Source organism: Helianthus annuus, chromosome 11 (assembly GCF_002127325.2).
Source record: "Helianthus annuus cultivar XRQ/B chromosome 11, HanXRQr2.0-SUNRISE, whole genome shotgun sequence".
NCBI classification, from domain to species: Eukaryota; Viridiplantae; Streptophyta; class Magnoliopsida; order Asterales; family Asteraceae; genus Helianthus; species Helianthus annuus.
The window spans coordinates 184595358-184667446 of NC_035443.2; the positions used below are offsets into that span (position 1 = coordinate 184595358).

Consider the following 72089-nt stretch of genomic DNA (forward strand, 5'->3'; position numbering starts at 1 on the left):
GGCGTTGTACGGATTAAGACAAGCACCTCGGGCTTGGAATATTAAGCTAGATTCAATGTTGAAGGCATTAAAATTCCATCGGTGTACTAAAGAACAAGCCGTGTATCGAAAGATTGTGGGTAATTCTTTAATAATCTTAGCCGTGTATGTTGATGACTTATTCGTTACAGGTTCAAGTTTGTCAATTATTAATGAGTTCAAGAAAGAAATGGCGAAACGGTTTGATATGTCTAATCTTGGAAAATTAACTTATTATTTGGGTATCGAAGTTTCACAAGGCTCAAATGGAATTAAAATCAAACAGGAAGCATATGCCTGGAAGATTTTAAAGGAAGCGAGGATGCATGAGTGTAATTCGTCTCTTGTTCCAATGGACCCGAATTTAAAGTTATCAAAAGCCGTAGACGAAGCTGAAGTTGAGGCAACCAATTATCGAAAAATAGTTGGGTGTTTGCGTTATTTACTCCAGACACGTCCGGATCTCGCTTATTCAGTTGGCATGGTTAGTCGGTACATGCAAACTCCAAGACAGAGTCATGCGATAGCTATTAAACAAATACTCCGATATTTGAAGGGAACCGCGAGCTACGGGATTACTTATCCGAGAAAAGCTGAAGGTGTGTTATGCGGCTATAGTGATTGCAGTCACAACATTGATGATGATGGTCGGAGTACAACGGGACACGTGTTTTATTATGGTTCTGCACCAATTACTTGGTGTTCGCAGAAACAGAGTACAGTGGCATTATCATCATGTGAAGCTGAATACATGGCAGCTAGTTCAGCAGCTTGTCAGGCTATTTGGTTACGAGAATTGATAAGTGAAGTTACTGGAAGACAACCGCAAAAAGTGATGTTAAAAGTGGATAATACTTCAGCGATTGCCTTAGTTAAAAAATCCGGTGTTCCATAATCGAAGCAAGCATATAAAATCCCGATTTCACTTTATTTGGGAGTGTGTTGAAAACAACGAAGTGGTCGTTGAGCATGTATCTGACAGCGAGCAACGAGCGGATATACTGACGAAGGCATTGACAAAAATCAAGTTCAAGGAGATGCGGGATCTACTTGGCGTTGAAGACCTCCCGTATACGACTCAGAAATTCAGGGGGTGACACCTAGACTTAGAACAACACAAAGTTGGAAAACAATTGTTGATGCAACAAAACCAAATCAGTTTTGGAAATCAAAAGTTGTTGTTCATAATCAAAATGTTTAAAAAGATTCACATTTTTACAAAAGAGGTATTCCAAAAGGTCAAACATGGACAGTTAAGAAACAAATGACTTCGGTAAATGTTGAAAAAGTTGAAGTCAAATGAGGTAGTCTGGGTCAACTCGGTCTGGTTCAGTCAGTGCATCCCTAGGCATTCCTTTCATCTCGAAATATTGCTAGAGCTGGTTTCTCGCTTAGCACAACGGTGGCTGACGTTGTTTCTGAAGATTGCCAATGGCGATGGCCCCAGGCTTGGTATGATACTTTTCCGGTTCTCATTAATATTGCCACTATACAGATTACCCCTGATACGGAGGACCGATTTCGTTGGAAAGATTGGGAAGGCAAGTTACAGTGTTTTTCTTCTTGGGAAGCATGGAATAACTTGCGGTATAGAGAAAATGAGGTAGTCTGGGTCAACTCGGTCTGGTTTAGTCAGTGCGTCCCTAGGCATTCCTTTCATCTGTGGTTGGTTATTAAGAATAAGTTGCGGACGCAGGACAGAATGGCTGAATGGGAAGCGGGAAGTGCAACTAATCTTCGGCTGATGTGTTGTCCCTTGTGCAGATATGACCGTGACTCTCGGGATCACTTATTTTTTGAATGTTCCTATGCTTCCGAAGTTTGGAGTCTAGTTAGGAATATGGTTGATATGGGGAGTGTTACTGACACATGGGCTTCGGTTACGCAGTGGATGGAGCTCAATGCTAATTATAGTTCTCTGGAATACATTGTTTGTAACCTTCTGTTGGCGGCTTCCACGTATTTTATATGGCAGGAAAGAAACAATCGTCTTTTCACTCAGGTGCAGAGGAATGCTAGTGTTCTCTCCAAGGTTATTATAGATACAGTTCGGCTCAGGATTATGGGATTCAGAACCGGTAGAGACCCGAAGCAAAGGAAACTTTTGGATAGGTGGCTGATCGCGAAGACGAACATGGATATAGACCCGGGCTAGGGTGATGTAGTCTCCTAGTTTTTCTGTTTCGGGTTCTGGGTTGTGTTGGTTTGGTTCTTTGGTTTGTTTGGTTGTGTCTGTTAGTTGGACTTTGTTTGTTTTTTCCTAGGCTTGGTATGCCAAGTCTAGTAGTGTGTATCGGTGTCTCGATACACCCTGTTTATTCTTGTTTGGTTGATATATAAAATTCACCGGGGTATCCCATTTACCCAAAAAAAAAAAAGTTGAAAAAGTCTTTGTTCAAAATGAAAAAGATTTTCCAAAATTGAATGAAGCATATTGTGTTGAAATGCCTAAGGTCAAACTGACCTGGGCTAAATTGTTCAAATAATTCAATTATTGAATGTGCAGGTGCTTTCGAAGAAATCTGAATGTCAACAAGAAGAGTCTCAGAGCAGCCTGGCACAACAAGAAGAGGAGGCTGCTGAACCCTGCTGAACCCTGTGTTGGTTGAAACAGGGAGTTTGCTTGTTTTCTGTACATAAATAAACAGTATTTCAAAAAACCCTAAAAATTGAAAATTTTAAAAACCCAAAAATATGTTTTTATTTTATCAAAAATTTTGAAAAATAAAAAATATGTTTGTTTTTAAATATGTCAATTATTCAAAAATTCAAAAAATATATTGATTGAATATGCCGAAACCCTCACGGCGGAACAAACATGATTAATTTCATAAGATTAAAAAACGGTTTTCAAATTGTAAAATATCAATGTGTTGTAAATCATGGGGGTACATTATATTTTCTGCAAAACAGTGCATGAGAAGCAGAAAATGGATAGCGAGACAAAGCTATCAGTGTCGGTTTGTCAAATTTTCTTTTAATGGTTTTGAATTTTAGGGGGAGTAAGAAATTTTCAGAAAATCCAAAAACATTAGAAAATTTAAAAAAGCCAAAAACATGATAAAATTCAAAAATTGAGTTTATGTGTAAAAAGAGGAAATCAGTAGACAATCACAGTACGCTAAAGAATTGGAAAGTTAAAATGTGATAAACGGTCTCACTGATGATATGCCAGTCGGTTTTTACACGCTTAGTAGATTGTTTTCGAGATATAAATCTAAATATCAAATACTTTACTTATCTTGTGGGGAACATCTCTCGGATATATGGGTAACCCCCGAAATCTTGTTTGAGAGATTGCCTGATTCTGAGATACTAGGTCTTTATACTGTTTGATATCTGGGGTATTATACCTGGTCTTCTAATTTTGCGGAAGCAATGGCCTAGACCTCGTATAATACTTTATGCGCTTTCAAAGCTTACCCTCTGCATAAAAATTGAAAAATATCGACAGATATGAATCAATTGCAGTTGAATAAAAGATTCGCTAAAGGGAACACACATAAAGTCGAGCCTTCGTCTCTTTGACTGAATGGAAGTTCATACCTGAGCTCTCAAGGTCTCACACTACCCCAGAGAACAGATATCAAATTGGTATATTCACCTGTAAGACTGAATCTAGGGAATTTTGATACAGGAGTATATTCTGAGGTGGGACACATGAATAAGTTTAATGTTCTTAAAACACTAATCTGGTATCTCGAATCAATTGAAGTTTGTGTGAAAATTTAAGTGGATCAATATACTGACAATCTAAGTGAATCGTTTAAAACTTAAAGTGTTTAAAAGCTCAACGGTGCTAGTGATTTGTCATAAACTGATATGATTCTCTGACGCAAACTCAAACAAAAATATTGTCTGTAAATATGTTTGTAAATATTTCTTTACTACTTTATGTTTCAGAAAAATACAAAAAGAGTTTGATTTATGGTTTATTTTTGACAACCGATGTCTGGGATGCTGAGTTTCAAAATCTAAGTATGCTGATTGTGTTTCTGAAAATAAACAAGTTCATTAATTTGAAACTTGTAGTTTTAAAATAAAAAATCAAAAACAGTTTGTGAAATCTCCAAGGTCAGTTGGACTTGGATGATTAACTGTGAGGGATTTGGATGCTCAAATTGTTAAAATCTGATTGTAAAGAGCCAGTTTCCGATCATGTTCGCTAAAACTGCCAAATCAATGAAGTTTATTGATAGGGGGGGAGTATCAAGTGAATCCTGGATATATTCATATTATTATATCTTAAAGCCAGGATCTTGATTTAGAATGTTTAAAAGAGCCAGGTTACAATTTCTGGACAATTGGATGTTCAAAATGTTTTACTTATAAATGTTTGAGAAATTGCAGATGTTGTACCAGACTACGATCCTGACAGTCGAGTCTAAGGGGGAGTCTGAAGACGAGCTCAATGCAAAAGGAAGAGTGGATTCAAGGAGCCATGTAACTATCCCAGAAGAGCTTGTATACGAAAAGCAAGGTGTCGATCCCAAAAGCACGGAAGCTTGATGAAAAGGGGGAGCCTCAAGAAAAGAGTCTACAGAAAGGGGGAGCTGAAGCAGAAGACAGATCCATGGGGATTCTATTCAAGCAAGAGAGAGTCTACGTCGATGAAAAGGTGTTAAAGCTTCATTAAGACTCAAAGAGAAAGAGAAAGACAAGACGCTACGAGATTGACTGCGGCAATATCCAAGGGGGAGTCTGTTAGTGTCACACCCCCAAATCCACCTGCGGAATATCACCGCTTGGGAGCGTGACTGACCAGGATCAAGCCACCAATCATATTGAACATCTAATTAATATCCAGTAAAATAAATGTTGTCACACCCCGACCACGTAAAACATCAAATCGTGGCGGAAACGTCGGGGAGTGTTGTAACAGAATTATTGTTTCACAACCATGGCATTTAAAGTTATATTTTATTTATCAACAAAAGAGATACATTGTCTTAAAACAACTGAAACATAGAGTACATAACATGTTTTAACTACTCTAGCTTCATTTTATAGTCACTAAGGCCCAAGTCCACCCTAGCGTATCACGATCAAGCTATGCATTAGCTTCTGAAACACATGTGAAAAATAGGTACGTCAACATAAAAATGCCTGTGAGTAACATAGGTTTTGTGAAAATAGGATTCATGACTTATAAGTTTTAAGAAAATGGTTTAATAAAAGTTAGTCATGAATCTTGCAAAATGTATTGTTTGTAAATCATCTTGAAAAAAAAACGATGGTAGATATGTATTTTTGAAAGAATAATGTATGGTTAAATGATTAACCATTAAAATGAGTTTGTACAAGATAGATTATTTGTAAAACAAGGTATTGTGAAAAGTATGTTATATAGCTAAACTGAAATGATTTAAACAACGCTGCGATGTGTAATATCATACAAACACTTATATATAGGAAGTACCAGCGACGTATCCACCATGCTTATATCATATTACACACACCTCGTTACTTGAATCATTTACCCAAACAAACCACCGATGTAAATTGCCCACGTCTAAACCATTTGTCAAATGCCTTTGTGAAAGCTATGTCAAAATGTTTATGTCAAAATGTTTATGAAATTGTATATGTCAATATCAAAATGTTTATGTCAAATGTCAATCATGTAATGTGTAAACAAAATGTCATGCATGGCAAGTGATATATGTATCAACTACACCATAGGTAAAAATGCACAAAACAATGCATTGAAGTAAAACGTGGTTTAAATCAACGTTATGTTTTGTGGAAAATGCATGCTATAATGAATACAGACATTTATGCGGTATTGTGAAAATGCATACATCCAAGCCTTGTGACTGTGGTGATAAACCTTTAAACAAATTAAAGGTCTATCTGTCTAAATGTTTTTAATCGAATTCGGTCATTCCTTCCATCCAAACATACCCAGGATGTCAGGAATGGGAGTTGTCAATTCCTATGGTACCATTACCTACTAAAGAGCGGCGTAGCTAATGTTAATGAATGTATATGGTCCCACTTAAACAAACCAAATGTCATACCCAAGATGTAAGCATGTAAAACAATGCACTAAGTATGATGAACATACATAGCGTGAAATGTCATGTAAAATAAATGCACTAAGTATGATGAACATACATAGCGTGAAAATGTCATGTAAAAATAAATGCACTAAGTATGATGAACATACATAGCGTGAAATGTCATGTAAAACCAGTGTACTAAGTATGATGAACATACATAGCATGAAATATGTCATGTAAAACAATGTATTAATGAACATAGCAAGTATATGATATGAAAGCATGAAATCATGAAAGTAACAAGTAGGCACATGTGTTTCACCCCAAAATGTTTGAAAAACAGTAAAAGAGGGGTCTATGTACTCACTTGAGATTGCTTAGAAGTCGTAGGATAACCACCAAGCAATGCTAGAACATCACGGAATCAAACGGCACCTATAAAGGTATCTACATTAATAAACGGACCTATCGGAGGATCGGGTAGTACGAGGATTCGTAAACCAAATAAGTGTGGCAACTTATGTAATATGGTTTAACAAGGCCTACATACTAAAACGAAACCTATCCTAAGTGCTTTTGACCCACTACGACCCGCTTAGGTAGCTTATGCTACTTTAACGCGTCGTTTGCGTAAAACGCGTTTGAAACGCCTAACTAGCCCTATGACAAGCAAGATATGCCTTAACATACTTAATATTGTTGCTAAATCAGTTTAGGTGTCAAAAATTATGTTTTTTTTTTTTTTTTTTTTTTTTTTTTTGGGGTAAAGGGTTACCCCGGTGAATTCTATTATAGACAACCGCCAAATAAGTACAAGTAGTGAGGATGAATTCCCCACTAGTTCATATACAGGACATGCCCCATATATGTAAACAAAAATCAAACAAACCAAGTTACCACCTCAATCTAGCCTACTACAATCATGATAATGACCAACTAGTAGACAAACGAAAAAACAAACAAAAGACGTCAACCGCCATCATCAAAAATGAAATTGCTACCAACTGGCAGCCCTGTAGCATGAAAAGGAAGCCCCCTATCCATTAGACAACTTTATGTGAGAGGTGCTTGCCCCTGTACTGGAAGTCGTAGGGTATGTACCAGATGTCATAAACTCATTCGTTTCATCATATACGACATCTACCTCGTCATCATTAGACTCCTCATTTGGCTCACGTCCCCCTTTATCCCCGTTTCCTCCAACAAACCCAAGGGCACTAAACGAATTATGAGTTTGAATCTTGGACGAACTAGTGCTCCGCGCACTCATGTAGGCATGACTCACTGTCTTTTTCTTTTTATCCACAGGCCTATATTCAAACTTGGGCTTTTGATTGTTAACTTGAAAACCGGTCTTCTTTACATTCTTCTTTGTCTTTACTTCCGTATAACCATCCTCATCTACTTTCGGACTATTTGTAGGAGGTTTCACTGTCGGTCGAATGCGTTTTGGACACTCCTCAGAGTCATGCCCAAATACACAGCAGTGAGTACATCTCGGAGGCTCCCATTCATACTCCACCCGAATAGTCTCATTAACATATTTGTTCCCATCCAATTCAGGAATAGCCATGGTTAGAGCCTCTTTCAACTCATGATCAGCTGATATTTCAATGAGAGCCCTTGTCACACCCCCAAAATACCACCTAGGGAGTGTCCCTGTCAGGCGTGTGACAAACCAATGACGAGCCACTAATCATATTGAACCAATCATAATGTTGAATAAAATCATCAATTATTCTGAAAAGTACTGTCAATAAGTTTAAAAGAAAACCAACATGTTCAGCGGAAGCAAATAAAAGAAAACATAATAAACTGTTTCAGTTTAAATGTGTGAAATCAATAAACCCATCACTCGTATCCAATCAGCACGACCCATGACCACTCCAGCTACTTCAGACAGCAAGTTCAAAATCCATATAACCTAACAACCTGCGAGCATGCAACAAGTGTATCAGACAACGCTGGTGAGTTCATAGTTTTACGAAAACGTTGTTTACCAAGTATGTAGTTAATCCATTGAAGTTAATTCCCGAAGTAAAGTTGAAAACAATGCTGATAATACCCCAATACAAGACGGCTTCTGATTATTTTGCCCTTTCTCCAATGCTCCTATCAAAGCATTGGTCATGACTAGGTCATTAGTTCAACACCCGTCCTCCCAGGTACGGGGTGAGGTTGCCAAACCTAAGTAGCGCTACTAACTAATACCATGTTACCTACCCGGTAACCAAACAACACGGAGGGACTTTAATGGTGATAGGAAGAGTATATTATCCAACATTCCGTTTTTACCCAAAAGACTTATCCCTCCCTTGGATACCCACTGACTGTCCCAACCACCGGGACGCATGCTCAAGAGAGATGAACTCACCTTGGTTTGCTCGGTAGACTAGTACTTGTTCACACGTAGTCAATCAAGTCCTAACATGGTTATCGTCCATAATCAGTTTCACATTCAATTACAACACATAATTCTACCCACACATTTAGGGTTAAAACACAATAAGGCATGTATTGGCATTCATCACTCTATGCATGGAACTTAGCAGTTTACACATTGTGTGGCAAACAATAGCATGCATGACTCACTAAACAAGAGACCCTAACGAGTGTGCAACTTTCTATGGGCTCCGGCCCAAACCAGTAGCGTGCAACCCATTTACCGCTGACCCACAATTGAGAATGTGCGACTATTTCTCACATGTAACCGAGGGTGGTGCGGCCTCTTTTATGGGCTCGTAATCCGGTTCCCGTATGCGGCCCAAACCTTTAATAAGTGTGACATGACTAACAGCCCAAAACACATAATAGTCCACTAAACCAAACTTCAATTTACATATCATTCTGATTCAGATCATTTGTGTAGTTATTTCTAAAATTCCTAATCATCATGCAACCTCAATCATTAAGCAAAATAATACTAATACATACCTCATGTATAACAGAATCGAGCAACACATCATGGAATCATCACAATTATAGTAAACACATATCATAACTCCACTCATTCTTTACTAATTATCTATGGCAGTTATTGTAACCATGTATTACAAAACAACTATCATTCAATACCGAACAAGTATTATTCCATACAAAACAATTATTAAGATCATCCCACATGTACATCGAACTACTCACAGAACATTTGAGTTGACTTTAATTCATAATCACACACAATCTTTGATTAGCATGATTCTTGAAACCATAATCTGATGAATAACATAAATCATCATCGCATTTAATCCCCTAATCATGTGCACTCATAACACTCTTCATATTCGATCCTTTAACAATTTCATGTTATCAATTTGTCATGCCACATATTCAAACAATTAAAACATGCTAAATTACTCTACAAACATAATACCAACATAACTGAGTCCTATAACTAATATTATTGAACTAGCATATCAACCAATGACACGGCCCAAAGATCCTTGGCCCAACCGATTTCACTTGCTACCTAATCCATTCCCATTCTTTAATTTTTTTTTTTGTTTAACCATTTGACAGTATACTCTTAATTCATAACCATTACCAATATATCTATTATAACATTCGCAACTGGTATTATCGATCCTAATCGATTTATCACCACTCATGTTACCATACATCATATTAGACAAACAGCCCTATATTCAAGATTACCCAATACAATTTCATCTAATATTTCTAGCAGCCCATTAAATCTAAGCCCAACTCGATTACCCAGTTTGTAGTCTACTCCTCTAATGTTCGGCCCAACTAACTTCATCAAATATACGACCCATTTGTCCACCTGTTTCAGCAACAATTACTACCCAATCCATCGATCATTTATGAATATTAACCCATGCATTTATCACTAAACTACTATATTAAACTATGTCCCCTATTGCATGCAAGTCGACATGTAATGACCAGATGTATTATAGTTTATGAAAGGATCCCTACCTACTGTTTAACAATATCAACAACAAAAACATCAACCAACAGATTATTATAGATTAATATCCTTTCATCAAGTAAACATTTAAACAACAAGAACATCGAATATGATTTTGATTAACAACAACTACTAACCGGCTTCACATATCATCACCAAATAACAATCATCAATCACATTTAATCACACATATAAACAATATCGTGTAAACATACTAACCAAGGTTCGCCCGAAAGAGGTGATGTCTCGCTGATGAGGGGGGTGGAGGTCTACTGTCGTCGTGATTCAAGGGAGGAGAAGATTACGAGAGGGGGGGGTGTTTCCTGCTGAACTCGTGCGATCAGGGAATCAGAGGTGAGGGATAGGGTTGTTTGTTATGATAGGGTTATGAAGGATATCATATATTACGCATACATACTAGATAAGGGTTTTGGGGCTGCCAAGTCTTATCTTGGTCGAATTGGACTTAGGCCCATGTAATTGTGCTGGCATAAGGTGGGCCGAAGTATCAATACTCAAAAGGTGGGCCGGGTTTAATAGATTCGGGTAGCGTAATGTTTAACGAGGTTTATAATGCGCGCTTAGGTTTAACAAGATTGTAATAACACAAGAACATAAAACAATGAATAATAATCAGTTAGGATTACTCGATTAAGTGACACAAACCTTGAAAGTTCGGGTTGTCACAGCCCTAGCATAGCTGCTCCTTCCCCAAGCCTCATTACACATATCACTAGTATACGAATCCAGACGCACTGGGGACCCAATTTTTGAAGCCAACATGCTTAAACCATCATCAGAATATGCCACTAGCGGAACATCATGCAATTTCACCCAAACTGCAACCTTTTTAAACTCTTCTTTTTTAAGGGTGTTTGTAGGAGACCAAATGTTGAGAAACATAGGTTTGTTACGGATCATCCAAGGTCCCCCTTCAAGAACAGTATCCATACCCTTTCTGTCTTCAAACTTGAAGAAAAAGAAACCATTTGAATTCATCATAGTTTTCTGAAGACCATGTTTCTTCCAATTTGTTCTGACAAAATATTCAACTACTGGATATGCAACCCTATCCCCCAGGAAATAACCATATAGAGTGTTTGCTAACCTGTTATTAACCTGGAAAACTGAATCAATCGGAAGCACTACATCCACTCCATCCAATGATACATCTGAGTTTAGATGTCAAAAATTGACTTTTGGAACTTGATCAGCCGCATCATTGACCTTCCTAGTGTTTTCATCTCCATTCTGATTCTGAATTGAATCACCACCCCGCTTAATATCTCCCTGCTCGATTCGTTCATTTAGGACCACATCCGTATAAGAGTGGACATGAGCATTAACATCCTGATTCAGATTTTGAACTCGAGTAGGACTAATATCATTCACCGGCAACACAAATGCTACCTTTCTCTTGTCAAAGACTTTCGCATAATTCTGATTGGGAGAATCAGAACAGCCAATAACATGTTCAGTATCATTAAGCGGCAGCATAAAACATACCTTCTTACTCGGCATTTCAGAAACCCTAGCCGCCAAAAATGATGTTTGTCTTGGCTCAAATGTTTTGCCGTCAATGTTCTTAATTTTCTTGGCAAACACATTTGAGTTTTCTGCATTTTGGCCCTCCATACGGACAGATTCTGATCAACAAAGAATAGCGATGATAAAGAAATCCGCTGAAACCCTAAAACAATAAGGAACCAGCCGCACCCCTTCGCTAATTAGAAAAAAACGAATTCAAAACCCTAATCTCGAAATCTGGAAATCAGAACAACGAAATCAGAGCCGTAACTTCAAAACCCTAATCTCGAAACCTGATTTTGAACCCTAATTCGTGAAAACAGGTTAACCAGCATTCAAACCTTAAGATTGAAACCCTAATCAGCCGTCAAGCACCTTACTTGAACCTAGGTTATTCAGCCGTCAATCTTGAAACCCTAATGCTACCAAGAAGCCTTAATTCAATCAGAAAACAATGAATGGATTCACTCTCTCTAGGAAACCCAAACCAAGAACGAACAAAAATCCAACTTAAAGAAGGCAGCCAAAGAAAAACGCAAAAAGGATGAAGAAAACCGTAGCCCTAATGTGTAAAACGGATCAATTGATGAGATTACTGATTTGCGAGCATGAATAGAGAATCAAGATACCCTAATCACACAAACAATCACCACAACCACCAAGAAATCACGAAATTTAGGTCAAGAAAGGAAGGGGGCGCCGTTTTTTCTCCATTCCTAGAGAGAGCTCCCAATCAATGAGGATCAAATAAAAAAAATTATGTTACATAGGTTTAAAATGAATTTTAGTGTAAAAAGGGAATTTTGGTAATTTACCTAAGGCATAAGACTACTTATCATATAACTACTTAAACGTCGTGACCATAAGGTATAACCTTGGAAGGTTATTCCCTATACAACTATGGTCACCAAAGTGTTTGGTCGGATCCTAATGATCGACCAAATGGGTCGGGTTCGTAAGCATAAGCGATTGATTAGATCGCTTACCTTTACGACCCTAAACAAGCACAAATCTAAAAGTGACGAGCTAAACACGCTAGAACATGTTTAGTAAAGTTAGAAAACAGGTTTGGTATTAAAACAAACGGTTTTAATACCCTAGAGTAGTTTGGTTACAAAATACGCGAGAAAACGCATTTTGGTCGAAACTACGACTCGTCACTGAGCCTAGATAACGTGGTAATCAGTAAGTATAGTTACTAGGAACTATAACCATCGTGATTACGCTCACGTTATGAAGTTCAAACAAACTTCGCATTGACCATAAACTAGTCAATGCTGAAAGTCAAACAAAGTTTGACTTTCGAACTCGAAAAGCAATAAAAGAACGAAGGAATACTTACAAAGGGTCCCCGCAAGATTGAACTTCCGAGTATTCTCAGGTATGAAGTGTCAAAGCACCCCCAACTTAGAGAACAACCTCAGAATTCAAGTGGGTTTTGCAAATGGGGATGAGGGGTATTTATAGGAAAACCAAGACCGTTAGGATCGTTCCTCGACAAACGTGCTTCGATCTTGGCCGTACAACACATACCCACTGAAATATAAACCCATGGGAGCCCCTAGGATTGATAAAAACCATTTGCAAGTGGTTTGGAGGTGCTAAACAGTTGCAAACAGCTGGTTGCAACATTTTGGCGTATCTGGGGAGGCCATGCGGCCCGCATCAGGATCTACAAAAACTCAGGTGGGCCGCCTGAGGTTGTCTGATCAGCCAAACTTTTCAGAAATGACAGTTTCAGCCCCTGCATGCTTTTAAGCCCATTTTTGACACGTTTAAGGCCCGTTAACCTCAATTCAAGCCTCTAAAATGAATTTAAAGTATAGAAAACTCAAAACATGCTCAAAAATATCCCGGATGTCGGTTCGTTTGGTCGTACGATCGCGATGTTCGCTTAATTACGACGGAATGCGCATAAGCGCGAAAAACGATCCAAATTGCGCGACGAATGGATTTTTCTCATGCCAAACATTAAAACATAATGTTTTAATGCTTACATAAACTTTTGGATGTCCGGAAGTATACAGAACATAAGATATGCGCGAAAGTGCAAACTTATGCACTTTTTGACGTTTTTAGTCCCTGAATGAGCATAAAGTTTATTTTAGCACACCGAACCCCTCAAAGCCTATTTCTAAGCTATGTAAAGGATATTTAGGGTGTGTTTAACTTATGATCATGTTTCGGAATGTTCGTCACAGTTCAAATTGGCATACTTTCGTAGTTTGTCAATTTTAGTCCCTGTAAGCGAATTAACTAGATTTTGCCATACCAAAGCCTTCAAAACTTATTGTAAAGGTTATTTAAGGTATGTTAAGCATAAATTGATGTTCCGGAGTATTTGTTGCATATAACTGATTACGCTTTCATACCAGTTGCGTATAATTCTCAAGAAAGCGATATAGAGTATGAAATCGAATAAAAGTCAAAACATGAAAAACATCAAACATGAATAGACAAACATTGGGATCAAATAACTTTATTTCGTTGATAACTGAACTGTTTACAATGATTACAAGTACAGATGTCACAGTCTCCCCTACTTGTGGAAATTTCGTCCCGAAATTTGTTTAGAGGAAACTCGTGGGAAAAGATGTGGATACTTCGCCTTCATTTGATCTTCACGTTCCCAAGTAAACTCAGGTCCACGTTTAGATTCCCAGCGAACTTTAACCAACGGAATGCGCTTGCGTTTAAGCCATTTGACTTCACGATCCATGATTTCCACAGGTTTCTCAACAAAATGGAGTGTTTTATCAACACGAATCTCGTCGAGAGGTATGTGGAGGTTCTCATCAGCTAAGCACTTCTTGAGATTGGATACGTGGAAAGTTGGATGAACATTTCCAAGTTCAGGAGGCAATTGAAGTCTGTAGGCTACCTTACCGATTCTTTCGACGATCTGGAATGGTCCAACATATCTAGGTGCAAGTTTTCCTCTCTTTCCAAATCTGATCACACCTTTCCAAGGTGAGACCTTAAGTAATACACGATCACCGACTTGAAAATCCAAGGGCTTGCGTTTTAGGTCCGCATAACTCTTTTGACGGCTTCGAGCTGTTTGTAAGTTATCACGAACTTTCTTAACCTTGTCTGTTGTCTCCAGAATGAGGTCAGGTCCAGTAAGCTGAGCCTCACCTATCTCATTCCAGCAGACTGGTGAATGACATTTTCGACCATAGAGAGCCTCGAAAGGAGCCATGTTGATGCTGGAGTGATAACTGTTGTTGTAGGAGAATTCAATCAATGGAAGATGTGAATCCCAACTACCACCAAAGTCGATCACACAAGCTCTAAGCATATCCTCCAAAGTCTGGATTGTTTTTTCAGTTTGGCAATCAGTTTGTGGATGATAAGCTGTGCTCAGATTGAGTTGGGTCCCCATAGCAGATTGCATGGTTCTCCAAAAGCGAGAAGAGAAGCGAGCATCTCTATCCGAAATAATGTTCAAAGGAACACCATGTCGAGATACAATTTCATCCACATAGACTTTAGCCAACTTTTCAGCAGAAAAATCCTCACGGATTGGCAAGAAATGCGCTGATTTAGTAAGACGATCCACAATTACCCAGATGGCATCATGACCTTTCTTAGTGCGCAGAAGTTTAGTAATGAGGGATAGTGGATTTTGGGGTTAAAAGTGAAAAATGTAATTTTTTTTGAAAAACTCTCATTGCATATGTTACAACAACATAAAGCATGAAAGTGTTGCTTATTTATAGTTTGGAAATTAACTTGTGACTCGGTGGCTTGCCTCATTTTTTGTTTAGTTTTAAACTTTTTATGGTTTGGTTTGTTTTTTCAGTGTTCACACAAGTCTCAAAATTGGTATATTAATTTATTCAACGAGTCAACAAACGAACTACCTTTATTTTGAAATTGAACACGTTGTTAATTATCATTATTTAAATTATGGACATGAATAAATTGTTGTACTTTCGTCATTTGTTATGACTGGGTTATGTTTCAATACCCATTATAGTTTGAAACTATCCATGGCATTATAGCCTAGTGGTATCTTGGTGGTGGGATAAGTCTTATGACTGTTAGGTCATGGTTTGATTCCCACTAAGGGGGTTTTTCCCAAATTTATTGGGTTTTCTCCTGAATTGGTGTATAGGCATTATTGCCTAGTGGAGATGGATATGATCGGGTGGTTCTGCTGGTGGCACGATGATACTCCAATGGTCCGTCAGTGATCCAAATTTACCGTTCAAAAAAAATGATAGTTTGAAACTTTTGAGTCCCCATCATGTGTAGCGGGGAAATGAAGTGGTGTGAAGCCCAACCTCCGCCTCCCGCAGCATGATCTTCGAATTTTGGCTCCCGACGTTACCATTAAAACGCTGCTTTTGTTGTTGGTTTCAAAAAAAAAAATTTGTATGATCATAGGGTAAGGGTTGCTTTTGTTTTATTTTTCTAAAAAAGATAATTGGGTAGGGGTGAGAAAAAAACCGAATTAACCGACAAAACCGAAGCGAAAAAACTGAACAAAATAAAAAAGCGGTGGATCAGTTAATTATTTTTTGAAAACCGAAAGTAACGGGTCGCTTATGGTTATCAATGTTTCCATGCCCAACATAATGAACCGAATCAAGATGTAGTAAACTCTTTGTTGGATTTTAGACTTTTCACCATTTTTCAATAGTTGATGTTTTTGATTAAATGTGTGTTAGAATTTATGGATTATATTATATCGTTTTGGTTGAAAGTCTGTTTGAATTTATTGTTTATATCATATCGTTTTATTTGAATATTCATAAATAATTGGTATTAATATTATAGATTATATATGTTTTTTAATATGTAATATATTAATATATACAAAGGTATAATGACAATTTACTCCGTTGTTAAAAAAATGAGTTATTTTTTAACAAGACGTAAATTCATGGTTAACCGCCCATTAAGAGCCGTAATAACATTCAAAACCGATTAACCAAAACCGTCATAACCAATCAGTTATGGTTATGATTATCCATTAACTGACATCGTGGATATGGTTATGGTTTTTGGCCATAACCGACCCACACACACACCTGTAATTGGGTAATCATTACAAGGGCATTTTGGGGCATTATACCACTACATCAATTTTAAACTTCAAGTTCCATAATACTCTTTGCTGACTAGAACGTCATGTGTCGTATAATACCCAAAGGAGAGGCTTGAACTTCAAACCCTACTAAACATGTTCTAAACCTCTCATTCTTATCATCTCATATCACTGGTAACACTTGGATTCTTGGCAAAATCATGCATTCATGATTCTTAAGTTTATTGTAAATAATAATCATACATAATTTATGATTTTTTATCAAACAAGTACTATAACTTATTATTATAGCAATTAATTACAGTGTTATCACTATATAAAAATTCTAAAGTATATCCACTTATGTCAAATAAAGAGTTTAGTACGTACCCTCCTCAAAACCCATCAACAAACGTGTGTAAACTAAGTCCACATACATTTATTGTGTAATATAAATGACCCCTAGCAACTCGTGGACAAGTAATTTTTATTGTTATATTTATATTTTCAGGTTTAAAAAGTATAATCCATCAAAGGTGGATATACCTGAGTCTATATTTAGAAAGTGTAGTCATATTTATCCAACATGCTTCATGTTTGAGATTTGACTTTAATAAATGAATGTTGCAGCTCTATCATAATAACAATGTTACCTTCTAGTTATCATATCCTTGCAATACTAATTTCACGCTCAGTCTCAATACTTTTCATTGAAATTAATTAAATTATATTCAAGTGTATATTAGAGTGTTGAGTATTCTGTGAAGTTGTTTTTTAGCAAATCTTTAAAAAAACATGATTTTGGTTTCTCACAATATCAATAGGCTGCAGGCTTATAAAAGATGATTTTCAATTGTAATAAAATTACTAACAAACAGAATATATGAATCTTGGCTGCTCATTCTTTCCGTGGTCTTCGCAAACAAACCCCTTGGAAACACCCTTTTGCAGGTACAGTTCTTTGGTGCATAAAACACCCTAATTGTTTCTATTCATTTATTTAGACCATTAGAGTAATAATATTGTTTTGTAGTCTTAACCAATATAGATTTTGAAAATGGTCAAGTGTCAACCCACCGGCTTTGTTTTGACTCATTTTAACTAACATTTGTTTTGGCCCATTATCCAACATTCCAGCCAGCCCATCTTTTAACCTCTATAGCCGGAATAGATACTTGAAAATGCATATACATGTGTGTGTGTGTAATACCTGCACAGAGGCCCTTAAGATGTCACTTAAATAAGCTTTTTAGCTCTTCAGTCAATTGGCAGTAAAGGAAGTAACCTGTGAGATACCATCAATGTCAAAGGGAGTAAGGTTTAAATTCATAGGGTTTTAGAATGAGACTATCAAAAGCGAATAAATTTGATATCTTAAAATGTGTTAACACATACAAAACAACACTTCATTTCAATATGGGCTTAATAAAATTCGGAGTAAACTTCCGTTTTGCTCCCTGTGGTTTGGTCACTTTAACGGTTTTGCCCCAAACTTTTCAAAAATAGCCATTTTACTCCCTGATCTATGAAGGCCTTCATGATTTTGCTCCCTGCCCCTAAACGTCATCCACTTTACCAGTTAAAGTCTGTCACGTGCAAAACACCTGAGGGGCAATTATGTCTTTTCCCAACCCTCCCTTTACAATTCCAGCTTAAAACCCTAACTGTTAAAATGGATGACGTTTAGGGGCAGGGAGCAAAATCATGAAGGCCTTTATAGATCAGGGGGTAAAATGGCTATTTTGAAAGGTTTGGGCCAAAACCGTTAAAGTGACCAAACCACAGGGAGAAAAACGGAAGTTTACGACTTCAAATGGGAACATAAGATTGCATCTAAGAACTAACACATGTTTATACAAATATTCCATTATGCTTTGAAAGCTTCCTTTCTGTTCATGGAATTTGAATCTAACCGGTTTGACTTTCTAGAGTAAACTAAGTATTATTAAATGAAGCTTTATTTGAAATGTTTTCATTAATCTAATAATATGCTTATTCTCAACTCTAGCAATTCATATAAACTTCAATGTAATTATCAAAATTTGATTAAAGACAGGAGATTTCATGTCAATTTTTATGCAAAAGCATTTGTTTGACTTTGCCCCTGAGACCCATTTTGCCAACCTGAACATTATTTAAATTGATTAATGTTATTTAACGAGAAGTTAAAAAAACAACTTGGTGCTACAATGCCTAGGTTGTATTATAGTTTACGAGAAATGTGTTAGCATCTTTTTTTTTTTTTTTTTCGAAATAGGATGTGTCAGCTAAAACTACTAAAAAGTTAAAACAACCTTAAAAAAATAACCTCTATTTGTCCCTCCTTAGTATTCAAACGCATCCAAAGTTGTTTATTAAACTTTTGATACCTTAAAGTTTTTGTACCTTGAAGCGATGTTATGCATCAACGCCCGGGCCAGGATACGCAGGGAGGCTCATTACACGCATGTCGATAACGTGCCCACCAACTATAAAATGAAAAAGGCTCTGGAAGTTTGATACAGTCAGCTCATAAACCTCATGCACTGCATGTTACGGGTCAAAATAAGTAAAGGGGCCTATATGTAATTGTTGTATAGTCTAGGGGGTTATTGGTAGTTAGTGGCTATATAGTGTGTGCGTTGTAACAGACTTAACCATCGAATGAATTGAGTTTTTCCTCTTCTCTTGTGTTCTTCTTCTCTATCTTTCGATCATCTACTGTTATTACGAAACTGTTCGTAACAATGGTATCAGAGCAATCTTTCCTCACGACCGTGGGTTAAGATTCGGGTAACAACGGTGTTCTACTGCAGCAATCGAATTAGGGTTCAACAATCAGATTTGGGTGACTTCGAATTAGGGCAAGAAACGGTTCAACCATCGGTTCTGGTGATTCACAACAGTGTCCAGCAATCAAGAAATTATTGAAACAACATGGAATTGGCTTTGGACAAGATTATGTCAATACGGCAAGAAGGTACTGTCAGAGATTATTGCGATTCATTCCTCTTATTGTTCGATCAGGTTAGAAACTCTGAAGAAATGTCTGATTTCTATGCTATCTACCTGTTCATATGTGGTTTAGAACCAAGAATTAGGAATATCTTTGTCGAATGGCATCAATATAGTTGCACTAAGGTGAAAGATGTGATTTCATTGGCTTTAAAAATTGATTCTAATGGCTTGCAAGATTCTTTCTCTCCATTTGATCCAAATTCTTCTTTTTATAACAAAGATTTAGAGTTTGATATTAATATCACTCTTGAAGAATTGATGAAAGACAATGAGTTTTTCAAGAATGGAAAAATTCAAGAAGCCGACATTGTTCAAGAAATGATTGACGATGAAGTAATTGATGAGTCTACTGTTTTTGTTCATAAAAGCACTAAAGATAAGGAGATTTGTGATGAGTCTATTGTTTTTGTTCAAGAACTCGGTGATAATGAGTTTTTAGGAACTGATTTTTCTAAGAATTTACATGGTAGTGAGTCTTTCAAGCAAGATGTGGGTGTTGAATTTGAAAGGGTTAATGTTGACAACAGCACAACAGTCCCTGTGATACTTTATGATCAAGAAAACATAGGACTTAAGGCTCGATTTGATATGGTGCAGAAAAGTCTTGAAAATATTCTAGTTGACCCATTAGTTGTGTTAAATCGGGAAGGTGTGGTTGTGGAAAAAATTCAGGTAAGGAAAAAATGGTATGTGAAGTTACATTCTGGTGATATCCTTAGATACGGGTTTTCATCTCGCTTGTATAGATTTCAAGAAGAAACAGAAAATGCCCTTAAGGTGCTGGCTAAAATGTGGAAAAAACTTAGAAGTGAAAAGCATAAGTTTGAGTTGGCGAGGGTAAAAACGTTTGAATGGAAACCGGGTTGGCAATATGTATTAAAAATGAGTTTTTTGTTCCAAGAAAGTTGGTTCCTATCATTCAATTGGGTTTTCCACACATATACTGCATATCTAAGTCCTAATGGTAACTGTTTTATAACATTTGAGGGCTGCAGAACATGCATTTTCATAGTTCAGGTTCGTAGTCATGGTGCTCAGTTTGTTTGTGTTTCTAGTGGTGCTGATAGTTTGTTAAAACTCTGGAGTATTAAGACAGCAGAGGGTAGTTTGGTAAAACTATGGAGTATTAAGGCATATTGGAACTGGTCAAGTGGTAAAAAAAAATGGTTGGTGTCTAAATTGGGAAGTCAACAGAGTGATCAGTTTGTTGTTGCAACTTTTGAGTGTGCTTGTGCTCCAACTGTGGATTAGGGAAGCTATTAAAATGATATTCTTTATGCAACAATGTCAAATGCTATTGAAGTTGGAGCAAAATATAGGTGAAGACATGACGGATTATTTGGACAACTCATACTGCATTACCTTCGGCGGATACTGTTGTGGTCTTCATTGTTGGAATAAAGCACATGCATTTGTTTTTGATACTTGTGATTAGTGGGTATCTTATTATTATTTTGACTTTTGAGGTCAAAAGTCTTATAAGGGGAGAGTATTGTTACGGGTCAAAATAAGTAAAGGGGCCTATATGTAATTGTTGTATAGTCTAGGGGGTTATTGGTAGTTAGTGGCTATATAGTGTGTGCGTTGTAACAGACTTAACCATCGAATGAATTGAGTTTTTCCTCTTCTCTTGTGTTCTTCTTCTCTATCTTTCGATCATCTACTGTTATTACGAAACTGTTCGTAACACTGCAATACAGCAAAAGGGAAATCAATGATTGTTAAGGGTTAAATATAAAAAATAGGTAAAGGTAAAAACATGTCAAATTGTTTTATTTAAGAGACATTATGATTTTTAATATATGTAATTTATAATTATGTTAATACATTAAATTTATATTCAAAAGAGGACGTCACAACTCAACCTGTTTCAACCAGCACAAAAAGGTCACACATTTTGGCTTGTTTCGACCATAGTTATCGATACCGAATAGCGACAAATAGCGACAACATACCTATATGCTACGTAGCAATAGCGATGAAATCGCGCCCGCTATTTCGTGTTTAGCGATAAGGTAGTTAAAAATTTAAGAAATAAAAAAAAGTTATCTACATAACTTTGTTTTTATACATAACGTTAGTTTTATACCTTTTATGTATAAATTTATAAGTTTAAGGACCAAATGTAAGCTAGTGAAAATAGGGGGGTTAAATGTTAAAATACACAAACTAACTTTACACTTTTTATGTAGATTTACAAGTTTTAATGACTAAATGTAACCTAATGAAAGATAGAGGGTTTAAATGTTAAAATCCATAAACTTATTTAACCCTAGAAAGGCTCAAACGCAACAAAAATGCAGCCGCTCTTCTTCTTCATAGTTTCCAGCAAGTTTCCAGCCAGTTTCCGGCAAGTTTCCGGCCGGAAGTCATCGTCGGAATCCGCTATTTTCACGCTATTCAGCGCTATACACCATATAGCGACCATGTCTCGCCTCGCCACGCTATTCGCGATAGCGGTCGCTATCGATAACTGAAGAACCAAAGAATCGAATTAAGGCCGGAGCCTGTTATCGAGGTTTGGATCTTGTAGAAAGCTAGGGAAGGTTCCTGCAAAACAGAAAACCGTTAGGCTCGCCGCAGAGATGGGAGGGCCACTCTGCGACCACCCTCCGGCGTGAGGATAAGTATTTGTTTAGAGAGAGAAAATAGAGAGAGAAAGTAGGGACGGAGGTTCAGAAAATCGTACTTGGCTTTGTACTTGACGGGGTATTTATAATAGTCAACTGAGATGACGTCATTCGTCCAGACGCACTTGAATGGAGGTTCGTCTTCGGAGGTGCTTGATGTGGAACGGACATGTTTTACATGTCCGTCCGAATGGAGTCTGGTTCGTCCCAAGGATCATGTCCGGTCTCGGTCATGTATCTTCAAGTCCCCCAGTTTGTTAAGTCTTGGTAGAGACTTTGCAAACTGTTGTTTCAAGCTTTTTGTCTTATACAGATGACGTGTCGCTACTGGGGTGGTCCAAGTAAATGACGGTATGTTTTGAGTGGTGGTGACGTGGTGTGGGTGACTTATGTGATTTGTCCGTCAGTCACCCATCCGTAATTATTACGAAACCTTGTGTTGGAATTCGTGGGAGCATGCTTGAAATGATGGTTCGATTTGACATCCCTTAACCGACTCAAGAACTTCTATAAATTCACTTTTTCGGTTTTCACTTTTTTCTTACCTTTCTCACCTTCTCTACTGTGATCCTCTTTTACCTCTTCTTCTTCTTCTTCAGAGAAAGGTGCGTCCCTTTCTTTTTATCTTTTAAACATGGCCCCTGGTAAGGATAATCTTGCGGATAGTGTGAGTGTACTTACCCAACGTCAGTTGGACAAGTTCATTAGAGAATATAGGATTCCTTTAGATCTTTACCCGGTCCTTCCCTCCGAAAGGGAAGCCATATATCCCTTCCGTCAAGGGAAGTTTCCCTTTTACACTCGCGTCTGTAATTTCGCGAATTGTAGGGTTCCTTTTTCTCGCTTCTTGATTAAGGTTCTACAATTTTTTAGGGTTCATATTTCTCAGGTGAACCCATTTGGTCTTAGCCGTATCAATCATTTTGAAATTTCGTGCCGAGCCCTAGATCAGAAACCGGACCTAAACGTTTTTCGATATTTTTACGAGTTTATCACGGCCGGAGACTGGTATACATTCGCGCACCGGAAGAATGTGCCTTCCCCGTCCTCCAATGAGCGATCTAGCTTGAAAAATTGGAAGGACAATTTTTTCTGGCTAGATGACCGCTGTCTGCCGGAGGACATGAGGTGGCGTTTTAAAGACCAGACGATGTCCTTTTATCTTGGGGAAGATTTTGTTTTTAACGAGAGTCTTGTCCGTGCCTTAGTTGAGCACCAATCCCCCATTCGTCCCCTTTCCGAGCATTTCCTTTGGTTAGGTCGAGTTAGTTTTTCCTGGGCCCAAGGGGATAGAGATTGGCCGATTATTCGCCGAAAGCGTGATCGTAAGTTTCGGCTCTTTACATCCCCTTCGGCACCGTTACTTATTTGGTTTGCTAACTCTTCTGTTTTGGTAATGTAGGTGTCGCGATGTCTCTCCTCAATGCTCTGAAGGTTCCCAGCATGGATGTTTTTTATTTTGATTTTGAGGAACAAGGTGAAGGGGATGTTCCATTGATGAAGCAGGTGGAGTCTTCTGCTCATCCGATCCGCCCCCTGGCGGATCCGAATGTGACAGTGTCATTTGCTGTTGGGGCAACTTCTGTCCCTAGAAGCGCATCCGAACAAGCTGTTCCCGAAGCTGCTTCCTTGATATCTTTAAAAAATGTTGGTGGTTCGTCCGAATCTCAAGTTGGTGAAAAGTCTGTCCTTGATGACGTGGATGTTGATCCGGAGATTCGTAGTTTGGATGAGGCCCTTCAATATCGGCCTTCTTCTTTGAAAAGCAAAGGTGCTGAGTCGAGTGTGGACCTGATGGTTCGATCTCGTAAGAGGAAGAATGAGCCGATACATATACGTTCCACCGATCCTCTTCCATTGCCAAAGTTGAAGAAAACAAAAAAGGATTCCTATTCCGAAGGTAATGTAATGGAAGAGCTTGATGAACATCTTACCGGAGGTAGGTTTTCTAAGGAGGAGGCCGCATTGGCTCGTAATAAACCGACTCCTGTCTATTCAGGTGGCTTTGTTCCTGATAGTGAAGTGGAGAGCATGGAAGTGGAGAATCCGGTGGATACGGATAAGGGAAAAGCCCATAGTGAACCGAAGGTGGTGACTTTTTCAGGTACGCGTTTGGGCTCATCCTTGGGTCCGGACTGTTTTATAGATGATGAGGAAGATCAAGTGTCTTTGCTTCCCTCATCTTGGTTCGGACCTGAGTTGATGTCTTTTTTTCGATATGCAGACTTGTTTTCGGATGACATGGAGATTGACCCAACAACTGCTGAAGAAAAATTTATTCCTGATTGGGACATCCGGAACAAAGACTCGGTGATGGATACTTTGGTTGCCAGGACTATGCTTTTTAACATAAACACTCCGATAGATCATGCCAGGAGCCGGAAGATGAAGAATCCGGATCTAGGAGTTGCGGTCTTGACTAACCAAGCCCAATCAAACATTTTTGTGACGGAGCTCTACCGTCGGTGGGTAGAAGTGGAATCAGTACGGGAGAATTTAGAGAAAGAAGCTCGCTCTCTGAAGCGCAGAGTTCTAGAGAAGTCCGGAGGTAGAAAAGAAAATAGCTCGGTTGACCCAAGATCTTCAATCTCAGCAAGAGAAGGTTAATTCTTTGATTGCTCTGAATCAATCGTCCCAAGCGGCTGCTGCTGCCGCTGCTGAAGACAGAGATAAGATCTCTTCAGAGTTTAAAGTGTTTTCTGAATCGATGAAACAGAAGGATGAAGAGCATAAGATAGTTTTGGCGAAGATGGAGGAATCTCTCAACACGGCTCGTCTTGCTTATGAGAGCATGATGGCCGGTACGTCCTTTTTCTGCTTTACTTGTCTTTTATTTCTCCTGTTTTTCTAACACTTTTTCCAGAGCGGGATGCGCTTAAATCAGGGGAAGCTGATTTAAAGGATCGTATTGAGGAGATGGAAGCGGAGAATGCTTCCCTGAGAACTAAAGTGGGCGATCTCCGTTAAACGAAAATCTGGATGCTTTCAGAGGGGCCAAGCTTTTGGCGAAGAACATTCATAAGGGTAAGGAAATGACTGCCGCCGTAGTTGGAGTTAATAATGCGATGAGTGCGGTGGGCATCAACTCAGGTCTGCATGCTGGTTATGTTCATGCTTTGCAGAAAAAGATCCCTTATAAAGAGGTTCCGTTATTGAATCGAAATGCTACGGAGGAGCTCAAGACGGCGATTGCTTGCTTCGATACCCTTAAGTTCCCGGTGATAGAGGATCTTCCGAAGCTTGGCGATGCGCCCCTTTCCGAGATCAAGAAAGCTCTTCGTTTTGCAAACGATGATTCACCGAATGAGTAAGGTGGACATGCCCGGCTCCTTGGGGCATGCACCTTGGAAGTTTATAATTTGTTTTGGATGAATGTAATGATGTTTTTACTGATGTTCGAGCAATTATCCTTTGTAAATATTCCTATGATTTTCGGCTTATGTAAGTCCGGTAATTTTTGATGTAATCACTTGTTTATACATGCGTCCATGTTTTGTGTTTTACATTTTCCTTTTCCTTGAACGTTCATTTTTAAGGTACGGATCCGGTTTATTTTATTTGTTAGGATAATTTTTAAGTGAAGAAAAAGCACGAACGAGGCCAGTTCGTCCTCCCCTTTTAGGGTTAGCATCCCTAGTTCGGCCGAAGACTATACTTGTTGCAACGTTGTTAAAGAAAAAATTTTATTACTCTACTTTCTTTTCCGGAGTTATGCTTCTCCGATTGACATGGTAAAAACATTTTATATAATCCGTGGGTAAAAAACCTCCACCGTCTTTTGAATTTATAATTCGTTCGGTGCGGGCATAACCATCCGCTTTACAGGGAAATAAAAAAGGTGACGGAGGCCGTAGCTTCCGTATTACAATCTTATTTTAAAGTAAGAGACTTTCTAAAGAAAACATTTCTTTAGGTGAACTCCGTTCCATGTGCGTGGGACGAGGGTCCCGTCCATTTTCTTGAGCGTATATGCACCGTCCTTTCCTACGGTGTTGATCAGGTAAGGACCTTCCCACTTTGGTGCCATTTTTCCAGTGCCTTCGACTAAACTTGCTTCATTGCTCCGCATGACGTAGTCTCCGACTTTAAATCGGATCTCCTTCACTTTTGAGTTGTAATGTTTTTCCAACTCTTTTTTATATTTTGCTTCCCGGATCGCCGCAAACTCTCTCCTTTCTTCGGCTAGATCCAGGTTCAGAAGGAGCTCTTGTTCGTTTTCTTCTTGACTTAGCTGCATGCGGGGGGTAGGTATCCCTACTTCAACGGGAATGACTGCTTCGGTAACGTATGTTAAGCTGAAGGGAGTTTCCCTATTGCTCGTCTTCGGCATTGTTCGGTGGGCCCATAAGACGTGTGGGAGCTCATCTGCCCATGAGACGCCCTCCTTCCCCAAGCGTTTTTTGATGCCTTCCACAATTTCTTTTTGGTTCGCTCGGAGAGTTGGGCCCCGACTGCAATTTTTTGTTCGGGGAAGTGCGGGTGTATAGCCCATTCTTCTGTATGGAGATTCGGAGGTTGGACATCTATGTTACTTTGTCGTACTTCTGCTACACAGGTCGTTGACTCAGAGTGTAACGTTGCGATCCCTGCTTCGGTGGGGAATTTCAAAGAACCGTGGATGGTGGAACTGATGATACCAAAGGCGCACATGCCCGGCCTCCCAAGTATGACGTTGTGGACGGACCTTGCTTCTACCACTAGGTATGTCAAATTAACGGTTCGAACCGTGTTTCCTTCCCCCAATGTTGTTGTTGGCAAAGTGACTTGCCCGATGAGCTGTACGACTTCCCCGGAAAAACTTACCAGTGGCATGGAGACTCGTATTAATTTGGCTTTGGTTTGCGGAGCTAATTGCTGAAAACACTGTTGATACATAATCTCTGTAGCGCTTCCACTATCGACATAAACTCTCCGGACCTTATGACCGGCTATCACTGCGGATACAATAATTGGTCTGTCTTTGATCTCTTCGGAAATAATTGGAGGGAAGGCGATTGGCTGCTGCATCCAGACAGCCATGTGTTGGTTGGTTCGCTTAATGCCCTGATTATTCATTTTTCGTATCATGCAGATTGCAGGCTGATTATTTGGGTTATCTGCCGTGTTTCCTGCAGACTTTCCTTCTTTAACTTCTTTCACCAGATGCGACAATTTACCGGAGCGAACCGCCTTCTCTATTCAGTCGTCCGTATTGTGACCCCGCGCATGATGGTAATCGCAGTATTTCTTGGAGTTCTTGTCACCTGGATTTCGGAGCTTTGGTGGGACGGGGAAGCTCACACCTTCGGCGCTGAGAATTTCACTGGGAGTTTTAGAAAGATCCGATAAGTTGTAGAATCTTGACCCAGAGTTTCTTCCTCGTTGAGGTCTATCATTCCTGCTATAGGGATGAGATCGTCCTCTATTGCCGGACGGAGCCTTATCGAATACGGACCCACCATTTCTCTTCCAAGAGGACATCTTATGATCTGACTCCGGAGCTGGATTACATGCATTTTTCCCCCGAGCGAAAGCTCTGGCTCGCTCCATCAGAACTTCCATGGTTTTCGGCAGATTTTCGTGTAATTTCTCGACCAGCTGATTGTTCCGGACACCATGGCAGAATCCGGATATCCTTAACTGGTCAACTACCCCGCTAATCTGCATGCTTTCTCTATTGAAACGGTCTATGAAACTATCCAAAGATTCTCCATCTTTTCTTCGGATATTGTGCACTTCAGTAATTTCCTTGGAGTAGTGCCGTTGTTGGCTAAAATTCTGAAGGAACAATCTTCGGATCTCCTCAAAGTCATTTATCTCTCCTTCGTTCAATGCGTCGAACCATACCCGAGCAGCCCCCGTCAATGTTTGTGCGAACATGAAACACCACGCTGGCATCGACCATTGTTCTACTCGCGCAGCTCCGTCGAAATCGAACATATGATCGTCCGGATCAGTTGTACCATCGTACTTCTTTACAATAGTTGTCCTTTTGAGCTTCGGAGGGAGCTTGGCGTGCGTGATACGAGCGCTGAATTTTGACTTAGCAGTCATGGAGACCGGGTGATATGGTTTAGTGAGATCCGGATCAGAGATTTCCTCTGGCGCCATTACTGATGGTGGCCCGGAAGAGCCTTGTACATACCCAGTATAGATCTCCGAAGTAACCACTGTAGAGAAAGTAGGGGAAGTGAATCCTGTAGGACCCGTAGTCCTTATCGAAGTTTCATCTTGAAAGAGCCTGGTTCTTAAACCGAGGATTTCTTCACCTCTAGCCTGCTGGGCTTTCAATCTTCGAAGAAGGCTTGCATTTTTTGATAAGAATTCGGCATTAAATTCTGATGTTTGAGATGTTGGAACCAGTACAAATGGAAGAGTTGTCTTTGGTCCTGAACTTAAAGGAGCTGAAGTTATGGAGCTGACGCTTATCCGTGCTGTAGTTTGTGCACTAACAGCTATGGTTCCCGAATTCATGGAACTCGAGGCCGCCATAGATCAGTTTACTGCTCAAGAAATTCACTAACGTGAAGGACTGTGAGCTTGTGAAATCGGATGGCGCCAATTGAAGAACCAAAGAATCGAATTAAGGCCGGAGCCTGTTATCGAGGGTTTGGATCTTGTAGAAAGCTAGGGAAGGTTCCTGCAAAACAGAAAACCGTTAGGCTCGCCGCAGAGATGGGAGGGCCACTCTGCGACCACCCTCCGGCGTGAGGATAAGTATTTGTTTAGAGAGAGAAAATAGAGAGAGAAAGTAGGGACGGAGGTTCAGAAAATCGTACTAGGCTTTGTACTTGACGGGGTATTTATAATAGTCAACTGAGATGACGTCATTCGTCCAGACGCACTTGAATGGAGGTTCGTCTTCGGAGGTGCTTGATGTGGAACGGACATGTTTTAGATGTCCGTCCGAATGGAGTCTGGTTCGTCCCAAGGATCATGTCCGGTCTCGGTCATGTATCTTCAATAACTATGGTTACGACACCTCTTTCTTGGTCACTAATTGCAAACATTCTGCATCCCACATTTCTGGGTACAAAAAGGTTAATAGGGCCCAGTTCATTTCTTTATTTATCTGGACTTACATAATTAGGATAAAAGGATAATGGCAAACTCACAATAATAACTATTAAATACGGGAAACCAAACACAATACTTATGCAGTTCAACAATTAGAGACCACTGTCACTCATTTGTAACCCGTTTTCTTACCACAGTTTCTTCATTAAAAGTTATAAACTGGACTACCAACAAAGAGTAAGATTGCATACCAGTATCATCAAAATAACAACCAATGTTGGAAACCTAATTTAAATTAAACTAGAGTAAACTGCCATTTTGGTCTCTGTGGTTTGGCCAGTTTTGCCACTTTAGTCCAAATCTCAAACTTATTACATCCAGGGCCCTGTGGTTTGCATTTTGTTGCCATTTTGGTCCAAAAACGAAATCAGGTCAGATTTTCAAAAAAGAACCTGCTATTTTGTCTTTATGGGTATTTTAGTCATTTTGGTTTTATTATATAGTCAACATCTGCCTCTCTCTCTTCTCTCTCTCTCAACATCTGCCTCTCTCTCTTCTCTCTCTCAACCTCTCTTCTCTTAACTACCACCACCATACCACCACCCCCACCACCGCATCATCCCCACCACCACAATCCCACTGCCGCCAACACCACCATCCCACTGCCATCATCTTTCTCCTCTCTCTCGAACAGTGGGATGCTAAACTTTCTGGTACAATTCCGGCGAGCTCGGTCGCGGTGGTGCCGTAACTGTGGTTGGTGGCGACGTCGCACTGCCATTACCAGGGGTCCAGATCGTCGCATGTTCCGAGTAAATCGGAGTTGAACATGGGTGGGAGGTCGTAGACGTAGATTGTGCCGTCGGTGCAGAGGTTGTCGTGGGTTGGTGGGAGTAGTGGTTGTGGCGGCGGTGAGTGGGAACAGAAGAGGGTGATCTGGATGAGGAAAAGGGAGAAGATGAAGAGGGAGATTAGAGGGTGTGAAGTGATTTGAGAGTGGATAGAGTGAATAATGGTTTTGGGTTTGTTGAAGGTGAGCATGGTGATTTTTGCCGGTGAAATTCTCGCCGAAACCCTAGCTTCATCTCCGGAACATTAACCTGGTAAGTGAAATTTAGATATGTTTGGTATGAATTTGGGTGGGTTGATGGCTGATGAGTTTTAGGGTTTTGTGGTTTGTGATTGATTGTAGTGGTGGAGGTGCGTGGTGGGGGTTGTGCAGCAGGGGAGGATGTGCGGTGGTGGGGGTTTTACAATGGGGGAGTAGGTGCGGTGGTGGGGGTTTTGCAGCAGGGTTGGAGGTGCGGCGGTGGTGATTTTGCAGTGGGGCTGGAGGTGCGTCGGTGGAGGTCTGGTGGTGGAGGTGGTGGTGGTGGGGTGTTCATTGCAGGTCTTAAGGTTGATTGATTTTGGTGTTAGGGTTGAAATGAAGAAGATGGTGATAGAGGGTCTGGGTTTTATTTTCTGGTTGAAATGAAGAAGATGGTTGATTGATTTTGATTTTATTATTTTTAATCAATAATCAGTTATAATAAATCTATATGACTAAAATGCCCCTGAGGATAAAGACAAAATAGAAGGGTTTAAGTAGGAGAATCTGGCCAAATTTGAAATTTGGACCAAAATGGCAACAAAATGCAAACCACAGGCCCTGGATGTAATAAGTTTGAGATTTGGACTAAAGTGGCAAAACTGGCCAAACCACAGGGACCAAAATGGCAGTTTACTTATTAAACTAAGTTAAATAAATGTAAAAGTTACTTCTGTTGGGGTCATCACACCAGGTATATGCTGCAAGTCATCGCTGTCTTGATCCAGAATGCCTTGCAGATATAAAAACAGAATTTAAAAAAATTAATAAATAAAATAAGAATCGGGTTTTTTATTCGAATACGAATTTGAATCGAATTGGGTAGGTTTTAATCGAATTCGAATTTAAGTAAAAATAAAAATTATGGGTAGGTTTTAATCGAATTTGAATATAAGGGAAAATAAAAATTATTCGAATAATTCGATTCGAAAAAATCGAAAATTCGATTCGATGAACACCCCTACTCTCAATCCCAACAAAAATAATACACCTAACGCAGACCATCTAGGTTTACATTTGTATTTATATTTTATTTAATCTTGTTTACTTATAAATAAAAGAGGTCTCTGAAAGAGATCATAAAAATGAGTAATAACTACTTATCATGCCTTTACAACTGCAGGACTCATGATGAACTTTTCTTCCACTTTTTTGGCATTTTCAGCATCCTTGGTATTCAAAACAGTGTCAACCTGTCAAATACGAACTATTCTTTACTATGAACAACTGTACAAATAATTTGAGTTGAACTCTAACTCTAAAGCCTATTATATCAAATCATGCAATTCCAACGCAGTTATCAACAAAAGTTAAATTGGTTATAGACTTCACAAAGATTTCCCCAAATAATTGAATGTACAAACCAAAATTTTATTCCACTTGTCAATTGATGACTATGAAACACTTACTCCCAGAGTTATGGTTGGAAAATCTTGCACCCTTTGATGTAAGACCTACCAAATAAACAAATAGGAACCTATCACATCGTAAGATCATAAACTATTAAAGCATACAATGCATAAAAAATAAGTAACTTGTGATAAACAACCTCAAATACACCAGGCGAAGAAACCATAATCGCCAACTAAAGAAAGTATTGTTAATTCAATAACATAACCCTGATATTTTTTAAAGAAAAATGCCAGTTTCCTTCTGTAAATTATGTTGGAAATAATCAAGCTTTATGTTTTATCCCAAGGTTAAATAGTATTAGTTAGCAAGTTTAGGGTTAAGATTGCAATTGCTATTTCTAGTAGTGTAACTAATGTTACGTGGTTTCACGAATGATCACGTCGGTTTGGAAGTAACATCCGATGATGTATAAGAGTTATTCTCATTTTCTCACTTTAATAAAATTTATATTCAAGATTCTTTCTTGGGTCGATTGACTTGATTCTGCAATTCCATATTGTTTAAATGAATCCTGGGCAATAAACTAAACCGTATAAAGTAAATAGGCATTTCTTGATACATAATCCTACCTCCTGCATGCTCTTTCAAGCATAAGACTACGAATTTAAAGCTCTGAAGAGTAACCTAATTCTTTTTAACCATTGAAGGCATATTTTTGAACGAGTGCAGCTGACTTGCCACCAAGATTCCACCGCTATTTGCAACTTGTGCAGCTTCTAAGGCCACATTCGCGCTAAATAGATTGATTCATGCATAACACATAGAAGATATACATCATAATTAAAGTCAGGGAACAACAACCAGGTGAATCTTAACAGGACAAACACGAAAGCGTTGAACCACTGGAAGATGAGGGATTCAAAGGCTAGGGCTTTAACCCTAAGTGTTCAATTCTCTTTAAAGAAACCTAATTAAATATAACCCACGAATATAAAACACAAGTATAAACAAAATCCTCAAGCGAACATACCTTGGAATTGGTCTGACCGTTGAAATTCAGGCTGACACCATGGTTGGAACCATCTCCCACTGTCTCTGATTCTCTCTTCTCTCATTATTTTCATGTGTATTGATAAGAGGACTGTGGGGGGACCCTTTCTCTCTCCTTTTCTTACAGATAAGGTTGGGCTTGAAGAGCACACGCCAAACACACATCACACCTTGTGCTTGCTGAAGACCCACGCATTATCATGGTGTACCCTGCACAATACCCCTTGTACTGCTCCCTTGTAGCTAGGAGTTGTTTTTACTATATATATATATATATATATATATATAGAGAGAGAGAGAGAGAGAGGAGGTTAACGTACAATATTCCTTAACGTACGATATGAAATTACGCACGTTATAAAACTCAAAACCCTAATCACGCATGTTGAAAAACCATAAATTCGGAACACAAAACACAAACATAATCACGCATGTTGACACAAAACATAAGGAACACAAAACATAATCACACACGTCGACACAAAACATAAACTCGGAATCTACTTCACAAACTCAGAACCTTCATTCGTTCACAAACTCGGAACCTTCATTCTTTCAACATGCGTGATTTCACAACGTACGCTCGTACGTTAAGAAATATTTTAGACTTTTACTATATATATATATATAATTAAAAACATGAGGAAATGGGATTCAGCCAGAAAATCTGGTAAGAGCTTCCAAAACATAATCCAAAATAGGGATACTAATAATATATAAATATTTGTCTATTTAATGCAAATTACAAAAAAAAATTAAAGAAAAGAAACACATAATTAAATAGAAAAGATTCACAGATGGCAGCACACGCAGTCGAATTCTTAAACTTTTAATACAATCACCCATTTCTTCATCAGACGTTAGAGATCTCCAATCTCCATCAGACCTTGGTACTTGAGCTTACAAGTCCCGACACTCAACCTCTTACCAATTTTTTGAGACAAGGAGATTAAATTTAATTATATCATCTACATACTCTGCTCCATTATATTTTTTTCATCTGCGTTTAGGTACTTCTATTGATTCAATACTAATTTCAACCATCCTTTTGTTTGACTTCAAACTTTTGATGTAACCTTGAATGTCTTCGTCATGAGCCATCAAATACCACTTTTCATCTTTAGAATCAAGGTATTTCACCTTATAACTCCCCATATGTTCAAACCTTTTCTGCATTTCAGTTGCCAAATTAACCTCCTGGATTGGGAGAAAAAACTTTATCTTGTTACTGCCAAACTTCGCTTTCATTGTAACTACTTCCTGGGTGTTATTTTCAACCCTGGATGCCACTCCTTTGTCTTCTTTTTCTCTATATATCTTAAGGGTTGGATCATGTTGCGTTCTTCTCATGGATGAATCATTTGCCTTATTTTACCCTGGGGGTACGTGGAGACACCAAAGCCTCCACACTTGCGTTTCAATGTAGATTCAGTAAAATATTTGGACCCCCACTCAGTAAAACAGGCTGGAGTTCTCTTGGTTCTGATGGGCCTTGTTGAGGTAACCCGCCGGGCTGGAGTTCTCTTTCTTCTGATGGACCATGCTGAGGTAACTAGCGGGGCTTGTGGGCTGCTGTCAGTTGTGTTTGTAACAGACACCATGCTTTCAGCATAGAACTTGATTTGATTCAACCTCACGGTTTTTGAGCATGGAAATTGATGACCGAGATTGAATTGCATTGACTTAAAACATCTACTAAACATTTTGTCATATATAGGCATACTCATCACACTTCCGGACACCTTGCTCTTGTAAAAGATGATGTCGTCCATATTAACGTCTAATGGCTCTAGAGCAGGGCCAGCTAACTCGACCCAAGACTCGGGGAGTGTAATGATTTCTCTCACCCAAACACCATTTTGTAATATCCAGAAATACATTTCATTGCTTTTCTTCATATAATTATAACAGACAACTCCTATACTGCCATTGATTTCTATGATGCGAGGCCTATAAAAGCCGCGCACGACAACACCTTCAGGGGTGCTGATCATCGAAAACTTTTCTCTTCTTAAATCAAACCCCAAAATATCAAACGAGTTTCTGTGTCGGTCAACTCCAATATATACCACACTATTCACACAAACACTAGCTTTGGTGCTATTGCCCAAGCGATCCCCCAAGCGATCCCAAGTAAAACCAACAGGAGGCTCCACATCAATCGTTCTCCACGAATAATTAGACATACTATAAATCATAATCTCAGCTGTTCGAGCCCTTAAGTCTCTGAGCCTGATCATCAAGATCTTATGCTCGTTTCTAGACTCATCGAACCCAAAATAGTAGCAGGTTTCTTTAGCGTAATTCATCAAACTATATGGGCAAGGGAGTTTGAAAAACTTATGCGTGCTAGGGTTAAGAACGAAAGCGTCAGCCTGAAAGCGAGGATAAGAGAAATAGATGAAGGAAAAACATACAAGCCCGTTCAAATGTTGGGCTTCTGTGATGTAACCGCCATCGAGGGTCATGAGAAGAGTGAGGGGCTCCCCGTCATCAGCGGCAGAGAAAAAGTAGTTTTTGCGAGTGGAAGAATCGAAAGCAGAAAGGAAAAAAGCTATGCGGCGGAGAGTGGTGGCACGAGTGCGGTGGAGTTGGGTGAATGATTGATCGGAGATGTAGGAGAGCCAAGGTTTAGACACGGATGTGAATCTGAGTATGGATTTAACAGGAAGTCTGGACAGGATCTCTTCGATAATTTCACTTGGGAGTACAGGATTCACCTTCTTGGCCAATTGAGCATCTGTCGTCGTCGATTGCTCTTCTTCTTGGGTTTCCATTTTCATGTGAAAAACAGGGGGCTCCTATTCACTGCACATCATCGAGACAAACATAAATCAATCTATAAGAGTGAAATACAGTTAATCTAATTAGTTGTTGATTAGTTAAACTAATACAAAACATATTTTCGCCTTTTCTTTCATTTAAGTAACATACGGATTCTTTAGATAAAAATAAAAGTATTACTACAAGCCAGCAATCACTTTTATGATATGTCTACCTACAGTGCTATCAACTCGACATCAATTTTTTAGGTCGGGTCGGGTTTCTACCACTAAGGCTGGGATAAATATAAACTAGCTCCAACGAAGCCCATAACCCGAATCGTGTGAATAGAAAACAACCGGAGAATAGATATCAGAGTGCAGAAATTGGCGTCACAGCATCATCAGCAAAGTAAAAAAAATGTCAGTTTACATTTGACAAGTAGTCAAAATGTTCAATTTCATGAAAAAGCAACAGACTTTCTTTCTTTCTGGGTTAAACTTTGACCAATCAGATACTATTATTATTAATGCAAATATAATAAATCTATGCTAATATCAAAGAATCGAGATCAATTCCTATAATAAAATAGTGCAGATGAACTGAAATCATTCAAAGCAATATGCTTTTCAAAGCAATCTGCTTCTCAAAGTTCGTGACGATGCAAATAGTGAATCAAACTTACCTGTTCAGTTGTTCAAAGCCCGAAATCTCAAATCCTGTTCATATAATCAAAGATGAAATCATGGTTTATTATTAACAAAATCTCAAATCCTGAAGGTTACTTACTTTGAATCTTCAAACATCAATACACAGGACTGAGGTTGAATCAATCGACTGAATCGATGGTCGCGATTGAAGGACAGAATCGGTGGTTTGTTTGAAGAGGCGTGCGTTCGTTTGGGGAAAGATTGTAACTATTATTGTATTTTATATTGTATTTAGAGTTAATTGCATGGTTAGTCCTTGTGGTTATATTAAGTAACAATGTCAGGTTTTAATAGTTTAAAATCACACTTTGAATATTATATTGATTTTTTTATTAAAGTGGGTAGTCCCTCCACATCCTTGGCTAGTCCCCAAGTGGATGGTCCTCCTCCCGTGGTGATGTGGCGCCTACGTGACGGGTAGTCTCTTTGGAGACTATCGAAACCATACCCGATGGTCTTAACAAAATCTCAAATCCTGAAGGTTACTTACTTTGAATCTTCAAACATCAATACTTCATATCCACATGACTGAATTGACAGAATCGATGGTCTGTTGATGATGGCGATTGAAGGACAGAATCGGTGGGTAGTTTGTTTGTTTGAAGAGGCGTGCGTTTGGGGAAAGATTTGGTTTTTTCCTTACGTTCTGCACGTGCGATGCATCATAAAAGGAGGAGGAGGGGGGTTGGGTGGATCGTAGGGTCGGTCATACCCGTACATGTTTTGGGAAACAACTTATTGACTTATTGAATTTTTGGAAAAGTCACTATGGAGTGACTTATTGACTTTTTCCCCTCACATACCCCCTCATTGCCAAACATCATTTTGGAGCTTATGACTTTTCAAAAAGTCATTAAGTCAATAAGTTGTTTCAAAAAACTTACCCAAACATGCCCTTATATTTATCCTTAATTTTCTCATCTCTCCCTAAGATAATAACTATTATTATATTTATATTTGTATTTATTACGAGTTCACGTTACCCACGCGTTGCGGCGGGATGTTATTTATGAAAGTATTTAGTATAATATATAAAACTCTTTACTCGTTTTTCATATTCACATTGTTATGTATGAGTTTGGTCTTTTGTAACCTATGAATTTGGTCATAATGCTCAACAAAACGTTAAAAGGCATGTTAGGTTTTTTTAAACGGCTCTTTTAACCTTTTAAAAATAATAAGTTTAAAAAAAGAAGTAAAATTACCCAAAAGAATTTCGTCTATAATCACCTGCTACGGAATAACATGTCTCTTGGCGCTACACTAAATAATTTGCTAGCACTACGTTAAGCCAAAAAGCGTTGTTTGTCATGTCATATGAACCTAATATTTTTGTTCACGGTTGATGTGAGATTAGCATATAACCCAATATTTTTTATGCTCACGATCGATGTGAAATTATCATAGAATTCCTGATAAAAATCTCTTTTGTTCTTTATCCGTATACATGATTTGTGATTTCAGTTCCTATCACCTAACATTAGCCACTAATGTACTATACTATGCATGTGATATCTAACGTAGACTTGGTTTTCAATTGCAAATCTATAGTAACATAATAAGTTCCAAAACAATTTTTTTCCTTGACACACATGCCACAAAAAGCATATAATACATAATAAAAACTTCATGAATATTTATTATATTAAATTTTAATTTCTAGGGACATTTGTCATAATGACACGAAATATAAGAAGATGTGTAGCATATGTGTATGAGTTGTGGAAGCAATTCGTCATAGTGAAATAAATTAATAGGATATCCTTATTTTTCGTAGAAACTCACACCCCAAGAATTCCTTCTTCCTGCTTCGTCTCTCTCAAAAACACGCTAAACACAAACAACCCAAGAAATTACAAAACTCACACCAGCGTTTTCGTTGTTATTGCTTACACATGTAACTCGAAATTGTATATGTAAACAATCGCATTGAATTGAAACTGAAATTCTTAATTCATTTTGTTTACATTCCAAATTTGTTTCCTTCTCTATTAAGATTCTAGACTCCACCAAGTCTTTAAAAATCAAATTGGGCAGAAGTTTTTAGGGTAAATTAACAAAAAAAAAACTTATGGAAAACAACAATTAGTTGGAAAAAAGCTCAACCGTTTTGATGCAATTTTTACATCAATGGACTCGGATCTTCGTTCTAATCAAAAACATAAAAAATATGTTTGTAGTTTGAAAAAAGCTTAACCCCGTTAAGTTTTTTTAACGGGGGGCCATTGTAGGAAAAATAGGTGAAAGGTGGGACTGGTGAGGGGAATATTCTAAGGTGGGAGTATTAATGGCCAATAAGGTCTAGGTGAGATTATTACATGCCAATTCCCCTAAATATATTTGGCATTTTATATTAGAGGTTTGACTAAAGAAGATAACATAGTTTTGTAAAACATGAAAGTAAAAGGGGTCATATGTAATATTAAAAATAATTGAAAGCATCAACACAGAACAACTTGACAATTGCTTTTTCGATAATCCAAAACAAAGTAAAAATTACTTTCTCTCTCTACATCATATGGTCGTTCAAATCGCTTGCCGCTCGTCGCTCGCTTGACGCTCGTTCGAAAATTGCTCGGAAAATGCTCGTTCTATTTGACGCTCGGTTGTAAACAAGCCGCTCCGCTCGGTTCGGTTTATAAACAAACCAAGCATGAGCAAAGGTCCGCACGGTGTAACATCTGTGCCTGTAATCATTGTGAACAGTTCAATTATCAATAAAATAATGTTATTTGATCCCAATGTTTGTTTGGTTGTGTTTTACATTTTTCATGTTTTGACTTTTGTTCAATTTCAAACTCTACATCGCTTTCTGGAGAATTATACGCAAACTGATGCGTAAACGTGCTCAGTTTAATGCGACAAATACTCCGGAACATCAACATATACTCAACATACCTTAAATAACCTTTACATAACTTAGAAATAAGTTTTGAAGGCTTTGGTATGGCGAAAACAAGTTAATTCGCTTATAGGGACTAAACTTGACAAACTGCGAAAGTATGCCAATTTGAACTGTAACGAACATTCTGGAACATATCCATAAGTTAAACATACCATAAATATCCTTTACATAGCTTAGAAATAGGCTTTGAGGGGTTTGGTATGCTAAAACAAACTTTTGGATCATTCAGGGGCTAAAAGTGTCAAAAAGTGCACAAGTTTGCACTTTTGCGCATAACTTACGTTCTGAATACATCCGGACAGCCAACAATTTATGTAAGCATCCTTATATTATGCCTTAGTGTATGGCATGAGAAAAATCCATTCGTCGCGCAATTTGGACCGTCTTTTGCGCTTATGCGCATTCCGTCGTAATTAACCGAACATCGCGACCGTACGGCCAAACGAACCGACATCTGACATATTTTTGAGCACATTTTAAGTTCCCTATACTTTAACTTCATTTTAGAGCTTTGAAATGGGGTTAACGGGGCTTAAACGTGCCAAAAACGCATCAAATACCAAGTTGTAGCGCTGCAGGGACCAAAACTGCAATTCTGCCAAACTAGGGCCTTACGGACCGTAAGCCATAAGCCATACGGTCCGTAAAGGGTCCCCAGATCAGCAGAATCAACATTAATGCTGATTGGCTCTTCAAATCGCGAAAGGTCCAATTGCCTTTTCACCCAATGAAAGGCCAAGGGCCATATTCAGTGAATCTAGGAATGGAACACATGTACGCACAAGATCGTGGCACGATATTCGATAAAACGATCCTAACGGTTCCACTTTTCCTATAAATACCCCCCCCCTTTGTTCCAAAAACCCACACAATCTGATCTTAAGGCTCTAAGTTGGAACCATTGTTTCATACCTGAGCTATTTGATCTAGATTAGCACTCGGGGACCCTCCGTAAGTCTTCTTTCGCTCTTTTATTCGCTTTTCGAGTCCGAAAGTCGACGTTTAGTTGACTTTCTGCGTTGACCAGCTTATGGTCGATGCGAAGTTCGTTGGAACTTCATAACGTGAGCGTGATCACGATGGTTATGGTCCATAGTGACCTTACCTACTGATTACCCCGTTATCTAGGCTCAGTGACGAGTCGTAGTTTCGGCCAAATGCGCATTCTTGCGTGTTTTGTAACCAAACTACTCGTGAGCATCAAAGCCGTTTGTTTTGATGCCAAACCTGTTTTCTAAACTTAGGTAAGCATGTTCTAACATGCTTAGCTCGTCACGTTTAGTATAGTGCTTATATAGGGTCGTAAGGTAAGCGATCTAAACCATCGCTTATACTTTCGAACCCGACCCATTTGGTCGATCTTTAGGATCCGACCAAACATATTAGGTGACCATAGCTATAACCTTCCGAGGTTATACCTTGTGGTCACGATGTTAGGCGTTCCATACGCATTCTACGCGAACGACGCGTTAGGGTAGCATAAGCTATCTAAACGGGTCGTGATGGGTCGCAAGCACTTAGGTTAGGTTTCATTTTAGTATGTAGGCTCTGATAAACCATATTACACGAGTCCCCATACTCGTTTGGTTTACGAACCCGCATACTATCTGATCCTTCCGATTTGGTCCGGTATATTAACATAGCTACCTATTAGGTGCCGTTTGATATCCCGTGATCTCTCGCATTACCTGGTTATTACACAAGAACAACAAAGCAACCTCAGGTGAGTACATTGAACCCCTCTTTTACTGTTTTCTAAAACTTTTTTGGGGTGAAACACATGTGCCTATCTGTTACTTTCATGCTTTCCATGTTTTCACATCATATATCTGCTATGTTGTTAGTACATTATAGTACACGATTTCATTACATTACATTTTATGCTATGTATGCCCATTGTGTGCGTACTTAGTACATTGATTTACGGAACATTTCTGTTGCATATGTTTACTCAGCATATGGACACATTGATTTACACAAACATTTCTGTTGCATATGTTTACTCAGCATATGGACACATTGATTTACATGAACATTTCTGCTTCGTATGTTTACTTAGCATACTTAGTACAATTGTTTACATCACATGCCTCCATTTTGTTATGACATTTGGTTTGTTTAACATGGTACAATACATTCATTAACATTAGGAATTGACAACTCCCATTTCTGAAATCCTGGGTTTGATAGGATTGGAAGGAATGACCGAATTCGATATACATAACTTAGATAAACCTTTAATTTGTTTAAGGGTTTATCGCCGCAGTCTCAAGGCTTGGATGTATGCATAGTTTACAATACCGCATAAATGTTAATATCAATAGAGCGTGCATTTTTCCACAGAACATAACGTTGATTTAAACCACGTGTTACTTCAACGACTTGTTTTGTGCATTTTACATATGGTTTAAGTTGATACATTTCGCTTACCATACATGATACATTTTGGGATACACATTACATGATTTACATTGAACATAAACAAGTTGACATTGACATACACATTTGGTGGTTTACATTGAACATAAACATTTGACATGGTTTACACAATAACACTTGACATTTGGTTTATACATAAACAATTTACATGGTGGATTGGTTTGGGTAAATGGTTTGAGTAACGTGGAGTATGTAATATGATGCAAACATGGTGGATACGCCGCTGGTACTTCCTATATATAAATGTTTGTATAATATTACATATCTTAGCGTTATCTAAATCATTTCAGTTTAGACATATAACATTTTATACAAATAACATACTTTTCATAAAACATTATCTTACAAAACAACTTATTGTATTCAACTCATTTTACTTGGTTACTCGTTTAACCTTGCACTTATCTATACATATTATCTGATGTTATCGTTTTTCAAATGATTTACAAAGCAAGACAAAGCACAAGGTTCATGATTGACTGTTATTAAACATTCTTTAAACTCAAGTCATGAATCCCATTTTCACAAAACCTATGTATCTCACAGGCATTTTTTATGCTGACGTACCTACTTTCACATGTGTTTTCAGGAGCTGTCCATAGGATGTCGATCGATACTAGGGCGAACCTGTGCCTTAGTAACTAAAAATGAAGATAGACTAGTATAATTATGTTCTGAAACTCTGTGCTTTCTGTTTTAAGACAATGTAACATCCGTGTTGATAAATAAAATGTAATTTAAACTTCCATGGTTGTATAACAATTAATTCTGTCCACGACACTCCCCGGCGTTTCCGCCGCGTTGCATGTTATACGCGGCCGGGGTGTGACACTCGGCTCGACTCGGTGCGGCTCGAATTATTATTTTTAATATATATATATATATATATATATATATATATATACATATACATATAAACATGTATATCCACATATATATATACACACACCTATATATATACACACATTACATATACATATATACTTAAATATAAATTAAATTTATAGTTTTATATATACCACTATATTAGATTTTGATCCACTATATACAAATTTACAACTATACCTATACGTACTAGCCCAACCAAGCCAATAAAAAATTAATATCAAATCTAAAAGTTAAACTCTAAACCAATAAACGACCAGATGTTTATCGCCTCAATGTTTCATGTCGTTACCCTAAGTCGATCATCTCTTGCTCTCAACGTAATTGTTGATCATCACCTCGTCGGCCACAACATTGCTATTCATAAGAAAAATATTATACCATGAAATGTGCATGTTTTTAAAAGACATAAAAACTTGAAACCAAACATTGTCACTGTCTCTCTCAGCAAATTTAAACCGGGAGACACGGTTGTCCAAATTGCTCGAACTTCGCTCGACGCTCGCTCGGAATATTTACTGCTCGAAAAAACGCTCGCTTGATTTATGGCTCAGTTTTAAATGAGCCGCTCGGCTCGGTCCGGTTTGTAAACGAGCCAAGCACGAGCAAAGGTCCCCTCGGTTCGGCTCGGCTCGTGAACAGCCCTACACACCATCTCTATTTTCTCACCAACTTCTGATCGTCCCACCACCACCATTGCTTCTCCGGCTTGGTGATATGATAAAACCACTCCGGTCAAATGATGGGTAAGAACCAAACTCGCCACGGAGTCTATGCCACGTTTCGGTCTATCTTCATCGGCCAGACTTACTCGGGTCAGCAAGATCAGATTTTCCGGTGGATCACCATCATCACAAAATCAAGTTTGATCCTGCTGTTCTAAAAGTCACCCCAACAACTTCGAGACTCCGGTCGTCAAGATCGAATTCGCAACACTGTTATGGAGATTTAACTTTAAGGTACTTATACGCAGTGAAACGGGGCTTTGAATCGGTGTGATAACCGTTTACGTGTTGCCAATAACTTCCCAACAAAAAGGTCCTTTGAATCGTTGTGTTAACTGGAGTAACCGCCACCACCAGTAACCGTGGACGGTGTTAGGGTGGTTGCCGTGGTGGTTCTTTAACAGTTGCAACTGATGCTATTTGTGACAGTTGATAATTTAATTGGTGTTATGTAAGTATAACGGTTATGTATGAAGAATATGTGCCTTTTATGTTGATGTAGTATGGGTGGTGGGTGTGCGGTATGGTGGTTATTTTATTATTTCAAATGTTATCTTATTGATACAATAGCTTATTATTTGAACGACACGATTTGTAGGGGTATGACGTTTGTTAGTCGGTGATGACCGTAGTTAGTTTTTTAGTATTATATGATTTACCCAAACAGGTGCTTTGAGGAGACACAACGGTTCAATAAGTTGGTGGTGACCCAAGTTACTTTTTGTATAGATATATAATTGTATTTTTATATGCATCTATGTTCTATTATAATAATGCTTCTATACTCACAAAATTTAAGTAAGTACAACATCTTATGTTTCTGGTGCAACAACCTAATGAAATTAGTAAGAGGGGTATTTCAAGAGGATATTCGCAACATTTAAGTAATTACAACATCTTATGTTTATGGTACAACAACCTAATGAAATTAGTAAGAGGCCAAAATGGTCTTTTTACATTGGTATTAAATTGATAAATACACCACTATTGCTTAATAATGATCTTTCTACATTAGTACTAAATTGATAAATACACTTAAATAGCTTAATGTATTTGTAAGAATACAAGCCAGTAAAATTAATAGGCCTTTTTAACTTCTTTCTAATGAGTATTAAATTGACAAGTTGTCACACCCCGATATTTCCACATATTACCGGTGGGCCTGGCGTGGAGTATCGTGACGTAGTTGATATCATCATAGTCAATACACACAATATAATAGCACAGCGGAAGTCTGGGTGAATAAACTATTACAGACCATACTGTCTGAGTGTTGGAGTATATGAATGTACAGACTGGAATGTAATAAGATCCACAGGCGGATCATAAACAAATACAAAGAAACAAAATAACAGACTGCAGGCATCTTATGGATTTGCAAGATCCTCTAAAGACACCCTATAGCTTCAGCCTATTTCGAGAGGTACCTGTCAAATCAGTCTTTAAGAAAATACGTCAGTTTACACTGGTAAATACAATTATCTGACTCTTTTGAAAATATTTAAGAAAATTGATTTAGGTGCACATGGCACAAATTTTTTATAACTTGGGACAATTATTTAAATATAATCTTGTATACAGATTTATATGTTTGTCATACAATTGGGGCCGGTTGGAAACCGACTCACCACTTGTAGAACCCACAAAGGAGTTATCCCCAACATGTGGGTTTATATTTAGCATTTGCATCTGTCAGGTGTATGCCTACACCTCGTGCATAGGTCGTGGCCATTTTCAAATAAATGAGCCGAGGATATCCAGGACACGGTCGTTAACCCCCAATGCTTATGTTATCAAACAAGACAGATTAAAACGGGTTATGGAATTTATTAACCACAATCCGATTAAATGATTTCATACCCGACCAAGTGGTATTATTATAATACCATATCCCAAGCCCGTATAGGGAAAATAAGTTAAAAGTATTTACCTGATGCTAGCAGTAAAAATCTTAAAGCTTTTCGAAGGAACCTTCTACCGGAAGCTATTTAATCTGTATAGAAGGTTTATTAACCTATTAGGATGCTAACGGGTCTTTACTTTAGTCAAGGACTTAGAGCAGCTAGCTAGAAAGAAACCTTAAGGTTCTAAACGCTAGATTAAGCGGAGACCAGAATAGAATGAGATTTAGACCCGACAAGCTTGGATACTTGTATAATATGGGTAAACTAAATACATTCTGGAAATTGGATTTAATGAAAAGGTTTGACCCGTTTCGACTATTTTATGTAAACTAGTCACATGAGCCGATCCGAACGCGTAAATGCGTAACGGGCAACCAAATAAATTATATACAGGTCTTAATCATTATTATGCTTAAAATATGTTAATACATCAGTAAGATATTTGTTGGATATTTATGTCCGGTTCGATAAGTCAACGCTGCCGACCGGGTCTTGACCCGTAAGAGTTACACCGTGGTCAACGAACTAAAAATCCACTTAACTAATAACTGGTAATTACGAACGATACGCGGGTATTGAACGGAGAGACGGGTACGTGGGCCGGGTGACACGGGTATTCTCACCCACCGCCACTTGTCACTTGCCACCCTTTTGGCCAATAGAAATACATGCAACTTTGCCACCCTTTTTGGCCAATAGAATTACATGCAATTTTGCATGATTGACACTTGGCTAACATACATGAATGTCCATGTTCTATATAAGTGGGTCTTGTATTTGGTGGAAAAAATGAGAAGATTAAAAACCTCTCTCAACTCACACACCCAAACCGGTCACCACCGCCCGCCGCCGCCGCTCTCCGCCGGTCGCCGCCGGCCACCACTGCCGAGACCCGGCTCACATTCGCGTATCTCTCGTTCGTGTAACTAGCATTCGTTCGTTGAACCTCGGTGTCTCAACCGGTTATTTACTAACCGAAGGTATATCTAAACCCCCTATGGTTGATGTTCTATTTCGTGTTTGCATGTTGGTGACCTTGTTCCATTACGGGTATTCCTTGGTATAAAAGTGTTTATGTTAATTTTGTTACATACGCTTCCGTTGCCAAAAATGTGTATACATTTTTAACTAGTTAAAGTTTATGGGAATCATAGATAGTTGTTTGGATGCCAATCCCCAAATAAAACGCTCAATACGCTTGAATTCCGGATCAACCATGTAAGGAACAGCGCGAGATAAGTCATGAAATCTCTGCACATATTCAGCAATCTTCGGTCGTCCATCTTGAGATTCTAGAATCCAGTCTCCAATTTTTGAATTTCCGCCCTTGAACAGTATTTCTTGCGCATGAGTTCCTTCATTTCGTCCCATGTCATGGCATAAGCAGCCTCTTCTCCTAAGGTCTGGTCTTGGAGATTCCACCAGGATAGAGCGCCGTCTAGAAAAAGTCCCGAGATGTAGGTGACCTGGTGCTCCGACGCACATTTGCTCATCCTTAGCACAGAATCAGTCTTTTCCACCCATCTGACGAAAGCCACAGCACCCTCGGTGCCGTCGAAATTTAGAGGCTTACAGTCTAGAAACTGCTTATAGGTACAACCTGTACAAGCAACATCATTCACATAAAGCATTAGCGATCGCACATGGAATATCCAAATGTAACGTAATGTGTCTTTTGTGACTTAAACATTACCATGAGGTGGGTTGTTTCCCGAGGTACCCCCGCTATGTTCAGAGCGTAAGGCCTCGTGTTGTGCTATCGCTCTTGAAATCTGTTCTTGTACCTCAGCGTCTGTTGTAGGCAATCGAGTTTCTCTTTGTGGAGGCATCTTCTATAAGAAGATTGCATCGGTCAGGTCATAATAAGTATAAGACATGTATTCGTAATAGCATTTATCAACGCAAGTAAGCACATAACATCCCAATCATAACACAAACAAGTAATTCAACAACGTATATAATGAGAATGTTGTGATTGAGCTTTCATATATCAATGACCACAAATACAGTTTTACATGTTCTACAATGTACCATACATCAAAAAGGACTATAGGGTCACATCACCCTTGTCCAAATCGTCTATCAAACTACAACAGTCAAAAGTCAAAAAGTGGTCTTCAAAAGGTTATGCAATCTGGGCTCAATAGCGACACTCTCACCAAAAGTATGCTACCTGCATAAAACCAAAAACCTGCTATGCTGATGTTGGAGGAGGAGGAGGTGGAGGAGGAACGAAAAGCAGACTGCGCACATGCGCTAACTCCTCCTCAAGAGCTTGAACGATACACAACAGATAGCTAATCTGCTGCTCCATAGTAAGAAAACGAACGTCAAAATCTGGGTATGGCAGAAGAGGAGCGGGTGGAGTCGCGAATGGTGACTGACGTGTACAAGGTGGAGGATGTGGAATCCTCTCCAGCTCCATGACTCTACGACATAACATCTCCTGCTGAAGCTGCAAGGACAGGAGTAGCTCATCCCTCATGTAACCAGTGTAATGTGAAAGATGGTATGGAAACAGGCATAGTGTTGGGCGGAAACCAAATGAGTGGCTCGCCCGACGGTGCAGAAGTGAAAGGAGCAGTGTGTGTAAACTGTGGCGTGAAGAGAAAAGCTGCTGACACAGGTGGAGCATGGCTAGACGACTGGCTAGACGGTCCTTCCCCTGGACGGGGCAGAGGGATATCCTGTAAGAACGTGATCGGCAGATCAGTGCGGTGAGCATCAGACATATGTGGGTGTATCGGGGCAACGTCAACAGGTGCATGTGTCAATGCAGGTGGGAGAGTAACAGGCAGCAAGTCATCATCATCCTCTATCCACCCATTGTGGGTGAATGCGTAATGGGGATCGATCCGATCAGTAAAAGGAGCATGGTCAGCGGCTGCAGGGATCAGATCAGGTAAAGGTGGTGCAACAACTGGTATGCCAACAGGTACAGGGTCATGCTCAGGCAGAGTATCATGAGCTGGTATAGGCTCAGGTGCAAGCATAGGCTCAAGGTCGGCTGGTGCCAGCTCAAGATCAGCGGGTATATCAAAAAGCTGATCTTCAGGAATGAAGTCAATCTTATGCTCAGGATCAATGTTAGGATCAAACTCATCATCAAACTCAAAGTCCTGTGGACAGGTGCGGCAGACATAGCCGTGTCAAAATCAGAATCGGTGGGATAACGCTGCAATCCCAGTGCATGCAAGGTAGTAGATGACACAGACTCAAATGAATCAGGACCAGAATGGTCAGACGAAATCTCAATGATCGGAATCTCAATAAGAGGAATAGCATCGACATCATCGACTGGAGCTCCATCACCCTAGGCCTCCTCAGGGGTACCCTCAATAAAAAGATCGATATCATCGTCAGACAAAGCATCAAAAGGCAGATCACCGAGAGGAAAAGCCGCAAGAGGAAGAGGGGCGAGGATCGGGACCACGGCCTGCTCATCGTCGGGATGTCTGAGGATGATAAGATCCTGGTCAGGAATAGGAATGAAAAATGGATCCTCGTCAGGTAGACCATCAGCTAGCGGTATATCATCGCCAAAATCCGGCAAAGCAAAAGGCTGAAAGTCATCATCATCACTACTCTCAGTGTCGGAAGTGAAAACCTCAGGGTCTGGGACAATCTTGTCGTCCGAAACTATGGTCTCAGATGAGGACATGATGTCTGTAACAAAAAAATCACAACGTATTCACATATATCAACAATCATCAAATAAGCATGTAAGCAGTAACAATGTAAGCATGTATTCATCCTAGTCTTCCCAGACTATCCCACCCAGCCTCTCAGACTGAACTACCTAGTCTCTCAGACTAATCCTCCTCAGTTTCTCAAACTGAACTCCCCAGTTTCTCAGACTAAACTTCCCTAGTCTCTTAGACTGAATTATGAACATAAGCTTTAAAATGTGTTTTGTGCCTTTTGTTTGTAAAAATGTTTGTTCCCTAGATCTGGAAGTTTTGTGTATGCAATGTAAACATGTTATGAAAACGTTTTCGTGAGAGCCCTAATGATCGTAGTCTACACTCGAGAAAGAATCCTAGTTCGCTACGATCGAAGCTCTGATACCAAGATGTCACACCCCGACTTTTGCGGAAGTGTGATTATTGGTGTGACTTTCTTAATACCATGGCATTCGATCATAACAACGCTATATGATAAAAACCAGTAGATGTTCATCCATATATTAAGTTTGAAAATACCACAACATAAATTGTCTGAAACGTTGACACCGAATTCAAATTACAAACCATAACATGTTTTAAGGAGTTCGCTAAGACTCGACAAAAGACCTTAAACAAACCCGAGTTTAGAACCATGTATCTCGTCCAGGATTAAGATACATCTCCTAAACTCTGAAGACTTGGATGACATCTTTTATTTATAACGCAACTTGAAAACATGCAACAGCTGCCAGATCCACTTAGTTCCCTGAAATACATGTAATTTGAAAACATCAACAAAAGTTGAGCGAGTTCATGTGTCTGTGTATGAATAAACCTTTAAAGTATGTCTGTATGTATGTATGTCCCTGGTATGTAGCAATAAGGAAAAACAGATCACCAATGGTTTGCAAGGCCAATGGTATGTGTGAAATGGTGCAGGAAAACTCAAACCTAGCGGAATTTTTGCCACGGCATTAGTATGTGGACATAGTCACCACATGGGCCACCCTGGTCCTCATGGGTGTGGGCTCGCTTCACCCAAATAGATCTATCACTCATGTCCCTCGGTCCTACAACGAGGATAAATGGCCTTAAGTGTTGTACCCACCTTTCACATGATCAAGCAGTAACCCTCCTTAGTTAACCATACCATGTATAAAATGTTTGTAAACAATGATAACATGTATTTCACCCCCGAAGTTCTAAAACTGAAAACAGTTAAAAGAAAAGGGGGACACGAACTCACAGTTTTGCGTCTTCGGTACTCGTAACTCAAATCTCGTCAGCAAACACGACTTCCTACAATGTACTATGGTCTATTAGACGAACGGGCCGTGCCTTGCCTTAGTATTTATGTTTTTGAGTTACGTTTCTTTTAATATTATCCCAAGTTATAATTTCTTGTTAAAATAATAATTATGTTAACTTTAAATTATATTTAATTTTGGAATAATTGTTTAAGCAATATTTTGTATTAATACTTCTCAAGTATTTCCTTCCCAAGGATGGGGTATCTCATACATGTATCTTCGTATACTTGTATTTGTTAAGTATACTTATACTTAATTTTTAATTGATTATTCCGGAATAAATATCCAATTTAATGTATTTTCAAGTCTAAATTTAGAAAATACATGTAAACTTACTTTTATCCCAAAAATAATGTATTTCTAGAAAATATATATTTTTCTCAAAAATCATATATCTTCTAAATATTCAAGAAAAATATATTTTCACTTCTCAAAAATAACATATTTTCTTCTTGTCCAAAATATGATATACTTTGTAATAATAATAAAAATCATATTTTTATTTCTTTCGTATCCAAAATAAGATTTACCAAAAATATATTTATAACGGTATTTTCCGGAATATTTTGTAAGTTACGTTCTTGCGCTTGGTTTTCACAATATTAAGTGTGTAACTTATTTATTTATTCTTTGTGATTTTTGGTAACATTTTGGATTGTGAATTTCTTGGCATTTTGTTAAGTTATACTACTTTAAATCCTAAAATAATATAACTAATACACAAAGTATACAAATAATCACACACAATGTGTCTTTAATGTAAATATATATTCTAAATACATATTTATCCATTTTTATTTTTAAAAACCAACCTCCAATACTTGTATTTTTGTAACAAAACCTATGGCAAAGTTTATATTGAAAACCATAGTTAAAACACACTTGTAAATATTGATTTGAAAATATTTTTCCAAGTGTTTATATTTTTAGAAAATTTTGCCATAGTTTCCCCTAAAAATGGAGGTGTCCATGCTATCAAAGCATATCATTTTCTTTTCGAAATCATCACAAACAATCAACAATCAATCTACACTTACCGAGTGCCCAAAACAACGCTATCTACATAATAATAATGAACTTGAACTTTCATAAAAACTCGTAGTAACTTGGTAGGGTGTTTAGTAGGTTTAGTTACCCTTTAAAGTGTGTTTACTTTTTTAAAAATCTCATTCTTGGAAGATTTAGGTGTTTACAACTTACTAGATGATTTTTCTAAAAATCATTCTTTTGAATTTTTCTTGTAAACAATGTATTCTTATACTTGTTTCACCACTAGAAACATGTTTAGTTTCTTTAAAAACAATGTTTATGTAAATCTTGTGATTGAACTTGGTTTCTTTGGAAAACTACCATTAGTTTGTAATCGTATTGGATATTCATATTTTCAATTTATATAAAAAGATTACATACTTCATCATTCACAAAATCATTTTCATTTTTCAAGTTCATGAAAACATAAAGTATGATGATCTTGGTCTTTCACAAGATCACCACCTTAACTTACTTGATCATGTGTTTAATCACAATCTAGTAGGTTTCTTATGTTGTCTAACATCACTAACACATATCATCAATCATCAAGAAGTAAATCAACACAAATCAACATGTATTCATATGTTACTAAGCTTATGTTAAAGATTGATGATTATGTTCTTTAGTGTTCTTCAAGATTAACAATGTTCATCATCTATTAACCATCAAAATATGAAGTATAATCAAGTTACAAGGAGCTTACTACTAGCACAAGGGCTAGGGAAGAACACAAGGTGATGGAGGTGACAAATGTGTTGGATAAAAGCTAATAGGAGAGGTCCTTCAAGATCCAAGACCACCAAGCTTCTTTAGACACCTTCTTGAACCTTGTGTACACTTGAGATTGGATGGAAATTGATGAATGATGATGATGATGATGATGTTGTTGTTGTTTACGGCCGAGAGGGAGAGAAGAGGGAGGAGGGGAGTGTGTGTGTTAAGTGTGGGTGATTATGATCCTTCATGCTTTACTTATACACATGCTTAGGCTTTTATCCAATGGTTAATGTGCTTGTTAAGTACATAAAATAATCTTTCAACGAATCTTCCAAGATCCAATAATATCTAGTAAGATCAAGTAAATCTTGATGGTGGGGTCACCCTTGTGACCGTCCACTTAAGGGGGGGGGGGTATTAGTTGGTGTTGAATGATAAGTTAACTTATCTTGTTAGATCTTAAGTGTATTGATTAGTGTTTATGTGTATTATGTGTTATATAGTGTGCTAGGGTGTTCGGAGATCATAACTAGCTCAGAAACATTAAAACAATGCTTCTAGTGTAATTTTGGTGTTTCGGGTAGTGTCCGGTTGTTTGGTTAGATACCGGTTCGTCAAAGTGTCAAACTATTCCGTTTAGTGATCTTTATGTACCCTTTTGTGACACTTTTAATTCCCGACACTTAGGAAAGCATTCAGGACCATTGAGTCATATTTTTTTTACATGTTACCAATTTATTAAAATGCTGATTTTTGTTGAAAAATGCTGAATTCAGCACTTTAAGTGGGTTTTAGGCACTTTCTGGCACTTTAACTATCACCTAGTGAAGCAGTTTTGTGATCCTCACTTTCCTACACACTATACTAGTGTAGTACCTTGTCTCTGGCTCATACTGGGTCTCAAAACACTGTTTGTCTATGTACTGAACCTTGTCCGCATTTTTCTGAGTTATCCGCTAACTGTGCTAACCGTGCTTTGTGCATCGTTTATGTCAATAAAGTTTTGTATGTAGAAATGATGTGACAGTATGAAATGTGATGCACATGTAAGTATGATGCAGAAATCAGAAAGTAGTCATTTGTAATTCAACACAGTCATTAAGACTAATCATGGTTAATTAAATTGTACGGATACCTGGATTTTTGACAGTTGTCACAACACCAACGAACTAAACACATTGAAGTTGAACTGGATATACATTTTGTTCGAGAGAAAGTTCGCCTTGGTTTTGTCAAAGATTTTCATGTTCCCGCTAATTACCAATATGTGGATATTTTCACCAAGGGGATTTGTTCCAACGCTTTTAGTCCAGTTTATGCCTCCGCTCACCGACGCTTAAACTGCTTGGGACTGTTAATCGATAATATCTCTTGTGATATTATCGGATTGTATCTTGCACATATTGTGAATATTTGTTAGTTAGGATTGATTGATAGTTTCCTATTTTCCCTTTTTCCATTGTATGTATTTACAGTTTGTCTATATTCTGATAAGATCAAGGAAGTTTGTTATCTCACAGTTATATGTATTTACCGATAATCCACAAGAGAACAAACGTGTAAGATTGTGTGTAATGTAATCACACATTGCTCCACATTTCCGCGAAAAGTATGGGGTCCACACACATATTCACCCTTCTAGACTAATGTTTGTTGTTTAGCGCCCCTACATGATGATGTGAAACCAAAAGCTAACCCGCTACATACAGTTGGTCGGAGGAAGGAAGCAAGCCGCTTGTGTGCTAGCCTGTCACCCCAATACAACTCTTTTTCTCTTGAATTCTTTATTCTAAAATGTCACAGCTTTTCAATTTCTTAGTTTTACTTAAATGTTTACTTCCCTTTTCGTTTGTTTTATTTATATAAAAGAAACCACCTTTGTTTAATCAATTTACCTTTTTCCTTATTTTTTTTCTTTTTCATTCTAAATTTTTCGATTAATTATTAATTAGACAACAATTCTAAAATTACATAACCACCAAGTCTAGGATGGATAATAGGGGCTGTATTCTTTCTTAAATAGCATAGATTATATAATTAGCACCTTAACTTTTAGTTTTGGACAATAACATTTTACACCTAAGTACATTACAACTTTACATTTACAAAGATTTAACACGTACAAATTATACCTTAATTAATCAAGAAGATATTAAATATGGGTAATCAAAACATGAGAATTACATGGGTGGGCAAGGAAGGAATATGGCTGGCTATAGCCTAAGCCTATACATATCACTGTCTTTGACCTCTTTAACCTACAAAAGGTTTTCTTGACCAGGTACAAAACTACAACATGCAAACATAAAAACACCACTCCAGAAGCTACAAACACAAACCATTCTCTCAAACCAACCTTTTTTTTTTATACAAATCACTTCATCATCACACAACCAACAATGGCTTCTAGACCAAACCCTTTGGGTAATCAATCGAGTAAAAAGCCTACTACTATCCAACTGCAAGTAAAATCTGAACAAGAAATTGTTTATTCACTTAAAAAAAGGAAGGAGATCAATTCTGCTTCAGAAAAGGTGAAAAAAAGTTGAGAATAATGTGTACATTTGTTTGCTTTTTGAATTGTTTTTCATTTTAGTTTGTTTGTTTTTTTTAGTTTTGTAATGAAGTTGATGAACAGAAATCATGCCCCCTATGTAACAGAAATCTTCTGGTCACTGCAACTGAATGGTATTCTTTCTCCTTAGTTAAATAAAATAGTAAAGGTTGTTAATTCCAAATATGATTTATTAATTTCATGATTCATATATTTAGAGTATATGAAATGGAACTTTGATTCATAAATAAGTTGGATACATGGGAATAGTCTTTGTTTTGGTATTCTTGTATTAAATAAATGAACAAATGTGTTTGTCTTGTAGCAACAACCCATGTGATCTTTGTTGCAAGGAAACAGAGCCTAAACTTAAAGGTAACTAACTCCCTTTAGTTGTTTTTGTAAGTAAGTTCAAGTTCTAATGCAAATTCTTGTATCAAATTTATTGCAGCAGGCTATGGCCGGATGTGTGATGCCGACAATCCTCACGATACCAGCCGTGTGATCCCTGCGGTACTCGACCAACAGCCTGCCATTATAGAAGATCCAAGGGGATTGTGGCGAGGGAATGCTGTTGGACAGCTAGAAAAAGAGATGTTTTGGGCGGTAGAGGACCGCTATCCGCAAACATTTCAAAGGCTAGACAGTATTCCGAAGTAGTTTCAGCCGTCAACTTTGAAACAACCTCATGTTTTCATTAAAAGTTTTATGCAAAAATCTGTGCATCAATTGGGAGAGGATGGGCTCACTAGTCTTGAAATGGATATAGATTTTTTTTGAGAGGATTGGTTCGATCTCTCATGGGCCCGTAACAGGGTACACATGGTAAGAGATCTCAAATTTGGGAATGACCCGTTGAGGCTGGAGTTGGTTGAAGCAATTTCGAGGATTGAGAGGGCTCGGGTAGAGCTTGAGAGGGCTCAGGTAGAGTATGATAAGGCTGCATATGTCCGAAACATGAAGCTACATGAGATGGCAAACAAGTATGGCTCTGCTTATGATGACGTGTTAAATGGCGAACTTGGTTTCGGTATGCTGCCTAGGTACTAGGTAATGAGTATTTTAGATTTTAGGCGCAGTTTATTATGTGTATATAGGCATAGGGGTTTAGACATTCGTCTGATTAACTTGAGGTTTATTGGTTTGTCTGGTTCTCCGGTTAATGTTTTTCGGCTTGGTCCGGTTCAAAACCCGCGGGTTGCTAGTCATTTTTATATATCTATGATTATATGTACCTCTCAGTTTAAAAAAGATTGATTAAATCAGGTATTTAAGTAGAACTATTTATAACTATTTGTATAAAATCTATTGATTTAACTAAGAGTTAATTACACCAATGTGTCTAAGCTCATATTACACTTTCATCCCAAGTTTGTTTTCAGAAATTACGCTTTTATTTTTAACTTTTCAACTAGTTGTAATGTATTTAGTCATTAGAATAACCCCTCATTTTCACGTCGTTTTTGTCTTCTTCGTCATTCTGCACTAATGGTAACCACTAGTGACCGAATCATCTCTCGTCATCATCTTAAGCGAATTTACGGTCACCCCACTAATAGTAACCATTGAGCCTTGCAGTTAGATGACTGAGCCTTGCATTTAGATGAAGAGTTTATGTAACTTTTGATACATTCCTGCGGGAATTTGAGTTAAAAAAAACCTCAAGGTGTTTCTATTGGGGGTCTCTCTTTATATGTCTCTATCTATATTTTTGTTTGTGTATTTCAAGCTTAAAATTTTCAAAGAAGACTGTTAGTTAATTAATGTTATGAAACAATTCAAATAAGATTACTTGCACAAATTAAAGAACTTGTATGAGGAACAACTGATTATTTCATTCTACATACATCTTATATCATGTTAATTTTAACATATCCATTGGCATTATTGCAAAATATACTACTTTTATTGGTTTTGATATTTTGTAGGATACGAAGAGAAAACGAGTTATAATGATGTAAATAAGATGTTAAAATATTAAAAAAGTTAATATGGTGAAATATTAATGAAGTAAATAAATTAATGTATCTTCAATTAATCTGTCAAGTGTATATACGGGTTACGGTTAAATCAATACTTCTATGGCTGAATTAAAGAACTAAATAGACTCATTTAATTTAATCCATTAGTTTAATTTGGCAGCTAAAGAAACTAAAAAGATTAAAAAAAAAAAGGTGAAAACACACAAAAGGTCCATTGCCAAACTAAAGAAAATAAATGAGTTCGTACAACAGCTTTGTGGGGGGATAGTACTGCACTTTTTAAGGAAGAAGAATCAAATTGTACGGTTCAGGAGGCGAGGAACTGAGGAAGTAAATGACAAAACAGTTTCTTAAATTTTTATAAGAAAACATCTTATATTTTTATTTATTTATCATAAGGATTGTCTAGTTGTTTTATGTGATCAAAATTGGGTGTTGAATTCATTTTGTTTGATCTGGATTTTTAATTGTAGTAGATATGTGTCAAGAACTCAGGTATGATTTAAATCACTTTGAACAAAACACTAGAATTTGATATGAACAATAAGCGAATCATTCATCACAGATTGACTGTCCGATAAATAAAATGTGATCGACAAGATAGAACAAAATATATGTTCTGGAAATAAAAACAAAGCTCTAAAAACAAATGAGCTTGACTGAGAACATAAGGTTCTGGAATAAAATAGGACCAATGAAAAGTGGGAAATGCTTGACCCTTGCACAGACTCCGAACCAAGCATATAAGCAGCTTAACCCTAGAGAAGCCAGCTGTAGACAGCTTTTTCCAGCAGCCCATCTCGAGACTATACCAGCAGCGCAACACGAGCCCAAAGCCAATAGCAGAACAGCCCAATGAACCTCTCAAACAAAGGATACACAATTAGAAATTAGAAAATAATAAATAAGACAAAGAGAAAGGAACATATAAACTGAATAAACATTTTATAATTTCACAATATGGATATGCTTTTATTATTTTAGCTATTGAATGACTTAAGTAAATTCATGTGTTTGATATGAGACATGTATGTTCAAACATGTTGACTAGCATCAGGCTACTCTACTCGGTGTGGGAAATGGAGGATGGGCCTCCACGTCAGCGCCACGTAACATGGGTGTAAGGACGGGGCAAAGAGGATGAACCTAAGGAAATGGAGGATAGACCTAATATATATATATATATATATATATATATATAGGGAAAGGTTAACATACAAAAAGGCTTATCGTACATTAACGTAGGCGACGCGCGTAACCGTTGGATCAATACCCTAATCACGCATAAGACACAAAAATAACGCATGGGATCCATTTTTTGGTGATAATTACGCATGGGATGATAATCACGCATGGAAAAGTGTAATAACGCACGTTATAAAGGTTAAAAAAAAATCACGCACGTTATCATGTTTGTCGCGTACGTTAATGTAGGTTAAGCCTTTTTGTACATTATACTTTCTCTATATATATATATAGGGTTAGGATCATGTGAGAAGAACTAGACTAATTGAGAAACTTGAGAAGCATTCTGGGCCACACATTTTCCTTAAGCTTTTCGTAATATACACATATGTATAGTTTAAAATTGATTACATACATATGTGTATAATCCAAGATTTGACAATATACATATATGTATATAGTCAATTTTAAACTATACATATGTGTATATTACGAAAAGCTTAAGGAAAATGTATGGTGCAGAATGCTTCTCAAGTTTCTCAAATAAGGTGGACTTCTCTTAGGATCCCTACCATATATATATGTATATATATATATATATATATATATATGTGTGTGTGTGTGTGTGTGTGTGTTGTATGTATATGTGTGTGTGGGAGGGGTTTTGTCAACTTTTGCCCGTCCTCTTCGTCTACTCTCTGCCGATCTTGACAACGGCGTGCCACCCGAAATGGTGTTTGGGGGCGGCGTTGGGCGTCGCCGGGCCTGGACGACCCCCACACGAGTGGCCTCACTTCTTAGGTTATGGGGTCTACTCTAACATTTGGGGTGTTAACGGTGACATGACATGTTAACCGAGATTGCAAACCACTCCCTCCTTGTGTTAAGGGGCATTAAATAGGTTGTATGTTGACATGTTAACCGGATGTTAAGAGACATAATTAATTATTCTTTTATTTTTTTATTTTTTTTAAAACCATAAGCCACTAAAAAATAGGGTTAGATGAAGTTAAAGGGATTAAACCATTTCCTTGTAGTGAGGTAAAATAAAATAAGGAAAAAAAAGTTAATGTGGCATTTAGATGGAGTTAAGGGGTTAAAGTATACCCAAGGGCCTTACATACAAACTCTATCAGTTTAATTTGTTACAAATTAGATATAAATGCTTGCACTTAATATTTGATTGCCACAAGTAAAACACAAAAAAATTGATTGATTGTTAATTTAAATTGTAATTAAATTAAGAAAGACAAACAAACAACACACAAAAAATCGCTAAGACAAGAAAGAAATGATCACATATAGGTTTGGGTTCAATAGCCCAATATGTAAGCTGATATGTTTAATCAAACTATAAAGCTATAAAACCATTACTTTAATCAACACAAGTGATGGGTAAATGACTATATATATATATATATATATATATATATATATATATATATATAGCTATTTTCACATTATAAATTTTGAACATTCTAATGCATAAAGTAGTTGTAATAGAGGCTTAGTTGTAATAGAGGCTTAGGGGAGTTTTCAAAATAATTTTGATTTATACTAATATATTGTTATGCATAAAGGAGTTGTAATAGAGGCTTAGAGGAGTTTTATATATTGTTATGCATAAATGAGTTGTACAAGAGGCATAGGGGAGTTTTCAAAATAAATTTGTTATTATACTTTTAACTAAAAAGTATTTGGTTTTTTTATTTAGAGTAAACTGCCATTTTGGTCCCTGAGGTTTGGTCACTTTTACCACTTTAGTCCAAATCTCAAACCTTTTGCATCTGGGTCCATGTTGTTTCAGTTTTATTGCCATTTTGGTCCAAAAGTGAAATCAGGTCATATTTATCTTATAAAATCCTGCTATTTTGTCCTTTTCCTCAGGGGCAAAATGGTCATTTTATGTTTGAACCCTGATAACAGAACCATCTCCTTCCCCACAACTCCATTTTATGTTTGAACCCTAATAACAGAACCATCAGCTTATCCACCCCACCTCTACCTACCGTTCTCCATCACTAAACACCATCCTCCATCTTCACTCCGAACCGGAAACCCTCTACATCACCATCATCTCCGCCGCTCATCTCCTTCAACCACCAGCGGTCGTCTGTAACCTTCGTCTTCAACCACAGCCGCATCGCCTCCGCCACTCGCAGCCGGTCTCTGACTCAGGCACGTCTCTGTTTCTCTTCTGTCTTTCTACCGATGTCCCGAGAAACCTGACTTCAAGAGGTCTGCCTATGTTCTGCAACACTCCACGCTCCGGTGACTACACCCTAACCAACCCACATCCTCACTGACTCGGCTAACCCCAATACCTATTTAAGTCGTACCTCCTGTTACCGTACCGAACAGTTCCAGTTCTGTAACTTTTGCTATTTCATCATGGAATTAAAATGGGTTTGATATCAGTGAAACCGACAGAAACCAACCACCACTATCCATCGTTATAGTTCCCCTTCGCCCGATTTCAACAGCCATTGAAACCCTTTTAAGCAGCTCCCATAATAGGGATGTGTTCTAGGCTAGGGTTAGGGCTCACATTTAGATTGGGGGAAATTCATATCTGGAGATTGCTGAGAAGGAGGTGGTGGTGGTGGCTGTGGTGAGGAGGTAGTCGTGACGGTGGTGTTAGAGAGATGAGAGAGGGGGAGAGAGAAAGAGGGGGGGGGGGAGTAAGAGAAGGGAGCTGAGAGTGGTGCTTTGAGGTTTTTTTTTTATTTTATTTATATATATATATTAATGCTTAAAATGACCATTTTGCCCCTGAGTATGAGTAAAAGGACAAAATATCAGGACTTTATAAAACAAATACGACCCGATTTCACTTTTGGACCAAAATGGCAATAAAACTGAAACTGCAAGGACCCAGATGCAAAAGGTTTGAGATTTGGACTAAAGCGGCAAAAGTGACCAAACCTTAGGGACCAAAATGGCTGAAATTTTATTCAAAGATTACAATACAGAAATAAGAAAGCTGAAATACTAGTACTATACAACTGAAATAATCAAAATACAAGAAAGGTGTAGAAGCAGAGTGGCTGAGCCACGTGTTCACATGCTTCCCTTAAACAAATTCCGAGTCTCCCAGGAGTACTCGTTTTGTTTCCCAAGGTACAACAGCCGGAGCAGAAGTACTGCCGGAATTAGCCTACAACCCGAAGGCTACCTTGAAGAATGCAGGAAGGTCAGAACTCTCTAGAGAGAAAGTTGAATATTTTGCTGTTGTGTTTCTAGTGTCCTTCTGCAGTGAGTATGGAGCTGTATAAATACAGCTCCTAAGTCGAAACAGTCAAAAGGGAATTAAAGAGAGGTTTAAATTGCATTAAACGTCTTCAATGCAATTTAATACGTCATTTAATTCTCAGTCAAAGACCGTTAACATCGTCAGTTTCGAAGCTGAACTGTAACTGCACAATCATTCAATGCTGGAAGCTTCTGCGCGTGCGCAAGACACACTGGTGCGCGCGCAGGTCTACACGCTGCGTCCATCTGGCTCATTGCCACGTCACGCGCTTCAAACCCGCACGCCACTTCACCACTTGGTCCTTGCAGCCTCTGTGATCCACCACGCGCACATGGTCAAAAATACAAAGACGGCTCTCAAGCGGCTCGCGGCGATGCGAAGTGCAAAGTGCGCCATCAAAGCAACATATTGTGCCTCATCGCCCACGCCACGCGTGCGCGAGCGTGTGCAAGTGCGAGTTAGGGTGCTCCGCACCCTTCGCGAGGACACTTACTCTGTGCTTCCATGAAACAATAAGGATGGAGAGTTCCCAGTTAAATACCCATTTAAGTTCCATCTCTCCTCCGATGTGGGACAAGATGCTACTTTCCCTTTTGTTTCAGCATTCAATGTTTCAAACACCCAACTTTGAGCATCGATATCTCATTCATCTTAGCTCCGTTTTGGACGTGGTTTAGTTCGTTGCGAAGCTCTTCCAACATAAAACACAAACCCACAAATAAATAAATAAAACTAAATAAAACCCGCTCATTTTATTATATTTATTTCTAGTCCAAAATAGGAAAAAATCATTTTCCTATATTTGTGAAAAAAAGCTATTTTCACCTATTTTTCCAACAATCCCCCACATGAAAAATGCTATTTTCATCAAATTTCCAACAATCCCTCACATGTTTGGAAATGGATATTTTCCTTACATTTTTCAATGATAAACTTCGACAGTTGAGTATTACAAGATAGGTAGGTTGTTGCCTTTGAACCTTCTTTTGTGAAGCATACGTAGCTTACTAGCGATTTGTAGACGCGATGTCCTTGAACATACCCCCATTTGTGTAAACGACAATACACTTCACACAATACTCTCCCTGGTTTGGCCAACCCCTCATTGTCGTGTCCTAGTATGGTCCTGGAACACTAGCCTGGTTCTGCGAGAGCTCTAGGATTTGCGCACCCCACAAATCCATTTGAAGCGACCCCACTTCTCTCCAACATAGGTGATTCCCATGAATCATTAAAAGCATCATGGTTATTTGATTTCCCAAAATCGTTAACCTTAATATGCTTAGCCTCACTTCAATGTCACTGATTGGAATGGACTAGGAAGTATATATAACTCCCTTTTATTTAGTTCGGGGTACTCCCCCACAGTGACTCCGTTTTGGTAATATGATTAAGTTGTCCTGTTGAACTTAGATCTTGGGATCTCCAGTCAACTAAGTTAGGTTTCCCTCATATTCCCATTTACCACGGGCTTTAGTCCCATTCCTCTTGACGACGTTTCTACTAACTCTCTGCTTAAGCCTTTTGTAAACGGGTCTGTAATGTTATCCTTTGATCTCACATAATCAATTGTGATAACACCCGTTGAGAGTAGTTGTCGTACCGTGTTATGTCTACGTCGCATATGCCTTGATCTGCCATTGTACATCAAGCTTTGAGCTCTACAAATCGCTGATTGTGTGACAACTCGAAATTCCAAGATTTCTTTTTCGCATTTATTGCACGTTCTTGTATTGTTTAGTTGATTATTTGCACAATTAATTGCTATGGAATTATATACGTTTTGATGCAACGAATCGTATTGTGTGATTGTGCATAGTTGTTTGTTAATTGTGAAAGACTTGGTAAATATATGAACTTGGTGGTGAAACTATGAAATTGTTATGAGATGGTGTACATGTGTAAAATATGATACTTAGGGAGGTAGAGGGTAATTAGTGAAATCCTAGAGATACTTAACCCTAATCCCTTTTCACTAATCATTTGTACACAAAAACCAAAGCACGTACATTCATTTTCTCTGGCAATCATCATCACCGAGATATTCATCGTGTAATCCATTGTCTGATGAATTAGATGCATGATATGATAGAACGCTTGATTGTTGATTTGGTTTCTTCTATGCAAAAGTAAAACAATTAGGGTTTTGGATCGTATGACTGCTAATACGTAACTGATACAATCACGTTGAACTGGAATAATCTGTTGTATGACTATTGCTTGTCTGAGTTTTGTTAGAGTGTTCTTGTCCGAATTATATGTAAATGACAAGGTCCGACTTTTATATATGTATGATGATGCTTGTCCGAACTCCTTCATGAAATGCTTGATCCCGAGTTTCATGACACTTGTGGTCCGAGCTTTGGCTCCAAAACACAAGGTCCGACTTTTATAAGTAAACACTAAGTCCGACCTTGAAGAACATCACAAGATAATTTGACCTTGTGAGATGGGCTTGGTCCGAGCTTCTGGACCTAGAAACCTTGTCTGACTTTGTTTGTACCTCATGTTATCCGATATTTATGTTGTTAACCTAGTTCCGAGTTTTACTTAATGATTAGGGGTCCGAGTTTTTATCTCCTAACTCTAGTCCGATTTGGTTAAGGAATGGGTGAGGGTCCGAGTTTTGAATCCCCTACCCCTGTTCAAGCTTCATGACAGCCTTTAGATGGTCCGAGTTTTGTGATGGGCCTCTCAAGTCCGACTTTGTGACCCATGCCCCCCTTGTGTCCGACTTTTAATCCCTTTGCCCCTCTTGTCCGGATTTTTAACCCCCACACTTTATATCCGACCTTTAATGGCACATAAGGGTCCGAGTTTCATGCTAGGGACTCTTGTCCGATCTTTGAACAGGGGAAACCCCCCCCCCACATACTTGTCTGAGTTTTAAAAGGGTAAGGCCCTGTCCGACCTTTTAATGATGCAAAGGAGTCCAAGGTTGTTGATTTTATGTAATGATAAGTAAACAAGGGTTCTGGGGTATGACGAACACCATAATTAAGCTTTCTGTATGCTTCTGTATATAATTTCATGCAACTGTTCATGTCTGCTTATAACTGAATGATTCGACATATGATTGAATGATTTTGAATACAACTGTTTGATCCTGTACACAATAAACACACAAAACACAATTGCTTGGATATCAAAGATGTGTAAACCCTAATTTGATGCAAACTCTTACACCGTACCATGTGCAACATATCCTAGGTCGTGTGTAACGGACTTAGACATTTGGTAAACCCTAGAGCATAGCATACCGAGCAAACCAAGGTGAGTTCACACTCTTACTAAGGCATGGGATTCCCAGGGCACGGGAATTGGGATTGAAGGATTGAGATGGAATAGAACTGTACTTACACTGTTACTAGACTACCATACCATTGTCCTCGGTTGTGCAGGACACATACTTATGCTATTCACTGTCCTCGGTTGTGCAGGACACATACTCATGCTATTCACAGTCCTCGGTTGTGCAGGACACATACTTATGCTACTCACTGTCCTCGGTTGTGCAGGACACATACTTACAATATACGTATACTTATACTTACTACTATCCTCGGTTGTGAAGGATACTTACGTAATACCTACGTAAAACTTGTACATACTACTGTTCTCGGTTGTGAAGAACACTTATGGTTACGAATAGTCTAGTGGATATACAACATGGGAAGCCCCCACCAATAGAACGTACTATCGGCCCAGTAGAGCCACATGTTACAAACGAACTTACTATTACGCATTTACTTCCTGTGAACTCGCTCAACTAGTTGTTGATCCTCTGTTACATGCCTTGCAGGTCGTTAGGTACATGGAGCTTGCACAGGGAGGAGCTGGTCGTTGTGCGCTTGGATCGTGATTGTTTCGTTTAAACACTTTATAACATTTCATACTTTATTATGTTGGATTTTACTTATACGCTTCCGCTAAACAGTGATAACATACTTATGCTTTGGAACACCTTTCATATGGAATGGTTTGGTTTAATTACAATTACTTTTACTTTGTACATTGTTCTATATGATTGGTGGCTTGATCCTGGTCAGTCACGCTCCCAAGCGGTGATACTCCGCAGGTGGATTTTGGGGGTGTGACAGATTGGTATCAGAGCCATGGTTATAGAGAACTTGGTTTTAATATGGGAAAACGTTTTTATTAAAACCAGACTATAACCAGAACAGTGCTCTCAACGATCCACAACGACGCTTCGCTCCACGTGCAAGACTCAATATCCTAGGTAATAAGGTTTAAGTTTATTGCCTACTTGCTAGAATTGCATAGAACTTTGCTCGTAGTATGTTTAGATTACATTGCTCACTACTTGTTATTGCTTGAGAACACCTACGTGCTTACACTCTTCTGTCATCGCACTATTCGCGAACCTCTCTCACTTACGTTACATTTGCTATGAAGATCATGGCCGGACATATCAACATGACACAAGCCCAGTTGACGGCTCTCATTAACGAACGAATTGCTGCGGCACTTGCAGCCATACAAGAGGGAGGTCAACACGCTCAGCCACCTGTTTACACCTTCAAAAATCTCAAGGATTGCCAACCTAGTACCTTCAGTGGAACTGAGGGAGTTGAAGGCCTCCTCCACTGGTTCGAGAGGCTCGAAACTGACTTTGAGGTGCATGATTGCCCTGAGTCACGTAGAGTAAAGTTTGCTACTCGAACACTCGAAGGTGCTGCATTAACCTGGTGGGAAGCACAGGTTCAAATGTTAGGACTGGCGGCTGCTAATGCCACTCCCTGGAACGAGTTCAAGGACCTAATTAAGGAAGAGTTTTGCAGTCGAGAAGACATCCACAAACTAGAGGTAGAGTTCCTCAATCTACAGATGGTGGGGTCTGAAATTGAAGTTTATACGAAGAGATCGAATGAATTAGCCACATTTTGTCCCACTATGGTAGACTCTCCCACCAAACGCATCGAACTGTATCTCAAGGGTCTGGTGCCCGAAATTCAGAGCCATGTGACCGCAGCTAACCTTGACACTATCCAGCAAGTCACTCGACTTGCTCATCGTCTCACAGACCAGGCTGTAGAACAGAACAAACTACCGAAACGTGATAAGACTGATACTGCATGTGCATCTAGAGATAACAAACGCAAGGGGGATGAAAATCTGAGCACGGGATTAATTTTGGTCCAGCCTCTGACGCAGCAGCAAGAGATAGATGACTACCAGAGCCCCAGACAACAGTTTTCTAGTAGTCATGGGCAGAAAAGATATCGAGGAATTCACCCATGGTGCAACAATTGTAACAGACAGCACGGTGGCCAGTGCAACAAGGGTCGTTGCCAGAGGTGTCTCAAGATTGGTCATGAAGCTAAGGATTGTCGAAGCTCACGTCCTGTAACTCAAGAACAACTACGGCCGCCTCAATCTTCACAGAATCAGCAGCATCAACAAAGTTTTAAAGGATGTTTTCAGTGTGATGCTAAAGATCACTACAAGAGACATTGTCCGCATATAAACCAGGACCAGACTCAGAACCATAACCATGGCAACAGGGACGACAATGGGGATAGCATTGGGGGAAACAATGGAAACAATGACGCCTGGGCCGCATGTACGTGATTGGTTAGGGTGACGCAAGGAATGATCCTAACGTAATAAAGAGTACGTTTCTTCTCGGCGACTTTTATGTTACTGTCTTGTTTGATTTGGTTGTGGATACCAGTTATATGTTCTTGAAAGATAGTTAAATGTTACAACGTACACCAACTCCCTTGAACACCAAACATGTCGTAGTGTTAACTTATGGTACAAGTCTAGAGGCCATTCATAGTTCAGGATTGTAATCTTATCCTCGCTGACCAGATGTTCCCTATCGGCCTCATTCCTATAGTTTTGGACAGCACCTATATCTCACGCACCGTATCGCTTAGCTCCACCAGAATTGGAAGAACTATTGACGCAGCTACAAGAACCCTTGGATAAGGGATTTATCCGACCTATCTTTTCGCCTTGGGGAGCTCCAGTTTTATTCGTGAAAAAGAAGGATGGCACTTTCAGGATGTGCATTGATTACCGCGAACTGAACAAGGTCACAGTGAAGAACCGTTATCCTCTTCCTCGTATTGACGACTTATTCGACCAGTTGCAAGGGTCGAGTTACTACTCCAAGATTGATCTAAGACCAGGGTATCATCAGCTGAGAGTCCGCGAGGAGGACGTCTCCAAGACAGCATTCAGAACTCGCTACGGTCACTACGAGTTTCTTGTTATGCCATTCGGGTTAACGAACGCGCCTACCGTATTTATGGATCTTATGAACAGGGTGTGCAAACCCTATCTAGACAATTTCGTCATTGTTTTCATCGACGACATTCTGATCTACTCCAAGAGTCAGGAGGAACACGAGCAGCACTTACACCTTATCCTGGAACTTCTTCGAAAGGAACAGCTGTACGCCAAGTTTTCAAAATGTGACTTCTGGCTTCGTGAAGTCCACTTCTTAGGCCATGTGGTGAACAGGGATGGGATTCATGTCGATCCATCCAAGGTAGATTCGATCAGGAACTGGCCTGCACCGCGTACACCAACGTAAATACGCCAATTCTTGGGTCTGGCGGGTTACTACAGACGTACATTAAAGACTTTTCGAAGATCGCACAGCCGCTTACTATGCTGACACAGAAAGGTGTCACTTACCGTTGGGGAGATCCCCAGGAAACCGCTTTCCAGTACCTAAAGGATAGGCTTTGCAGCGCACCTATTCTCTCATTGCCAGAGGGCACGGATGATTTTATGGTCTTTTGTGACGCATCGATACAGGGGCTTGGTTGTGTATTGATGCAGCGTGATAAAGTTATTGCCTACGCTTCGCGGCAACTCAAAGTTCATGAATGGAACTACACGACGCACGATTTAGAGCTGGGAGCTGTTGTTTTTGCACTTAAGATATGGCGACACTACCTGTACGGTACCAAGTGCACAATTTACACCGATCACAGGAGTCTCGAGCATATCTCCAAGCAGAAGGAATTGAATATGCGTCAACGACGATGGGTCGAGTTACTTAATGATTATGAATGCGCCATCAACTACCATCCAGGCAAAGCCAATGTTGTGGCTGACGCTCTCAGTCGAAAGGACACTTTACCTAGGCGTGTACGAGCTTTGCAACTCACTATTCAGTCCAGTCTTCCTGCACAGATACGAACTGCTCAGATGGAAGCATTGAAACCAGAAAACGTCAGGGCTGAAGCCTAACGCGGCTCAAGGCAATGAATGGAACAAAAGGAAGACGGTGCCTACTATGTAACGGGGCGTATTTGGGTCCCACTCTATGGCGGTTTACGAGAGTTTGTGATGGATGAAGCACACAAGTCTCGCTACTCAATACATCCAGGGTCGGATATAATGTACCACAATCTCAAAACAACATATTGGTGGCCTAGCATGAAAGCCCACATCGCTACTTACGTCGGCAAGTGTTTGACTTGTGCAAAAGTCAAAGTGGAGTATCAGAAACCAGCGGGCCTACTTCAGCAATCCAAGATACCGCAATGGAAATGGGAAGACATTTTCATGGATTTTGTTACAGGCCTACCCAGATCCCAGCGTGGGAATGATACTATATGGGTGATCGTGTATCGACTCACCAAGTCTGCACATTTCCTGACTATTAAGGAAACAGATAAGTTCTCTACCTTAGGAGACATCTATCTTAAAGAAGTTGTTTCGAGGCACGGAGTGCCCACCTCCATCATTTAGGATCGGGATGCATGATTCACGTCAGAGCTATGGCAAGCGATGCACAAACCTTTCGGCTCACGATTAGACATGAGCACAGCATATCATCCTCAGACAGATGGGCAGTCTGAGCGAACGATCCAGACCCTTGAAGACATGCTTCGGGCATGTGTTATTGATTTCGGCAACGGCTGGGAAAAGCATCTACCTTTGGTGGAGTTTTTGTATAATAACAGTTATCACACCAGCATACAAGCCGCTCCATTCGAGTCATTGTACGGACGTAAATGCCGGTCACCTCTCTGTTGGGCAGAGGTGGGGGATAGTCAGATCACGGGTCCAGAGATTGTAGTGGACGCCACGGAAAAGATTGCACAGATACGACAACGCATGGAGGCAGCACGCGACCGTCAGAAAGCACACGCGGATAAGCGTAGGAAACCGTTGGAATTTCAGGTCGGGGACCGGGTTTTACTAAAAGTCTCACCCTGGAAGGGTGTGGTTCGTTTTGGCAAACGGGGCAAACTAAATCCGCGGTATGTCGGACCGTTCGAGATCGTTGAGAAAATAGGCAAAGTGGCCTACAAGCTAAACCTACCAGCTAAACTCGGTGCAGTTCACAAAGTATTTCACGTGTCGAATCTGAAGAAGTGCCTGTCAGATGAGACCCTCATAGTTCCTTTTAAGGAACTCACTATCGACGAGCGGTTGCAGTTCGTCGAGGAGCCAGTTGAAATCACGGACCGGGATGTTAAGGTCCTCAAAAGCAAGAGAATCCCTCTTGTTCGAGTTCGTTGGAACTCCCGACGTGGCCCAGAGTACACCTAGGAACGCGAAGACCAAATGAAAGAAAAGTACCCCCAGTTATTCGGAACCAATGCAACCACTACTGAGAGAATTTCGGGACGAAATTCCAAATCAACCGGGGGATGATGTGACACCCCAGGAAAACCAGTAAACGATACAACTTACCTAGCTTCCTCAGTAACCGCATGCTAAATTTCGGGACGAAATTTCTTTTAAGTTGGGGATAATGTGACAAATCGAAATTCCAAGATTTCTTTTTCGCATTTATTGCACGTTCTTGTATTGTTTAGTTGATTATTTGCACAATTAATTGCTATGGAATTATATACGTTTTGATGCAACGAATCGTATTGTGTGATTGTGCATAGTTGTTTGTTAATTGTGAAAGACTTGGTAAATATATGAACTTGGTGGTGAAACTATGAAATTGTTATGAGATGGTGTACATGTGTAAAATATGATACTTAGGGAGGTAGAGGGTAATTAGTGAAATCCTAGAGATACTTAACCCTAATCCCTTTTCACTAATCATTTGCACACAAAAACCAAAGCACGTACATTCATTTTCTCTGGCAATCATCATCACCGAGATATTCATCACTCTTGATTCCTCTCCTTCTCTAGAATCATCCAAGGTAATTGTGTAATCATTGTTTATTGGTTGTTTGATTGTTATCAATGCTTGATTCTTGTAATTCTTGTAAACCCTAGTCTTCATGTGATGGTTCTGTGTTTTTGATTTATGTTGATTAGTGTGATATGAAGATAATTCATCGTGTAATCCATTGTCTGATGAATTAGATGCATGATATGATAGAACGCTTGATTGTTGATTTGGTTTCTTCTATGCAAAAGTAAAGCAATTAGGGTTTTGGATCGTATGACTGCTAATACGTAACTGATACAATCACGTTGAACTGGAATAATCTGTTGTATGACTATTGCTTGTCTGAGTTTTGTTAGAGTGTTCTTGTCCGAATTATATGTAAATGACAAGGTCCGACTTTTATATATGTATGATGATGCTTGTCCGAACTCCTTCATGAAATGCTTGATCCCGAGTTTCATGACACTTGTGGTCCGAGCTTTGGCTCCAAAACACAAGGTCCGACTTTTATAAGTAAACACTAAGTCCGAACTTGAAGAACATCACAAGATAATTTAACCTTGTGAGATGGGCTTGGTCCGAGCTTCTGGACCTAGAAACCTTGTCTGACTTTGTTTGTACCTCATGTTATCCGATATTTATGTTGTTAACCTAGTTCCGAGTTTTACTTAATGATTAGGGGTCCGAGTTTTTATCTCCTAACTCTAGTCCGATTTTGTTAAGGAATGGGTGAGGGGTCCGAGTTTTGAACCCCCTACCCCTGTCCGAGCTTCATGACACCCTTTAGATGGTCCGAGTTTTGTGATGGGCCTCTCAAGTCCGACTTTGTGACCCATGCCCCCCTTGTGTCCGACTTTTAATCCGTTTGCCCCTCTTGTCCGAATTTTTAACCCCCACACTTTATGTCCGACCTTTAATGGCACTCGTCTTCCAACTTATGGATATCATCGCGACTGCAGTATTCCTCCTTGATCATTTCCTTGAAGGCTTGCCATGGGGTGGCGTTGGCAGCAACCAACCCCAGCATTTGCACTTGAGCATTCCACCACGTGAGGGCCAAACCCTCGAGAGTACCAGTAGCATACTTTACCCTGCGCGCTTCAGGGCATTCACACATTTCGAACACAGACTCCAGTTTCTCAAACCAGTGGAGGAGACCTACTGCTCCTTCTGTTCCGCTAAAAGTAGTGGGTCGGCAGTCCATAAAGGTCTTAAAAGTGCACACCGGTGCCTGAGCATGTTGACCTCCTGCGTTTGCAGCTGCAAGTGCTGCGGCAACTCGTTCGTTGATCAAAGCCGTCAACTGGGCTTGTGTCATGTTAACGCGTCCAGACATGATCTTCATATTAAGAGTAATACGAGTGAGAGGGGTTCGCGAAAGTACGATGATAGGATAGAGTAAGCACGCACGTGTTCTAGCAACAGTAGTTATACTAATCAAGCATACCATGGGCAATGTACTATGTAACTAACAAGTAGGCAATATACGCATATCATATCACCTAGAATGTCGAGCCTTGCATGTGGAGTGAAGCGTCGTTGTGGACCGTTGAGCACTATACCGGTTATAGTCTGGTTTTAACAAAAACGTTTCTCCTTTATTAAAACCTAGTTCACTATAACCAATGGCTCTGATACCAATCTGTCACACCCCCAAAATCCACCTGCGGAGTACTACCGCTTGGAGGCGTGACTGACCAGGATCCAGCCACCAATCATACTGAACAAGCATATAAATAATTATAAAAGTCTAACCAATACGATTGGTGTTCAAACAAAACAAGTTTAAGTTGCAAGCGGAAGCATAAGTCTTAAAGTTAAAACATAAGTTCAAATGGTTTCAAGTTTAACATAGTACGCAGCCATCCGTGTCCCACAACGACTCTCCTCCATGCAAGCTCCAGCTGAGTACCTATGGTCCTGCAAATCATGTAGTAACGAGTCAACAACTAGTTGAGTGAGTTCACAGTTGGGTGTTCGTTTTAGTTGTTTCGAAAACCGTTCCTTTATCTGGCATCCTGCCGTGGGGGTTACCCCATAGTTTAAAAACGTGACTTGTTCATTCCCAGTTACTCTGGCATTCCAGCCGTGGGGACTACCCCGTGTTAGTTATCAGGTATTTCGGCCGTGGGGGCTACCCCATGCGTACACTAGACTCGTTACCGTATCGACTGCTGACTGTAGTCATGTTTATGTGCCCTGAAACTGTCAATGTCTATCATCATTGACGTGCCCCAGATCCATTAGTTCACGCCCGTCCTCTGCGGCACGGTGTGAGGTTTGTCAGACCTAAATAGCGCTATCTAA

At 39.0% G+C, this 72089-nt stretch overlaps 2 protein-coding genes and 2 long non-coding RNA genes across 12 annotated transcripts; 1 reads left to right on the forward strand and 3 right to left on the reverse strand.

The window, feature by feature from the left end:
* Nucleotides 1-7721: 7721 nt before the first annotated feature.
* LOC110891436 lies at nucleotides 7722-30961 on the reverse strand. Of its 4 annotated transcripts, XR_002565342.2 has the most exons (4): nucleotides 30895-30961; nucleotides 18896-19035; nucleotides 17721-17795; nucleotides 7722-7952 (listed from the first exon to the last, which is right to left on the reverse strand). It is a non-coding gene; the product is annotated as an uncharacterized LOC110891436 (long non-coding RNA). The 4 variants fall into 4 exon arrangements; XR_002565341.2 differs by lacking the exon at nucleotides 7722-7952 and having other exon boundaries at nucleotides 15020-17795; XR_004873344.1 differs by lacking the exon at nucleotides 7722-7952 and having other exon boundaries at nucleotides 15020-17795; nucleotides 30915-30959.
* A 108-nt stretch (nucleotides 30962-31069) lies between these two features.
* Nucleotides 31070-32841, reverse strand: LOC118484325. Its single transcript, XR_004873343.1, has 3 exons — nucleotides 32607-32841; nucleotides 31633-31677; nucleotides 31070-31416 (listed from the first exon to the last, which is right to left on the reverse strand). It is a non-coding gene; the product is annotated as an uncharacterized LOC118484325 (long non-coding RNA).
* A 473-nt stretch (nucleotides 32842-33314) lies between these two features.
* LOC110891435 (putative F-box protein At1g47790) lies at nucleotides 33315-36742 on the reverse strand. 5 transcript variants are annotated; one of them, XM_022139127.2, is made up of 3 exons: nucleotides 36590-36742; nucleotides 36075-36108; nucleotides 33315-35434 (listed from the first exon to the last, which is right to left on the reverse strand). In XM_022139127.2, exon 3 carries the CDS (start codon nucleotides 35407-35409, stop codon nucleotides 33973-33975), a length of 1437 nt encoding a protein of 478 aa, XP_021994819.1. In that variant the 5' UTR covers nucleotides 35410-35434; nucleotides 36075-36108; nucleotides 36590-36742; the 3' UTR covers nucleotides 33315-33972. The 5 variants fall into 5 exon arrangements, with proteins under 5 accessions (XP_021994819.1, XP_021994818.1, XP_021994821.1 ...); XM_022139126.2 differs by lacking the exon at nucleotides 36590-36742 and adding an exon at nucleotides 36179-36314; XM_022139129.2 differs by lacking the exon at nucleotides 36075-36108 and having other exon boundaries at nucleotides 36590-36711.
* Nucleotides 36743-53993: 17251 nt separating this feature from the next.
* On the forward strand, nucleotides 53994-55512 carry LOC110887481. Of its 2 annotated transcripts, none has more exons than XM_022135086.2 (4): nucleotides 53994-54215; nucleotides 54296-54369; nucleotides 54561-54610; nucleotides 54687-55512. In XM_022135086.2, exons 1-4 carry the CDS (start codon nucleotides 54081-54083, stop codon nucleotides 54893-54895), a joined length of 468 nt encoding a protein of 155 aa, XP_021990778.1. In that variant the 5' UTR covers nucleotides 53994-54080; the 3' UTR covers nucleotides 54896-55512. The 2 variants fall into 2 exon arrangements, with proteins under 2 accessions (XP_021990778.1, XP_035836260.1); XM_035980367.1 differs by having other exon boundaries at nucleotides 54690-55512.
* Nucleotides 55513-72089: the final 16577 nt, after the last annotated feature.

What these genes read in the sequence shown, in the direction of transcription:
- LOC110891435 (XM_022139127.2), bottom strand. Translation starts at nt 35,409, where the DNA reads ATGAAAATGGAAACCCAAGAAGAAGAGCAATCGACGACGACAGATGCT.
- LOC110887481 (XM_022135086.2), top strand. Translation starts at nt 54,081, where the DNA reads ATGGCTTCTAGACCAAACCCTTTGGGTAATCAATCGAGTAAAAAGCCT. An exon ending in CTGGTCACTGCAACTGAATG is followed by an intron (nt 54,370 to 54,560) that starts GTATTCTTTCTC and finishes TTTGTCTTGTAG; the next exon opens with CAACAACCCATGTGATCTTT. An exon ending in AACAGAGCCTAAACTTAAAG is followed by an intron (nt 54,611 to 54,686) that starts GTAACTAACTCC and finishes AATTTATTGCAG; the next exon opens with CAGGCTATGGCCGGATGTGT.